At 50.8% G+C, this 60,948-nt stretch overlaps 5 protein-coding genes across 5 annotated transcripts; 4 read left to right on the forward strand and 1 right to left on the reverse strand.

Moving 5' to 3' along the window:
* The first annotated feature begins 1,302 nt into the window (after positions 1-1,302).
* Positions 1,303-5,368, forward strand: RPL23 (ribosomal protein L23). The gene is made up of 5 exons (XM_084861818.1): positions 1,303-1,422; positions 1,981-2,064; positions 2,361-2,489; positions 5,034-5,147; positions 5,236-5,368. The coding sequence occupies exons 1-5, from the start codon at positions 1,410-1,412 to the stop codon at positions 5,316-5,318; spliced, it is 423 nt and encodes a 140-aa protein (XP_084717944.1). The 5' UTR covers positions 1,303-1,409; the 3' UTR covers positions 5,319-5,368.
* A 2,522-nt stretch (positions 5,369-7,890) lies between these two features.
* SPMAP1 (sperm microtubule associated protein 1) lies at positions 7,891-10,176 on the forward strand (the record flags this gene model as incomplete). Its single annotated transcript, XM_084862444.1, has 3 exons — positions 7,891-8,097; positions 8,670-8,769; positions 10,019-10,176. The coding sequence occupies 3 exons, from the start codon at positions 7,891-7,893 to the stop codon at positions 10,174-10,176; spliced, it is 465 nt and encodes a 154-aa protein (XP_084718570.1).
* Positions 10,177-11,985: 1,809 nt separating this feature from the next.
* On the forward strand, positions 11,986-22,662 carry CWC25 (CWC25 spliceosome associated protein homolog). Its single transcript, XM_084862259.1, has 10 exons — positions 11,986-12,150; positions 14,946-15,118; positions 15,724-15,960; positions 16,526-16,595; positions 17,260-17,387; positions 18,032-18,095; positions 18,690-18,901; positions 19,566-19,664; positions 21,227-21,388; positions 21,893-22,662. Exons 1-10 carry the CDS (start codon positions 12,133-12,135, stop codon positions 22,005-22,007), a joined length of 1,278 nt encoding a protein of 425 aa, XP_084718385.1. The 5' UTR covers positions 11,986-12,132; the 3' UTR covers positions 22,008-22,662.
* Positions 22,663-24,201: 1,539 nt separating this feature from the next.
* Positions 24,202-50,348, forward strand: PIP4K2B (phosphatidylinositol-5-phosphate 4-kinase type 2 beta). Its single transcript, XM_084862419.1, has 10 exons — positions 24,202-24,490; positions 35,147-35,244; positions 36,899-36,995; positions 39,376-39,528; positions 40,473-40,619; positions 41,894-41,932; positions 42,425-42,538; positions 45,045-45,300; positions 45,912-46,015; positions 46,593-50,348. The coding sequence occupies exons 1-10, from the start codon at positions 24,332-24,334 to the stop codon at positions 46,671-46,673; spliced, it is 1,248 nt and encodes a 415-aa protein (XP_084718545.1). The 5' UTR covers positions 24,202-24,331; the 3' UTR covers positions 46,674-50,348.
* An 839-nt stretch (positions 50,349-51,187) lies between these two features.
* On the reverse strand, positions 51,188-59,796 carry PSMB3 (proteasome 20S subunit beta 3). The gene is made up of 6 exons (XM_084862425.1): positions 59,674-59,796; positions 59,163-59,347; positions 56,246-56,353; positions 53,813-53,990; positions 52,107-52,201; positions 51,188-51,316 (listed from the first exon to the last, which is right to left on the reverse strand). Exons 1-6 carry the CDS (start codon positions 59,674-59,676, stop codon positions 51,268-51,270), a joined length of 618 nt encoding a protein of 205 aa, XP_084718551.1. The 5' UTR covers positions 59,677-59,796; the 3' UTR covers positions 51,188-51,267.
* Between the last annotated feature and the right edge of the window lie 1,152 nt (positions 59,797-60,948).

The following is a 60,948-nucleotide window of genomic DNA, read 5'->3' on the forward strand; positions in this document are numbered from 1 at the left end:
CACACTAACCATTCTATTTTAAATTGCAATCTGCCCCTCCTCCCACTTCCTGGTGTCTCTTACCTTGTTCTGCTTTATTGTTTTCATACTACTTAACATCATCCTACATACTACATATTGCAATTATTGTATCTACTAGAGGCCCAGTGCAGGAAGTTCATGCACGGGTAGGGTCCCTAGGTCTGACCAGCAAGGAGGGCTGATCAGGGCCTGCCAGCTGCCTACGGGCTTTCCTTCCCCAGCTGCTGGCTGCCAGCCGGGGCCTGCCTTCCTTCTGTGCCGCCCCCTGGTGATCAGCACATGTCATAGCAAGCGATTGAACCCCAGTCTCTTGGTCAAATTCCCAAGGGGACACTTTGTATATTAGCCATATATATATATATATATATATATATATATATATATATATATATATATATATATATATGATAGGTTGTTCAGTGTCTAATATCCACCATATATATGATAGGTTGTTCAGTGTCCAATATCCACCTTCACCACCACCCAGCAGTGAGCTCCATAAGGGCAAGAATGTTGATCTGTTTTGTCCTCTGATGTAGTCTAGTGTGTGCCCAGGACAGTATCTGGCATAAAGTGGGCACTCCATTAATATTTAAGTGAATGTAGCATTGACAGAAAGAAACCAGGAGAATGGAGGAGGCTGAAGCTGTGAAAGGGGTAATTAACAAAGCAAGATATCTAATACAGATGGGTATGAGGCCAGGCACACATATATTTGTAATTATCTGTAGTGCTAGAATGGCACTTCTCAATTATATCACATCCTAAAGAAACCATGTAGCATTTTCCCCTAGCCCTCCCACACCTCATCTTTAGGGGTGCCTTCACAGCACAGATGTTTTATTTTATTTTTTAAAATGTATTTTATTGATTTCTTACAGAGAGGAAGGGAGAGGGATAGAGAGTTAGAAACATCAATGAGAGAGAAACATCGATCAGCTGCCTCCTGCACACTCCCTACTGGGTAGGTGCCAGCAACCAAGGTACATGCCCTTGCCGGGAATCGAACCCCGGACCCTTAAGTTCGCAGGCTGAACCTCTATCCACTGAGCCAAACTGGTCAGGGCAGCACAGACGTTTTAACCATTAAGGTAGCATCCAGCGAGGTCCCTGGCACTAAGTGCTTAAAAAAAGGGTTGTTGGGTAAATTAACAAACCAATGTGTCTGTGTTCACAACCGTTTTTCGAACTCGTCAAGGGGAGACTCTAGGTTTCATTCGCTTCCGCAGCCCTCAACCCCGTTACCGCCCACTTCCAGGGCCTATTACGTAATAACAAGTCGCGCTGAGCAAACCCCGGACCACGTGACGGTCGGGGGCGGGGCGTGAAGGCTCATATCCCAGCATCCTTTGCAAGCACTTCCTTTCCATCCCTTTCCGGCGTCCAAGATGTCGAAGAGAGGTGAGGCTCTGGCTCGGGGTGATCCGTCTCCATCTGCTGCGTGGTGGCAGCTGGCCTCGCCGGGAGCGGCGGCCATGGGCAGCTGGGGCGCTTGGCTCTCGTCCGAGCCGGAGAGGGTGAGGAGGGGGCCCCGCGAGAGCACTGGCTGGGCCCCCGAAAGTGGCGGTCGGGGGGCCTGGAGCGTTGAGCTGCGGATTCGGACATGATGCCAGGCTGCACCCGCGTGATCGCTGCGGGAATGGGGTTGAATCCTGGTTGAGGGGGGACTTTCGCGGCCCCCCGCCTTACAGGGAGAACTCCGTGGCGCAAAAGTCGGAGCGAGAATTGAGTCGTGCAGGCCCCTTATCTCAGCCTAAAGGTGGTTGCAATGAGGAGCTGGCGATTTGCCCTGAGAACTGGTTGGCACATGGGGAGGGGCGTGAATGGAGCCCTAGAGAGCGAGTCTGTCGTGTGCCGTTTCCAATAAATCCACATGCGCATGAGTTTAAAGCCTGAGAATGCGGGGGGAACCCCGAACCAGGGCCGGACAGTGAGCGCTCCCCTGTTTCTTACTCACAGGACGTGGTGGGTCCTCCGGGGCCAAATTCCGGATTTCCCTGGGTCTTCCGGTGGGAGCCGTGATCAACTGTGCCGACAACACAGGTGAGACCCGCGGCTGCCCCGGCCCGCCCACCCCTTTCAAAAGCACTCGTTGGGCCTTCTGCTAATGACCCACTGAGCCGTCAAGAAAGGGCAAAGGAAAAACACCGCTTTTGGGTGAAGCAGCAGCAAATGTTGTGCTGTTTTTGCTTCAATCGGTGGTGTGACAGTGCTCCGCCTTGGGGTGGGGGTGAGTGACTGGAGGGAGGGGCCTTGGGGGTGTGGGGAAATGTTACAGTGGCAGAGCTGTCTGATAGACCCTCAGGAAAACATCACCTCTGCTTACGTTTCTCTTCTAGGGGCCAAAAATCTGTACATTATCTCTGTGAAGGGGATCAAGGGACGACTGAACAGGCTTCCTGCTGCCGGTGTGGGCGACATGGTGATGGCCACAGTGAAAAAAGGCAAACCAGAGCTTCGAAAGAAGGGTGAGGCCAGCAACTGAGCCCTCATGGCTTACTGGACAGCTGGAGACTTCTCCCTTTATTGATAATTTTACCATCTTCCAGGCCTCTTACAGCTTGACTTCCTTTGAGAGGCAGTGTGAGACCAATATTCGAAGTTCCTCATTGACTTCCCGTGTAAACTAGGGGCTCCATCCCCCAAATATTTACTCTGCCGTTTCCCCAGCAAGTTCAGCTGGTAATTACAGGCCACCTCTCATACCTACACACACGGGAACAAAAGCCCTGAGTATGTAGGGCTCCAGGTGAATATGGTGGTACTTAGTAAATACATTTTTTTTTTATGGCTGGGTTAGAGCTCAATCAGGTGAGATCACACCCTTAGGACTTGATGTATGCCCTCAGGCAGGTCTCCTTTTCTGGGACTGCTGATTTGAAAGGGGATGGTGATACTACCTCAAGTCGGTACAGTCAGGCAATGTGCTAACCATGTAGAGTATCAGGCCTGTTACCCAGCACTCTGTAGGTATATCACATGATATTTGTAGAAATATCACATGGTATTTCTCCTTTAAGACAAGTTTTTTTGTTTTTGTTTTTTTAGATGAGATGAAAAGTTTGACGTGGTTGCTTCTAAATCTCTTCTGATAGAAACTAAAGCAGGGAGCTGCTTGGTGCTCCGATCCTGGGCTGTTGCCTAGAAGTTTTCCTGCTAATATGAATTAAAGGGGGTGGTCTCAGAGCACTTACAACTGCTTCTGATACTTGGTACGATTTCAGGTTCAGCTCCTGGTTTTTTTTCTGCTTAGTGTGCCTCTGCCATGGGGTATCAGGCTTTTCCTGAGAAGCTGTAGCCATCTCTTAGAAATATGACAGGTCTCAGGCACATGTCCCAGTTACTCCTTGTCGGCCTGCATATGCCCCTCCCCACTCCCGTTTTTAGCTTTTTGGTCAGAAGTCTTCCTTGGTTCACTTTTAATGTCCTTTTGAGGGCTCAGTAGGCAAGGAGTAAGTAGCATTGTGGTTACGGATTGATGAATCTGTGTGGATTGGGGTGGTATGCACCTGGCCAGGCTTCCCTTTTAGAACACCTGCTGGGTCTGATGTGTGGCCTGGGGGCAGTCAGGAAGGGCAGAGCAGTTGGCCATGGCTGTGGGTGAGACCAGCAGGATGTGCTGTGGGTCTCCTTCAGCACTGGGACAGACCAGAGAACACTGCATGGTTCCAAAAGTAGTTGTGCATTTTCTTCTTTGGCCCTTATTTCTGCTACCAAATACTTCTCTCCTTAGACTTAGCGTGTAATGTGGAAGGGGCAGGACTGGAAGCCCGGGATCCTGGATTAGATCTGTAGGCTCAACTGTGTAGATGGGGGTCCAGCGGGTGGTGCTCAGTAAATACTATTTGCCTGCCGCTCTGTGTGCTTGTTAAGAACAAGAGGCTGTCTGTCCATAGAACTTGACTCAAGGCTTGTCGGGCTTAAGTTCTCTCTCAGGTCCACGATAACCCACCAAACTAGATTTCATTCCTTAATAATTTAGCGAAAGAGACTAGGGAGACGTTACCTACGCCATTTAATTGGTTCCCTGGTTTCAAGGAAGAGTGTTTGGTGCCTAGAGGCATGGCATTGCATTTGTTGAATTTGGAGACAGGCTGGTGCTTCCAAGGGTGCTTTACAAGGATTTAATTAACAACATCATGCTGTGCTGTGCTGTGCCACGAAGAGCGTCTATGCTGAGAAATAACATTTGGAATAGTTGTCTTTAAAGGGTTTGGTGTAATATTGCCAAAACCGGTTTGGCTCAGTGAGTAGAGCGTCGGTCTGCGGACTGAAGGGTCCCAGGTTCGATTCCGGTCCAAGGGCATGTACATTGGTTGCGGGCACATCCCCGGTAGGGGGTGTGCAAGAGGCTCTCATCGATGTTTCTAGCTCTCTATATCTCTCCCTTCCTCTCTATAAAAAAATCAATAAAATATATTTTTTAAAAAAATAAAGGGTTTGGTGTAATATTTATAGCGTTGTTTTTTATGCCATTTGGTCAGGCCATTTTAATAGTTGGGGGTAGGGTAGTGATAATGAACTTTTTGTGCATATTTTTTTTAAAATTACCTGGACTTTCTCTAGCCTTAGTTAACTATGAAATATGAAGGTCTCATTTTTGTGCAATAAACTTAATGAGTTGGTATTTGGAAGACCTAAGGTATGGAAAGTACTTAATTCCAACAAATTCTTGGAAGCAGTAATTTTTAGATTAAGGTATGTACTTTCTTGAGGGTTTGATATGTACTGTTGGAATATTGCCTAATGAATTAACACTTTGTCCTCCGTATATTCGATCTGGAGTGGGGGGGTGGGGCAGGGTATTCCCTCTGCTATGACACTAGGATCTTGACAGTTTGCACCCATTGGGTGAAATGGGAACGGTATAGAAGTGTTTAGCAAGCAAGCGTCCTGCATACATCTGTCCAAATGGGAAATGTTGGGGAACTGGACAGTGTGTAAAACTGCTTTCTTATGATGGCCCTGGGACCTGACCTGACTAATGACTGCTGTCCGTTTTTCCTCCTTAGTACATCCGGCGGTGGTAATAAGACAACGGAAGTCATACCGGAGAAAAGATGGCGTGTTTCTTTATTTTGAGGATAATGCGGGGGTCATAGTAAATAATAAAGGGGAAATGAAAGGTAAGAAAGGACCCACGTTGTTTGGGTGATTTAATTCTTGGGCCTAGGAGTACCCCCTGATCTTATCCAACACCTTTCTTCTCTGCAGGTTCTGCCATCACAGGACCCGTGGCAAAGGAGTGTGCAGACTTGTGGCCCAGGATTGCGTCCAATGCTGGCAGCATTGCATGATTCTCTGGTGTGTTTGTAAAGAGAAACCCATTAAAAACTGGTGACATGAAGTGCTTGCCTTCTGCTCATCTCTACTTGACACCACGTCATTTTTCTTAACACCATGCAACTCTCCCCTCGTTTGTAAAACAAACTAAGTGGCAGGTACTGCTTAATGACAGGAAACTGCAGAAAACTGGCATGTAGTGAGAAAAATATTCAAGATTAGAGGCCTGGTGCACTAAATTCATGCAAGAGTAGGCATTCCTCCCCCTTGCTGCCATCGCCTCCTTCATTCGAAGTCTGGTCTAATTAGCATATTATGCTTTTATTATAGATAAGTAGAGTGACCACTCACATCCTAGACACTTATGGAGCCCAAGGAGTGATGTCAGTAGGAACCACATACACACTTATTTACACTTGGATTTATAGGTTTAATGCTATCAGAGGGAGGGAGAGAATCATTGTTCAGCTGCCTCCTGCACACCCCCTAAAGCCTACAACAGGCATGTACCCTCTACTGGAATCAAGCCTGGGACTTTTCAGTCCACAGGCTGACGCTCTATCCACTGAGCCAAGCGAGCTAGGGCTACTGTAATGTTTTGACAGGGTGGCCACATATATACCAACCTGGTTTGGGAATAAAAGGAGAGGATATGATTATGCCAGCACAATAGGTATAAATCCTGGCAAGTTGGGCCTGAAGGTGTTGACACTTTTGTAGCTTACCAAACTGAGGTGACATATTTAGGGTATGGGGAAAGAATGTTACCTGGAAGTTGGTATGTAAGGCTGAAGCTTGAGTACATGAAGCTGCCGAGCTCAGTCACTTGGTGAGATGACTACCTTTTGTCCAAGATGAATGTAGCAGGACCAGAGAGCAGTGGTTGTCAACTGGAGGAATTTTTTTTATTTTATTTTTTTGTGGCCAGGCCAATTAAGTCAGACTGGAGGTAGGACTAAATAGCACCCGTACTTTTTAAAGCTGCCCAGATTTCCAAGGAGTAGCCAAGACTAAGATGCAGTGCACAGTTTAGATTGAGCCTTGGTTTTAGAAGTATTGAAGTCTAAAACAGACTTTGCTACTCCATTCTCCAGCCTGGTGAACTTCAAATCTGTGACAAGAATCCCCCAGGTCCTATACTGAAAAAATACTGCTGTAGGCATTGCTCAGTGGTTGTTGACCTACAAGACAGGAGGTCACGGTTCAAATCCTGGTCAGGGCGTTCCCAGATTATGGGATTGATCCCCAGTGTGGGTGTGCAGGAGGTAGCTGATCAATGACTTCCATCATTGATGTTTCTCTCTCTGAAACCAACAAAAATATATTAAAAGTTTTTAATAGTGAATAAAATAATCCCTCCTTGAGCCTGTAAAAGGATGAATAACACCTCAGAGCTGGTGTGAGGGGTCCATATCGTGTGCTTTGATATATAAAGCATCTTTATTAGGATTTAATCAAGGGGGAAATTTGGGAAGTAAACTACCTGAAACCATACTAAAGAAAATCATTATTGCTGAGGCTGGTTTGTCTCAGTGGATAGAGTGTTGGCCTGTGGACTGAAACGTCCCAGGTTTGATTCCGGTTAGGGGCATGTACCTTGGTTATGGGCACATCCCCAGTGGGGGTTTTGCAGGAGGCAGCTGGCCAATGTTTCTCCCTCATCGATGTTTCTGGCTCTCTGTCCCTCCCTTTCTGTAAAAAATCAAAATATATTTTTTAAAGAAAATCATGGCAGAAACCGGTTTGGCTCAGTGGTAGAGTGTAGGTCTATGGACTGAAAGATCCCGGGTTCAGTTCCGGTCAAGGGCATGTGCCCCGATGGGGGGTGTGCAAGAGGCAGCTGATCGATGTTTCTCTCTCATCAACATTTCTAGCTCTCTATCTCCCTCTCTGAAAAAATCAATAAAATATTTAAAAAGAAAATCATTATTCACACTTTGCTGTATCCTATCATATACATTAAGTTCGCCAGAGAAAAAGTATGGCAATATGTCAACCTGTTTTTGGGGTTAACAGGAAGAGAAATACTGATGAATTGAGTGGGGAGGGTGGAAGTGCTTTAAGTGCACTTAACTGGAAGTCAGGAGACCAAACTCTGGTTCTGGATCCACCAGTAAATGGATTTAGGGAATAGCATGATGTTTCTGAGCTTCAACTTCCAGTTCTGTAAAATGAGAGCTGGAGGTAGATGCCATCTGAACTCTGATCCATCTGGGCACAAGATTTTCAACAACTGAGTTGGGAAAATGCATATGATCAGGTGGGAACAGAGAACCTTGTTCTTAAAGGAAAGCCCAAAGCTAGGCCCGACCGCACTCACAGGCCCACATTCAGTAACTCCTCCTCTTCAGTCTCCTGCATGGCCTCCTCCTGCTCACCCCGCTGGCCCAGCAAGCAGCTTCCCCCACAGCTCTAAGGGCCACCCTTGGGGAGTCAGTCCGCCGCCAGGGACAACGGCTACAGGGATGGGGACAATAGGGTTTATGACATAAGGGTTCTGAGACCACGTCACAACGCGCAGGGGCGCCCCCTGCCGGGGCCCTCCCCCTCCCACCAGCAGGGTCCTGGGAGGCCGCGGCGGCTGGGATGGTGCCCTTGGGCGAGTACCCCCTGCGGCTGGAGAAGGGCTTCATCCTGGACGGCGTGGCCCTGAGCACCATGGCCCGCAACTACGAGCAGCTGAAGCCCAAGGTCTGGTCTGCCATCCCGCCCTACAACGCGCAGCAGGACCACCACGCCCGCCGCTACTTCAGGAGCTGTGTGGTTCCGCCCGTTTTGCGGAAAACGGGTCAGGTATGGAACTCTCCAAAGCCCCCCGCTGTTTGCCTGCAGAGGTTGTCCCTGGCGGCGGACTGACTCCCCAAATCCGGGTATCTCACTCAAGCGCCCTCCCATCCCCCCATCCCCATACACACACACCTCAGTGTTCTTCACGAACACACGGACCTGGCCAGGTTCTATCCCTGAACTTGAGAATGATCTCGTTTTGGGTTTCTGCAAGCCTAGGGAACCGGACTCCAAGTCCGCTCCTCCCAAACCGATTGCATTGTCCTTTTTGACGACCTGGAACCTCCCTTTAGGGTGACCTCACACTGCAGATTCTCGGAAAGCACGAAAATCTATGTGACCTCAGGGGACAAGACAAAGCTGTCTTAGACTCTAGACCCACCAAGTGCCACGCTACACAGCCTCTCCCTGAGAGGCAATAGAGATCATAAGTATATTTAATCTTTCTGGCCCCTTACCCCTGGCTGTGACCTCTACCCACAAGCCACAGGGGAGCCCGCAGTGGGCATGTCTCAGCATGGTGGTGGACCGTCCTTTCGTTCCCTAACCGTCTTCCGTATTCTCCCCCTCACGCTCAGGACCGTGGAGGTACAGGAAGGGACGGCTGGATAGTGGATTATTTCCACATCTTCGGGGAAGAACAGAAATACCTCAACAGGAGAAACTGGGCAGGGGCAGGCAAGTGGTCCCCCCTAGGAAGAGTGGTGTGCATCCCACAGATCAGAGAGAGAGAGTGGGTGGAGAGAAACCTGGTTGGGGAGAAGAGGGCCAGGGACTGCATCCTCCAGCTTTTCCTATTAGACTAGAGGTCCGATGCATGAAATTCGTGCATGGGGGGGAGGGGTCCCTCAGCCCAGCCTGTACCCTCTCCAATCCAGGACCCCTTGAGGGATGTCCCCCTGGGATCAGGCCTAAATCAGCAGTTGGACATCCCTCTCACAATCTGGGACCACTGGCTCCTAACTGCTCGCCTGCCTGCCAGCCTGATTGCTCCCAACTGCCTTCCCCTGCCGGCCTGATCAGCCCCTAAATGCTCTCTCCTGCTGGCCTTATTGCCCTCTGACTGCTTGCTCCCCTGCCAGCCTGATCATCGCCCCTCACGGCCTCTGCATGGCCCCTTCCATTGTGGCTTTGTCTGGAAGGAAGTCAGATTCCAGAAGGTGTCCAGTCTAGTCGACCCTGTCTAATTAGCCTTTGATTAGTTTAGATAAGAGCAGAAGCTGTATCTATATTTAGTTATTGAGCATCTACAGCATGTCAGGTGCTTTTTACCCTCACACTACCCCTATGTTACTTACCACCTGGGGAACTGGGACTGAGGGAGTTAACGGATTTGCTGAGAAGGGCTGAGCTAGGATTGGGATTCCACTTTCCTAACTCTAAAGCCTTCATTCCTCTCAATGCTTCTGGGCAGGCTGTCTCCTGCGTATGGTACCCGCACAGTTAAGCAGCAACAGGAATGGGAGAGTTGAGAGGTGTTTTTCTGACAGGGTAAACACTCGTCCCACCCCAATCCCACCTCCCTTTAGGCACACTCTATACACGTGACCCTTTGTAACATTTGGCCACGCTGAGCACATCCATGTGCTCCAGATGGGTCAGAGGCAAGGATGGCATTTTCTCAGTTCTAGGAGCAAGGCAAGTTTGGCCACGCCCAGAAGTTTCTGACCCTCACGGGCCATTCATACTCCTCCTGCTCGCTCTTCCTGGCACGAGGCTGGGTTTCTAGGAAGCCATCTGCTTCCTTGACTTCACCAACCCTTGGCTTTTCTGCAAGAGGCTTGAGACACTTGAGGACTGAGGGTTCCGCTAGCCATGGGGAGGACAGCCCCCGTGGCTGGGTTGGTTTCCTAATACCAGCCCCGTGGAAGTGGAGAAAGCAAGAGGGGGCTGCACGCAGGCTCAGGCCTCTCTCTCCGCCTGCCAGGGCATTCCTTCCCGCAGGTGATCGGGCACGACTACTACAATGCTGATGTGAAGACGATCAGGGGGTACAATGGCCAGTTTGGCTACCGCAGGAACACCCCGGCCCTCCGGCAGTGCACCTCTGTCTTCGGAGAGGTCACCCGCTTCCCTCTCTTCTAACCGCAGCTCTTCCTTTCACACCCTTGGAACTGAATTTCCTTGACAGTTGCTTAGATGAACTCCCAATATCGTTTTATATAAAAATTGTTTTTACCTGTGCCTCCAAGTGTGCTGTTTCTTCCCCCCGAGTTGCGGGGGGAGGGGAAACTCGTTTCTCTGTCCTCAGTGTTTCTCCCCAGTGGAGAGGGGGTGAGAGGAGAAAGTGGGTCTGAGGTTTGTGCCTTTATATTCCATGCCAACCAGTGCCAGCTTGCTGCACGCTATTCTGCCTCCGTTCTCCCTTGCCAGTGTGATGAGGAGGAACCACCACACTACCCAGCCCTCAACAACTCTCCCCCAGACATCCGCAGAGCCAGGTCAGAGCTGGCTACTGTTTCCATCAAGGATGGAGCAAGCCGGTGGCCACAGGGATGGGCTGTTGGTTGCCCTAAAAGGATTTCCTGAATTTCTTGAGAGTAATCCCATCCAAAAGGGCTGACATCGTCCTTCTCTTTTCCCCTTTTTATTCATCCAGAGGCAGGGCAGGAACAAGGGGAAACTCGGAGTGCTTTTTTAATCCAAGGATTCTGACACAGTAATACTGTGCCGGTGGACACTTTCCCTACAAACGCGATGTCAGTTTCCCTTCCAGCTATAATACTTTCCAGGCCATTTTCCCCCCCTGTGCTTCAGCCCAGTTTATGGGTAGCCAGGGGAGAAGCCAAAGTGGATGATGGATACAAAAGAAGGCGGGGCTTTAGAACACAAAGCTTGCCAGCACTCTGGTGTGGGTGGAACCTAATTATTTTGAGTCACCACAAGTGGACAAGGAGGACACACAAAGCATGCCCTGGGGGTATAGCTCAGTGGTAGAGCATTTGACTGCAGATCAAGAGGTCCCTGGTTCAAGTCCAGGTGCCCCCTTCCCATTGTTTTTCCACTTCCATTATATGTACTATAAATACCCCTCAACCCCCAGCCACAAAGTTACTAGAGAAGGCAATGAACTCCCATGTCCTGAAATTAGTATTTATAGTATTTACATTCCAAATGACCAGTTAGGAGAGACCGGTGGAACATCGGTTGGGATTCAATTAAGACAAATTTATGCCAAAACCGGTTTGGCTCAGTGGATAGAGCGTCAGTCTGTGGACTGAAGGGTCCCAAGTTCGATTCCAGTCAAGGGCATGCACATTGGTTGCAGGCACATCCCCGGTGAGGGGTGTGCAGGAGGCAGCTGGTCGATGTCTCTCTCTCTCTCGTCGATGTTTCTAGCTCTCTATCTCTCTCCTCTCCCTTCCTCTCTGTAAAAAAATCAATAAAATATATTTTAAAAAAGACAAATTTATGTCATCCCAATAAATTCAATAAAGTAAAATAAAAATAAAAGGACACGGTTCCCTAGGAAATTCTAAATCTAAGATTAAGTCAGAGCTAAGATTAAGTCAGAGCTGTGAACACAAATTTAGCAATCGGATGTATGATAGTAAAGATAAAGGCATTCAGACATGTACCGTATTTTATGAGAGCATGCAAGGCCTTAGTGAATTAAAAAAATAAGCCTTGCCCAAGGCTTATTTAATAAGCTGGTTTGGCTCAGCGGATAATAGAGCATTGTCCTGGGGTCTGAAGGGTCCCGGGTTCTATTCCAGTCAAGGTTACATATCCTAGCGGGATAGCAGAGGGGTGCCAACCCAAAGACCACGGGCGCTGCAACTGAGGGCCTCGAACTGCGAAACTACACGTGACGCTCCCGCTACGTTGCGTCATAGGGTAATACACGTCATCACCCCGCGACGCCGTCGCCGTATGTGAACGCCCTCCCGGAAGTGGAATGTAGATCCGGCTGGGAAAGTGGCAGCCGGCGGCCCCCGAGACCAGACGTGGGGAGGTCTCGTCCCTGAACTATTTCTCTGTTTCCTCTCGATCCTTCCTGAGTCTTCCAGGTCCCCGGAGTGAGGAAACGTCTCCGCCATCATGGGAGGCGGAGACCTGGTAAGTGAGGGGGGCCTCGGCGGGGAGGACTGGGGCGGGAGGCGGGCCGGGGCTCCAGACGGAAACTGGTGGGAGTGGGTAACCGTGGCAACGCAGCATCACTTTCGCGGGGGTGGGGGTGTGTGCCGGAGCCTGGAGAGGGGACGGATCGCGAAGGCCACGAAAGGAGGGGTGCCAGGTGTGTCCCCAATGGTGGCAGGTGTTGTTTGTGTGTGTGTTAGGGGGCCCTCTTGGCTGGAAATTCGGGGGAAGGCCCGGGGACAAGGGTTGAAATCTCGGGTAGGAAAGAAGGCAGATATCGAGGACAGGTCGCGCAGGCATTGTTTTGTATATTTTGTCTTGGGACACATCTGTTTTCTCAGCTAGGAGTTCAGAGCGACGTCCTGGGCTGGAGTGGGCGTGGTTTGTGCCCCATTCTTTCCCTTGAGCCCTGTCCTGGGTTGGCACCACCTGTCTACAGGCTTAAAATGGTTTAAGCCTGAAGACATCTTCAGCTCCACCTTTTCCATTTCTCCTTCAGTGCTGCACTCTTATCTACAGTGTCAGAGTTCTCTCCTGAATTTATAGCACTTAATATAGGTTAAGTGGCAGTTGCTCTTAAACAGAATAGTTCATTTGTAGGGGGCTGAGGCCCTCAGTTGGGCAGTGACCCACAAGAGCTTGGTGCAACATCAGAAAAATGCTGACCTCTTGAAAGTTTAGTTAATCGTCAGCAAATCAATTAAATCACCTGTCCAGGAGCTGTTAGATTTTCAATACCCCAGCAAGGTTCCTCGAATTTGGTGTATTCTTCGGAAAACTGCATTTAGAGACAGAAAAGCTCTTTTTCATGGAAAATGCAAATTAAAAAATATTGTTGAAAATATTAATTTGTCCTCCCTTTCCCCCCTATTAACTCCCTTCAGCCCCCACCACCCCAGGCTATCACCACCTCATTGTATGGGGAACAGGAAAGCTCTAATCCAGGCTTTCCCAGGCTCAGTGCTATTGATAATTCTGTGTGTGTGTGTGTGTGTTCCTGTGCACTGTAGGATGTTTACCAGCATCCCTGGCTTCTAGCCACTCATACCATCCTTCTCCCAGATCTGTGCCCCAGTTGTGCAACCAAATGTCTCCAGACAGTGCCTCCCTTCAGCTTACACTCCATCCCCAGCCACAGTGAATTGTTGTGCTATGTCCTTCCTCAGCACTGTTCCTTCACCTGTGTGCGCTATTCTGTTTGGAAATGCTGTAAATGTTTCTCTCTTCGCCGCGTCCAGCACAGCTAGAGAGCGGTCCGGTTCCTGAGTAGGGGCTGCTGGGGATTGAGAAAATGAAAGAGACCTACACAGATGGAGGAAAAAGCTGGGTCCTCTGATGGAGAGACAGGGACCCAGAGCCAATACAGAAAGTTTATTTTATACAGAAAGTTTTACTAAAGGTCAAGACAAAGGAGATTATGTGCATGCTTAGGTGGGCTGATGCTTGGCTGGATTTAGATAAGGAAATCTAAGGTCCAGCCGAGTACACTCCTGCCTCTGGCTCTGCCAACACCATTGGATTCAGCTGACAGTAATTTAAGAAATGCTCCTGTGCCTTCCCAGGCTCGCTCTACAAAATCCTACCCCGGCCAAAACCGTTTGGCTCAGTGGATAGAGCAGTGTTTCCCAAACTTCTCTCATGATGAGAATCACCTGGTGGAGTTGTTAAAACACAGATTCCTGAATCCCAACTAAGAAGTGCTAAACTAGAATTTTTGGGAACATATAGGTAAAATTGTATACTTAACTAGTGCTCTAAGACAGATTTCATATACAGAGCACTAAGTTAGGTATGCAATTTTACTTATATGTTCTCAAAAATTCTAGTTTAGCACTTCTTAGTTGGGATTCAGGAATCTGTGTTTTAACAACTCCACCAGGTGATTCTCATCATGAGAGAAGTTTGGGAAACACTGGGATAGAGCGTCGGTCTGCAGTCTGAAAGTTCCCAGAATCCATTCTGGTTAAGGGCATGTACATTGGTTTCGGGCACATCCTGGTAGAGGGTGTGCAGGAGGCAGCTGGTTGATGTCTCTCTCTCATCGATGTTTCTAACTCTCTATCCCTCTCTTTTCTTTTCTGTAAAAAATCAATAAAATATAAAAACAAAAAGCAAGCAAACAAACAAAATCCTACCCCGCCTCCCCTCTTTCTACATTATCAGTTTTATTTGTAATTGTTCTGAGATGTCCTTTCTTCCAGGAAACCTCTGGAAAGCTGGACCAGCAGTGGCTCTTGGGGAGGATGGAGAGGAGGAGGGTGAAGGGGGGGGGGGGGAGATCAGAACCCAGGGGAGATTCCTGGGAAGGGAGGTTGGAGGAGGTACTTGATGGGGCTGTAAGCTATCAGGTGTCAGGCAGGCTAAGTGAGCCGCCGGAGAAGAAGGCTGTGCTCCTAAGAATGAATGTGGTTTACAGAGTCTGTGCTTTTCCATCTCCTGCCCCATTCCTCCTGTATCGTCATCACCAACCCTCACTCCAGACATAGCCAGTGGAGGTCAGACTTATATGCATTTCAGGCTAAAAGGATTAGAAGGGAATTCAGGAAGGGCCTTCTTTATCCTGAAGCTTTATGCACTTGACCAAAACCCCCTGGTGTGTGAGAGATTGTGGGTGCCAACCTTGTCATTGTTAAAGACAGTCTTGGCCTTACATATGCCTGCCTTGGTGTGATCGGGGTACCGAGGGGTTGAGGGGGGGCGGGCAGGGCCAGTTATATTCACTACCCATACACTCCCTGAACTGCTTCCTCCCTCCTGCCGATTAATTACCACAGAACCTGAAGAAGAGCTGGCACCCGCAGACGCTCCGCAATGTGGAGAAAGTGTGGAAGGCCGAGCAGAAGCATGAGGCGGAGCGGAAGAAGATCGAGGAGCTGCAGCGGGAGCTGCGGGAGGAGAGGGCCAGGGAGGAGATGCAGCGCTACGCCGAAGATGTGGGTGCTGTCAAGTAAGCCGGGAGCTGCGGGGGGCGTTGGGGGCGAGGTGTCCTGGTGTGCAGGGAACTGCAGGCTGCCCGAGGGGCAGCATCTGGCTGTTGCACATGGCTGGTTAAAAGCATGGGCTTTGGAGTCCGTCTGACCTGGGTTCTGAGGCTGGCTTTGCATGTTCGAGCCTCAGCATGTAATTGGGGCAAGTTTGGGAGCCTTGGTTACTTCATTAGACCCAGGAGAGTGCGAGTTCCCAGCTTCTAAGGTTTGTGGAAGATGGACAGATAACATGTAGAGGGCTTGGTGTAGGCCAAGCTCATGGTAGATGATTGGCAAATAACCACAACTGAGGGTGATTGCTACTCCCTGCCTCTCGGTATGTGCCAAGGCCTCGTTCCTGCTTTTGTTAGTTTATGTATTGCAGGCTTAGGGGGGCAGTGAGGTCTCACGGAAGGAGGTGGACAGTGTGTCTGTCAGTAAAAGCTGTGTGACTGGACAGTCCCACTCGATGTTACGCCCATCTTAGGTGCCTGTAGAATGAGTCCTGCTCTGGCCGGCTGTGGTTATCCATCCTTCATGCTCAGGTTTTGTGTGTCGGTGTCTACATGTCCTTTTCTTGATCTAGGAAAAAAGAAGAAAAATTGGACTGGATGTACCAGGGTCCCGGGGGGGTGGTGAACCGTGATGAGTACTTGCTGGGGCGCCCCATTGACAAGTACGTTTTTGAGAAGATGGAGGAGAAGGAGGCAGGCTGTTCTTCTGAGACAGGACTCCTCCCAGGCTCTATCTTTGCCCCATCGGGTGCCAATTCCCTCCTCGACATGGCCAGCAAGATCCGGGAGGACCCGCTCTTCATCATCAGGTGCTGAGGGGCTGGGAGGGCTCTGTTACAGGGATGCTTAGCAGGCGTGGTTTCCCTTAGCTTTTATACATCATGTGAAAGCGTTTGTCTCCCTTTGGGCTGCTTGATGTTGGGAAGGAGGCTCCATTGTGGGTGCCTGGTGTAGGCCATATGGGAAGAGATTGGCAAGTGGACCAGACCAGATTTATTCGTTTACTGTTGACCCTTAATACAAAATACCAGGTGGAAGCAAGGTCAGAAAGATGGGCAGCTTCTTGGGAATTTGGAGATAGACAGCTGACCCCATTTACCTGACTATTTGGGAAGCCTTGACTGGGAAGCCTAACAATCACACCACAGGGAACCAGTGTGGACTGTCCTCACAAAATTCAGTCCCTTATGCAGATTTGTATGCAGATTTGGGGAAGGTTTCTGGCTTTCACACCATCATGTAGATTTCAACATAGGACCTGCCTACATGCCTTTTGAAAAAAGATTGCTACACAGAATTGTGGAGAGTGGAATGAGTGACTTAACCTCCTTTCTAAAACAAGTTGTTAAGATTTTTATAATTTTCTCTCTTTAGGAAGAAGGAGGAAGAGAAAAAAAGAGAGGTATTGAATAATCCAGTGAAAATGAAGAAAATCAAAGAATTGGTAAGTAGTGCATCAAATGAGCACCAGGAGTATCTTTTAGCTACTTCAACATGAGAACTTCACTGCTTTTACTCTTACCTTACGAGAGGAAAACAATGGCTTTCAAATATTTTGTCTTAAAGACCTTTTCCTGGTGATTTTATGCAATCTCAATTTATCAAGCTTAATTAAACTTGATTTTCTATTTTATGTCTTTTGATTGGGAAAGTACCATGTGATGGCATGGTTCCAGAAAAAGAGGGGTATGGGTCATGCCTGTGGAAAGCATGATCATCCAGTGTGTTCAGGAGATCAGGTGGCAGATCTTCATGCCTGCATTCACATGTGTTTATTTCTTGGATCAGTTGGTAAGGAAAATGTAAAGATTGAGCTTTCAGTTCCCACGTGCTTTCAGTGAAGTTGGAATTCTTTTGACAGATGGATGTGCTAGGCAGTGGGTCCAGGGACTGGTGAAAAACACAGATGCCTAGCCCCACCCACCAGAGATTCTGTTCAGTAGTCTGTGGCATTTGTGTACAACCAGGGGTAAGCCCCTCTGGTGTTGACAGGGCCCCTGTAGATCCAGAGGTTTGGAGTTAGGTAGTTTGTGCATAACCCAGTCCACTCAGGAGGATTGTCAGGGGTCTCAGTAATCTCGTGTGATTATGTTCTGGGCATTTTCTAGTTGCAAATGAGTCTGGAAAAAAAGGAGAAGAAGAAAAAGAAGGAGAAGAAGAAGAAGCACAAGAAACATAAGCACAGAAGCTCCAGCAGTGATCGCTGCAGCAGTGAGGATGAGCGCAGCTGGGGGAGGTGAGCATGCGGAGGCAGGCCTCCCTCATCGATTCATTCCCTCAGTCACTCCACAGGCACTTCCTGAACGCCTCCTCCGGGCGGGAGCTGCCAGGGCCTGAGGTTTCAGTGGTGAACTCAGACACGGGCCCTGTGCCCACAGAGCTGGCCATCTACCACTACAGCTCCTTGGAGATCTTGGCGTGACCCCATAGCCCTGTGGGTCTTTGGTCAGACAGCCTGGATGGGACTTTCATCTCAGCTGGTGATTTCTCAGCGACGGAAGCGAGTTTTATGAAAGCTTTTTTTTTGTAATGCTTTAATGGACCCATCTGGGCCCATCCTGGGTATCTCCTCTGTGGGGGCAGTCAGCATTGTCGCTGCTGACTCACTCTTGGTCCCTGGAATAGCAGCACGAGGTGAGAGGAGAATGTGTTCAGGCATCAGGGCTGGAAAGCTGGGCCCACGTTTTTTCCACAGGAAAAACATGGCTGTGCTGATGCATCTTCCAGCAAAGACAGTCCGATAGAGACACACGCCCAAGTAAGAGCTGGGAGGCGGGAAAGGTCACCATGGAAGCAGGAAGCACATTTCAGCACCAGAGACGTACACTGGACCTTTTTACATTTCCTTTTTTTCGATGAGTGCGTGTTTTAATCTTTTAGATCTCAAAAGAAGATGGCAAATTCTTCCTCTGTTTTATCCAAAGTTCCTGGATATGGTTTACAGGTAAGGACGTGGGCTTTGCAAAGGGAGTGGATGTTGAATGTGCCAACTTGACAGCCTTTTAGATAGAGAGCATTTTTAGCAGCCAATCACATGTGGGAAGGAGCCAGTTTGAGCAGCTAAGACTGGGGCTCTGGGAAACAGGCCCATGCGTATCCCTGAGCTGAGGGCCCTCTGAGCAGAGGCTAACCCCCCAGGGGAGTGTTGAGGCATTCTGTCCATCCCTCTGCAAATAATGTACTTGAAATGCGTATATTTTAAGTGTACAGGCGGGTAATGTTTAACAAATGCACACCCCTCTGGATTCCTTCTTTCCCCTCAGTGTGTTTAGCGTTAGGCCCTGTCCTCCATGCTCTGCCTCTTGCGAGGATCCTCCTCAGGCTGCAGTGAAGAGCCAAGCCAGTGTGGTGGTTGGGTGGGTACACGCTTTTAAATAATTCTGCAGATAACTTTCCTAAGTTTCTGGGAAGGGATTGGTCACCCAGTGGTCTCCTTACAGAGCCTCAGTGCTCATTCATTTTCTTGTCTCACTGCGTTTTCTCTTGAGCTGCTGGACTTCCCTGGGAATAGCCTTTCTTCCTTTCCTTTATGATACAGATCAGGGACTCCGACCACAGCCAGCGTCCGCAGGGCCCTTTGACGGCTGAGCCAAAAGGAGTGCATGGGTGGAAGAATCACTCCAGATCCAGGAGCTCCTCCCCCTCCCCCCCCAGACATGCCAGCAAGAAGAGCACCAGAGAAGGAGGGTCCCGGGACAGGAGGTCTCCCTCCCCGGGCAGAAGGTCCCGGTCCCCAAGGCCCAGCAAAGCGTAAGTCCTGGCATTCACTGTGGAATAACCTGTGTGTGCGGGGGCTGGTCACTCAGGCGATCTGCTTTTGGTGATGTCTGTTCATTAATTTTCCCAAGAGTCTTTGCTTTGTTACTCCCTTTACGTCATGTGCCCTCACCTCAATAGAAAGCCCAGGCCCATAGAACGACATATTTTTTTAATGTTTTAAAGTGGTTGTAATCCATTTTGTAAAATATATATGTACATATTTTATTGATTTCAGAGAGGAAAAGAGAGGGAGAGAGAGAGAGAGAGAGAGAGAGAGAGAGAGAACCATCAATGATGAGAGAATCATTGATTGGCTGCCTCCTGCACGCCCCCACTGGGGATCGAGCCTGCAACTCGGGCATGTTCCTAGCCGGGAATCGAATTGTGAACTTCTTGGTTCATAGCTCGATGCTCAACCACTGAGCCATGCTGACTTGAACTACATATTTACATATTTGGAATCTCTAGAGCAGGTTTAATATCAAATCTTATGTACCTTTATGCCTTTGTTTTCCTTTCATTTCTGCCCTCTGTTTTCTTCAGTTTGGATTATAATTCTAACAGTTAGCTTTTCTTCCATCGTTTGAGGAACACGATAAAAGCCCTTGTGTTGAAAAAAAACTTTTCTCCTCTCTGCCCTCTGCGTCTGTTACAGACACAACTCTAAGGTAAGCAGGAGAGAGAGAGGCCGAACCAGGAGCCCATCACCTAAAAAAGAGGCCTACCAGCGGCGGCACGCTCCTGGATACACCAGGTGGGTCAGGAGCCCAGCAGGTGAGCTCCGCCCTGCAGGCCTGAGTCTTGGGCAAGTGGACAGTCCACATCACCTTTATGCCCAACCAGCTTTTTTTATTCTTCTTGTCAGCTTTTAGACGTCTGCCCCTCAAAGTGGGAGGCATATTGAAGGGATAAATATTCTCTCAACACCTGTAAGTTCTCTATTTCCATAGGAAAGCTTTTCTCAAGAGAGTGTCCCTTACTTGAGGCATCAGCCGGAAGGGAAGCAGGGGCCCCTCCTGAGGCAGACAGGACTCTGAGTTTGAGCTGGGCGTGAGTGGGTCAGGCAGAATAGAGGCGTGCAGCCCTGGGATGTGAGTGAAAGGCTGTCCCTAGGGGATACAGTAGCTCTTAGTAGAAGTTTAGATGAATGAGTAACCTTGAACTTCCTTTTACTGCACATGAAAATCACTTGGGAAGCTTAAAAAAAAAAGTCCCATTACCTAGCTACACCTCATCATAATCTCTGGGGATGGGCCCAGACATTAGTATTTTGTTGTTGTTGTTGTTAATCCTCACTAGAAGATATTTTTTCATTGGCTTTTAGAGAGAATGGAATGGAGGGGGGAGAGACACATTGATTGGTTGCCTCCTGCACACGCCCTGACCAGGGTCAGGGATCGAGTCTGCAACTGAGGTATGGTATGTGTCCTTTAATCAATGAGCGAACACTTTATCCACTGAGACAAACCGGCTAGGGCCAGACATCAGTGTTTTTTTTTATTTTTGTTTTTTTTTAATATATTTTATTGATTTTTTACAGAGAGGAAGGGAGAGAGAAAGAGAGCTAGAAACGTCGATCAGAGAGAGACATCGACCAGCTGCCTCTTGCACACCCCCTACCAGGGATGTGCCCGCAACCAATGTACATGCCCTTGACCGGAATCGAACCTGGGACCTTTCAGACCTCTCTACCGCTGAGCCAAACCGGTTTCAGCGAGACATCAGTGTTTTTAAAGCTCCCTGGTGATTCTGAACCACTGAGTATACAACATCTTGTATTCACTATGTCGTTAGAAGAGAGGTGGACCCTAGGTCCCTTTTAACTATTAATTGCCTGATTCTCTGTTTCCAGGGAATAGAAACTTAAAAAAAAAAAGTTTATTTATTTTTAAATATATTTTTATTGGTTTCAGGGAGGAAGGGAGAAGGAGAGGGAGGTAGAAACATCAATAATGAGAATCATTGATCAGCTGCCTCCTGCACACCCCCTATTGGGGATCAAGCCCACAACCCTGGCATGTGCCCTTGAATGGAACCTGGGACCCTTCAGTTTGCAGGTCGGTGTTCTATCAACTGAGCAAAACTGGCAAGGGCTAAAAAGATTTATTTTTGACTGGCAACTTCCCACCTGACCAAGCAAGGTATTTGGAAGGAAAGAAACTCATCCTGAGTTTGACTGTAGGTTAGGCATATCTGTGGGAAGAGCAGTGAGGTGTGAACCTGAGGTCCTACCTGATTTCTGTTCTCCCTGAGGTGGTTCTGGTTTTTTTGTTAGGAGAGAAGTAGACATCTTGGGGTGGTTTTTGTGTTCAACAGAAAGCTCTCATCAGAGGAACTTGAGCGAAAACGGCAAGAAATGATGGAAAATGCCAAGTGGCGGGAGGAAGAGAGACTCAACATCCTTAAGAAGCACGCTAAGGATGAGGAAAGGGAACAGAGGCTGGAGAAGCTGGACTCTCGGGACGGGAAGTTTATCCAGTGAGTGCACCTTCTTCCTGCCCAATGGCTTTCATTCGTAGCGATGGTCCCAAGAAGGCAGCTGGGCAGCTGGTTCATTCCTGGTGCTCCCAGTGTTTCTTGTCTGTAGAGAGAACATGGAGCTCAGTCTCCAGACCATCTTTGTTACCACTCGTAGCTGCTGGCCAGACCTGGCTAGAGAGTAGGATGTTTTTAATTTGAGGGGAGGAGAGGTGAATTGGTATTTTCATGGAATCTCCTTGGCCTTCCTTTTAAATAAGAATTCATGGCTGAGGAAATCTTTTTTTCCAATGAGGCTTTGACTATTTTCCAAAACAGATACATTTTCCCTTTGAATCTGGTTTAAATAACTGAGTTCCGGATGGAGGCAAAAGCAATGTAGGTGGGCGTAAGAGAGGGTGTGTTTTCACAGCTGGTTTCTGGCTGGCAACCTGCTGGTTTTAATTTTGCTAGCTGACCAGTTGGCACGTTTGTCACCTGCATTCGTCTGTCTTCTCTCCCTAGGCGCATGAAGCTAGAGAGTGCGTCCACCTCCTCCCTGGAGGACCGGGTGAAGCGGAACATCTACTCTCTGCAGAGGACCTCAGTGGCCCTGGAGAAGAACTTTATGAAAAGATGAAACTGTCCTCTCTCACCGGTTTTCCTGAATTTTCCAGGGAAGCTGCTGACCCCTTAAAAATTCTCTTTATAAGAGTTCAAGCGACTTCCTCCACAGATGTCAAACCACCACTGTTCAAAGTGACTGTCCTCCGTGGATTCCTGAAACAGCTGCTTCCTTTGAGAAGTAGTGAGACTTGCTTTGTGGGACCCTCAGCAGCTTGTGCTGGGTGCATAGTGGGTTTTGACTGTTTTGAATGGTGGGCACTGGACCGTCTAGGTGTGAGCACACCTGCCGCTCTGGAGGGCGCTTCCTGTGGTTGGGGTTGGTATTATGCCACTTTCCTCCCACCTGTGTGTACACGCCTCAGCCTATCCCAGGCCTTTTGGAAACCCCACTCCAGCGTCACTGAGCTGGATTGTGCTTACCAGGGTAAATGGACATTTATTTGACTTAGTCGATAGGTGACAGGATGACATCAGGTTAGGGCAGAGCCAAGGGAGTGACAAAAGAATCTGGAAGAGGAAAATATTTTTTAAATTCCTAAGTGAACTGTTGGAACCATTGGACTACCTTTCAAACTGTAAAAGTATAGTGTGTGTGTGTGTGTGTGTGTGTGTGTACACACAAATGGTAATTTTTACATGCTTTTTAAAAAATTAGCTTTGTGAGAATATCTTGTTTCGTAAGCAACTTTATATGTAACAGAACCACATTGTATCTTGTTAGTAAGTAATGCAGCTAAGGCAGGTCAGCTTTTTTCCCCTTTGCACATCCAGCTAGTTTACGAGGGGCTGGGTGTATGGATAGGTTCTAGGGTAGCCATCCTTTCACACTTCGTAGAGTCTTCGATGTGAGAAGTGCAATGATGAAGTCAAATCATTTTATGAGTCAGGACCAAATTGGCAGTATGCTCCCTGGCTCTTAAAAATAAAAATAGAAGCTATTTATATTTTATGGCTTCCTTTTATCATGTAGTAATCCTATTATAATTCTAGATTTCCTGAAGTTGTTTGCTACTATTTTTTAGTCAGTTATTAAAAAACCCAAAAGTTATGGTTCTAATCTCCTGTCTTCTTTCCCTTTGTTCTTTCACCACAAGCCCTCATTTGACCCATGAACTTTTTCATAGGCACCCTTGACCCCCACATTAGCTGGGCTATTCCTTTACTACTGATTCCTAATTTGGCTTAAAACAAATTTGGATTTATATTTTTGAGCACTTATAATGCAAGGCTCTGTAATATTTAAAACCTAGGCTTTCTCCAGAGAGAAAGTAACATACACTTGTTACTTATTTAATCACTTAATCCTCTTCCCCTGTGATAATGTTAATGATGTAGTTTATTATATTACTTGGTAATAAAGGTTACATATATTTTTGTTACTGTTTAAAGAGCTGCCATGTGCTGAGAAGCAAATTTGCATATTTCCATTCAGAGCACTATGCCCCGTCATTTAGGTCATATACCTGGAGCTCCTTGGCCCACGAGGAATTATGTAACAGATTTCATGAAGTGAGCCTGAGAATAAGATGATTACGGCTGTTGTAGGACAGGTGTCTTAAGGTGCCAGCCGGCTCTTAACCTGACCCTCTGGCGGGAGGAGGCCCGGGCTGCAGGTGGGTGGGGAGCCCATTCATAAAACCTGGGCTCCCGGTCGGCCCTTCTCATTGGCCCCGGGGCGGGGGGCGTGGCCTGTGGGTGGGACGCTGCCCTGGGCCCCGGGGAGTGGGAAGACCCAGCTCGGGTGGGGCGAGGGGGCGCTCCTTGGTTTTCCCCGCAGGACTTCCTTTTCCCGCCGCTGCGTCCCTCCCCCCCCGGGGTGCGATGGTACGTCCCGCCCCCGCCCGCCCGCCCCTCCTCCCCTCCCGGGCGTCGCCATCTTGGCACGTCAGGTTGCAGGAAATAGCCAAACCCTGGCTTTGGGGGCCCGGACCGGGACCCCTCCCCTCCCCGCCCTCCTCCCCTCGCTCCGGTGCGGGGTTCTGGGGCGCGGGGGCCGGCCGGGCTCCGGTCAGGCCCGGGGAGGAGGGGCGGGCGGGGCGGCCGCAGCTCCCGGGGGCCGGGCCGTACCACCCGGCGGGGGGCGTCGGGGACGGCCGGGCGGGTGCGGCTCCGGGGGCGGGCGCCGAGCGGCTGGCCGGCCCCCGGGGGCGGGGCGGGGCGGGGCGCGGGGCGGACGGAACCACCGGGGCGGGGTGGGGAGGTAACGGGACGGGCGCGACCATGGCGCGCTGAGGGAGGGGGGTGGGATCGGTCCGGGGGAGGCCTGGCGCCGCTGGCTCGCGCGCTGTCTCGGCCGCCCCCCCGTTCGCCGCCGCCGCCGCCGCCGCCGCCCCGGGCATGTCGTCCAACTGCACCAGCACCACGGCGGTGGCGGTGGCGCCGCTGAGCGCCAGCAAGACCAAGACCAAGAAGAAGCATTTTGTGTGCCAGAAAGTGAAGCTATTCCGGGCCAGCGAGCCGATCCTCAGCGTCCTGATGTGGGGGGTGAACCACACGGTAACCAGCTCCCCGGCGCGCCCCCGGCCTCGCGGCCGCCCCCCGCCTTCCCCGGCCTCCGCCCCGCGGCCCGGCCGGGGCGCCTGCAGCCCCGCTCCGGCCCCTCGCACGCCCACCCACCCCGCCCCGCACGCCGGCCGCCGGCCGTGCGCGCCCCGCGCGCCCCGCGAGGCCTGTGCCCCGTGGAGCGCCGCCGCCGCCTCCCGCCCTCAGCCCCTCTGTGCCCGCGTCCGGGGCGCTCGCCCGGCCGGCCCTGCAGCGCGGAGGGAAGGCCTGGGTGCAGCGGGATCGCCCTCATCCCCTCTCTCTCCGCCTCGCCCTCTGGGGTGCATGCGTGTTACCCCGCTGCCGGCTCAGGGTCTGGTTGACAGGGCAAGTGGCATTGGCCTGCCTGGCGGTGCCTCTGTGTCTGGTCGTTTGGTCGGTGTGGCTCCTCAAAGTTTCCCATCCTCCTGACCATGGAAGTCCTTCCCGGGTTTCCCTTTCTCCTGCTTGAACGAGATGTACCCGCTGGAGAAGCACAGGCTGCCTTGAACCACAGACACTTGGCCAGGGCCCTCCGGGTTAGTGAGGAGAGAAGAGGGGAGGCCGGGTTTTAAGGACTGTGGATGGTAGAAGGAATGTCTTCCGGCTTTCTCCCATGCGCCGCTCATGCCAAAGCCTTTGACTTCTCGTGTATTTAGCTTTCTATTGTATGGTCAGGAAGGGTGTGGCAGTGGGTGGTGATCGGGGTGAGAGAGGGGTCCCCTGGATCCTTGGGGCGCTGTGAGATTGTCCTACAGTCCGTCCGGAAGTTGGAGCCCAGGCCAGTGCGAGCTGGAGGGCTTGGTTTATGTCCTGCTTGCTTAGGGTCTTTTTTCTTCCTCTTCCAATTACTCACCCCCTGCACTCTGACCATGTCGTTGGGAGCCCGTAGATTAGGAACGAGCAAAAGAAGCAAAAGGACCCGAGACAACCAGCCCCACCGAGGAAAAGTTTGCAGTAGGGAGGATGGAGCTAACGGCTTGGGTTTCGGTCCTTTCGTTCCCCTCGCTTTTCTGAACACCTGAAATGGCCCGTAGACTCCCTCCATGGAGTTTTGGTTCGGTGGATGGATAGACTGTGGCCTGAGCCTTGTTTTAGAACTTCACACCTGATACAGAGAAGCACCTGTGTACGGTGCGGTTCTTCTTGGTTCTCGAACCGCTTCTGGCCAATAGTCCGGCAGAGTTTGTTCCTCCTGCTTCCTGCTACCTCGGGGGTCATTTGACATCAAAATGTGAACCCCGTGTCACTGCCTAGAAGTCCGTCCTTGATGTTGTCCTGCTGCCTGCTTCTCACTAGAAAGCATCCTTTCTGTGCAGAGAACTGGGAGAGGTCCAGGAGTCGGGATCCCTGTGGCCACACCAGCGGACGCAGCTCATTGTCCAGCGCGGTGGGCTGTGCTGGCCAGCGGGGCTGCTTGAGCGGCCTGCCTCCTCCTCTCTGCCTCCTGTTCCTTGTCCTGTCTCTCAGCCACGTGCCGGGGACAGTTGGGAAGTACCGTCTTGTTAGAGAACCTGAATGCATGAACCTCAACTGTGTGCACCTGGGCAGGGCGTGTGCGTGGGGCTTGGTTTTCTGATAGGCAGTCATCTGCTCAGATGGGGCATCAGGTGCATCTGTAGGCAGTTAGGCCATCCAGGTGGGTGGGTATAGCTGTGATTCCTACTCCATGGGATGCAGCAGTCACCTCTCTTGGCTAACTCAGAAAGTTTGCTGGAGGGCCAGCTGGGAAGGCATGGACTGTAAGCAAGAACCTTGCTTCTGGGCATAAAGAGCCAACACCTCAGGGGAAATGCCACTGGCACCACAGACCCGGACGGCTGAGTGAGCTTCTGAGGTCAGTTAGCCCCAACTTTTGATGCTTCCACCCAGCCTGTAATAAGTCTAGTTCTTAAAGGTCCCCATCTGGGAAATGGAGGCATCTCCCCAGAAGAAGTGTATACAATTTTGCAATTCTCTAGGGCAGTGGTCGGCAAACTCATCAGTCAACAGAGCCACATAGCAACAGGACAACGATTGAAATGTCTTTGGAGAGCCACATTTTTTAAACTTAAACTTCTTCTAACGCCACTTCTTCAAAATAGACTGGCCCAGGCCGTGGTATTTTGTGGAAGAGCCGCACTCAGGGGGCCAAAGAGCCGCAGGTGGCTCGAGAGCCGCAGTTTGCCGACCACTGCTTTAGGGGGTCAGGACCACATTGTTTTTAGTGGGTTGCTAGCCTTTCTTGGCGATTACCTTGCTTCAGAAGCCCGCTGTTGCAGTGTTTTGCAATCTGAGATTTCAGATCTCCCGTTTTCTTTGATTCTTTAGTTTCTCGCCCATTTAGGCAGTTAGGCCATCCATGATGGTCTGTGGCTGATGGTGAATGGGTCTGTCTCGGCCTGTAGTTCAATGAGTTACTCTCTCAGAGGTAGATGATTTACTTTTAGGTTCCAGTGTTGTCACATGAGCTGCTCTCATGGACGAGGTCACAGTGGTTGGTTTGCCGACCACTGGGATAGGGGCTTAATCACAAGGAACAGCAGCCTGTAATTATTGGAATCGAGAGTCTAGGTCAGTAGTCGGCAAACTCAGTAGTCATGAGCCGCAGTTTGCCCGCCACTGGACTAGGATGAAGCCCATGGGTTTGGTGGAGGAAGACTGTCGGAAACAGAGAGAAAACCCAAAAGACTTCGGGTTTGTCAGGGAGAACCGATGTTTTCATGGATGAAACATAGTTCAAAGGGTCTGGAATTACGGAAGAGGTGGCTTGTGAGAGGGGCGGGGAGAGCAGTAGAGACAGACCCGGCTTGATAACATGTTGCTTTGTTAGGACCAGGTGTCCGTGTAGCCTCACCCAGGTGGTCAGAAGGAATAGGAGCGATCGATGGTAACTATGTTTAACCAGCAGCCTTGTTCTTCAAAGTGGCGGCACCATCTTACACTTCCACCAGCAGAGTGTGTGTGTAGTCCTTGCCAACACTTGTTACTGTCTGTCTTTTTTTTATTGTAGCCATCCTAGTGGATGTGAAACGTTATTGTGATTTCAATTTGTTCCCTTTGTAACTAGTGAAGTTGAACATATCTTCATGTGCTTAGTGGTCATATTTGTATTTTCATTGGAGAAATGTCTGTTAAGATCCTTTGAAAAAAAAAAAAAAAGGACCCTTTGCCCATTGGGAAAAAAACTTTTTGCATCTTTATTTGGATTATTTGTCTTTTTATTATTGACTGTTAGAGAATTTGATATATTCTGAATGCAAGTTACTTATTAGATATATGATTTGCAAATATTTTATCCCATTCTTTAGGTTATCTTTTTCACTTTTTTGGTGTTTTCTTTTGAAGCTCAAGTTTTTAATTTTGATAAACTCAAACTTATCTATTATTTTGGTTGTTTGTGCTTTTGGTGCCAAATCTAAGAAGGCTTTGCCTAACCCAAGGTCATGAAGATTTTTTCTCTACGTTTTCTCCTAAGAAAAACTCTTTAAAAAAACCCAAAAAACAAAAAAACCTCTTACAGTTTTAGCTCTTATATTTAGGTTTGTAATCCATTTTGCATTTTTGTGTATGGTGTGAGAAACAGATTCAGTCTTTTTTTTTTTTTTTTTTTTGTCTTTTTTATTGATTTCAGAGAGGAATAGAGAGATAGAAATATCAATGAGAGAGAATCATTGATTGGCTACCTCCCCAACACCCCCTACTAGGGGGTGGGGATTGAGCCCACAACTTGGGCATGTGCCCTTGGCCAGAATTGAACTTGGGATCCTTCAGGCTACAGGCCGACACTCTATCCACTGAGCCAAACCAGCCAGGGCCAGATTCATTCTTAAGTTTGCTCATTCCTCTCCCACATTTCACCCCCATCCTGTCCATGCATTTTATAAGTGCAGACCCAGAACCTACTTTTCCTGCCTTTTTCTCTTGACCTGTTTCTTTAAAAACCTTAGGAAACTTCTGCTCTAATGAGGCCTTTGGGTGAATTTGTCCCTTACCAGGCTTTCCGACCTCATAGAGGGCAGTGGGCCTCAACAGGAGAAGAAAAGCCAAAGTATAAAAGGAAGGAATAGACTCAGGGGTGAATTTGTTGGCCCCTGTGGCTCTCTGTTCTCGCCTTTCTCTCTCTGGAGTTCCGGGTCTTGCTGGGGCTCTTGGTTTGAGAGTGTGGTTCCCAGTACGTCATGTTTTCTGATGGCGGCAGGTAATAAATGTTTGTCATGGTAGCCAGCCCATAGCTGAGTCACCCACGGAACCCTGGGACATGACAGGAATCCTGTATGCCCAGCCCCACCTCCTGGGGAGCAGTTCCAATGAAGGTCACACAGGGAAGTGGAGGCTTCTAGAATCAGCAATTCACCAGACTGGAACTGGTGACTGAATTTTCATTTCCAGTAGGATCAGCATAGAGTGAACTCTACTTCTAAGTTAGCCCTCATTCAGCTTGGTTAAACTCATTATTGATGCTAATGGTCATGGAATTAATCGTGTAGATAATCCAAAAACTACTATGATAAGAGATACAACAAACTTACCATTCTTATATGTTACTGGAGGCCTGGTGCATGAAATGCGTGCACAGGTAGGGTCCCTCGGCCTGGCCTGCAATCAGGGCCTTCCAGCTGCCTGCTGGGGCCTTCCTTCGTTCTGTGCTACCCCCTGGTGGTCAGCACACGTCATAGCGAGCGATCGAACTCCCAAACTCCCGAGGGACACTTTGCATATTAGCCTTTTTTATATAGAGATATTGAGTGTGACATTCGGATGAGTTAGCATTCCACAGTGCACTTCTGCTGGAGGTGAAAGAGGTTGGTCCAGAAATGTGTGGATAGTGAAGGAAAGGCACATCTTGCTGTAACGTTGCTTTAGTCATGCTTCAGAAGGTTCAGTCACTCCCCTTTGTCAGCCAAATAAAGTTTATTCTCTCCCTGTCGTTTAAGATTCTTAGCACTCTGGTCATAGCCTCCATAACCAATGCTAATCTTTCCCTTCCTCCAGACCATGGCCCCCTGGCATGGCCACACCAGCTTTGCTGTATCTTTTTGTCTTTATCCTAATGTTAGCCATCCTTCAATCCCCCTTTCCTAGCCATCCATCCCTCCACCCAGCGTCTGTTGTGCAACCACTGTGCCAGTCACGATAGGGACAAAGTAATGAGTAAGATAGTCTCCTCTTTTGTAGGGGCTCACAGCCTAGTGAAGACATTAAAATATAAGGAAATAATTACCAAAGTGAATGTGACACTTGAATATACAGATACACAGAGGCATGAGTAAATAAATCAACCTAGGGCCCTGGTCGGCAAACTGCGGCTCTCGAGCCACATGCAGCTCTTTGGCCCCTTGAGTGTGGCTCTTCCACAAAATACCACGACCTGGGCGAGTCTATTTTGAAGAATTGGTGTTAGAAGATGTTTTAAGTTTAAAACTTTTGGCTCTTAAAAGAAATGTCTATTGCTGTATTGTTGACTAATGAGTTTGCCGACCACTGGCCTAGGGAGAAGGGAGTTCTTGTAGAGCAAGTGTCATTGAGCCAGATCTTAGATGATTCTCTTAGCTTTATTCCTTCCTCTACTCTTGCTGCCACAGTCTGTCACCTAAACTATTGTAATGGCCCCATAAATGACACTGCTTATTGTTTTTGCCCTTTCCAATCCTTACTTGACTTTGATTCCAGAATTACATTTTTGTATCGCCCGTCTGATCACGTGAATTCTCAGACTTGAACCTGAGAGGACTTCCCGTTGCCTGCGTAGTTGAGTCCAAATTTATCATTTAGTGGACAAGCCGAAGTTCAAATCCAGGCTGTCCCCCTGATGTTGTTTTAGCTTTTGAGTAGTAATTTCTCTCTGCTTTGGCACCATAAAGCCTGGGAGCAAATCCTGAGTCTGCACACATTATCTGTGTGACCTTGAGCAAGGCACCTTGAACCTCTTTTGCAAAATCAAATTAATAATACCTTATGTAACTATTAAGTATAGAAATAATAAAGACAATATAAATGTATAAATGTATTATGACACGTAATGTAATATACAATAATATAAAGCACTGGCTGTTTACAGGCATTCAATAAATAGAAGCAGAATGTTATTTATTAATTGATAATATGTTAGATCATTCACCTATCTTTCCTGTATTATCTCTCTACTTTTAAAAGTATATATATATTTTAAAATATTTTTATTGATTTCAGAGAGGAAGGGAGAGGGGGAGAGAGAGAAACGTCAGTGATGAGAGAGAATCACTGATTGGCTGCCTCCTGCACACCCCCTACGGGGGGTCAAGTCTACCACTCAGACATGTGACCTGACTGGGAATCGAATCTTGACCTGGTTCATAGGGCAACGCTCAACCACTGAGCCACCTTGGCCGGGCACAACTCTGAGTCTTGGTTCTGACTGTTCTCACAGCCTGGAATTTCCTTCCTCTTATTATTATTATTATTATTATTATTATTTTTTGAGATTTACCATTCTAGACTTTTCTTATGTATATTTCTCTCTGACTTCCTCTAGCAATCAACTCTCACTCTTCAGTCAGAATCAATCACTTTTTTTTTTTTAAATCCTCACCTGTGAATGTTTTTTCCATTGATTTTTAGAGAGAGTGAAAAGGAAAGAGGGAGGGGAAGAGACAGAGAAACATCAATTTGAGAGAGACACATCAATTAGTTGCCTCCCACAGGCCCCCCAACAGGGGCCGGGGATTGAACCTGAAACCCAGGTATGTGCCCTTGACCAGGAATGAAACCCGAGACTCTTTGGTTCTTGGGCTGATGCTCTAACCACTGAGAAACTTGGACCAGGGCAGAATCAATCATTTTTTTTCATATATATATATATATATATATATATATATATATATATATATTTATTGATTTTTTACAGAGAGGAAGGGACAGGGATAGAGAGTTAGAAACATTGATGGGAGAGAAACCTGGATCAGTTATCAGTTGCCTCCTGCACACCCCCCACTGGGGATGTGCCCACAACCAAGGTACATGCCCTTGACCGGAATCGAATCTAGGACATTTTCAGTCCGCAGGCTGAAGCTCTATTCATTGAGCCAAACCAGTTAGGGCTGAAATATATATATTTTTATTTCAGTGAGGAAAGAAGAGGGAGAGAGAGAGAGAAACATCAGTGATGAGAAAGAATCATTGATCAGCTGCCTTCTGCATGCCCCACACTGGGGATCAAGCCTGCAATCTGGGCATGTGCCCTGACTAGGAATTGAACCGTGACCTCCTGGTTCATAGGCTGATGCTCAACCACTGAGCTACATCTGCCATCAGCCGGACGAATCAATCATTTCTTAATCTGTTTTCCCATCTCCCTTTATTTATAACTATCGCATCTTCATGTTGTGTTAGCTACTTGTCTGTCTTCCTAGCTAAACAGAGATATGTCCTTCCCCTTTTTGCTTCCCCAGTTCCTGGCACAGGACTGGCCTAGAATAAGCCCTCAATACATTGAGTAGAAAAGTAAGCTGAAGAGCCAGATCAGGAAGGACCTTCGAGGGGAAGGAGTTAAAGCTGCCCTGAGGGTGATGCGCCCAGGGAGAGTTAAGCTGGGCTGTAACAGGATCTTGTAGATTCTTCCAGTGTCAAGTGCTCTTGGCAGTAGCAGAAGGGGCAGGAGGTGCCCTGATCCTAGCCTGATGGGTGAGGCTGGGAGTCTTACCCTCTGCCCACACTAACCTCACCTTCTCTGGACTGAGCACCAGCTGTTCCTGATGCCCGTCCCTTCGTCCTCACTGGCTCGGATACGACTTCCGCTTTCCCCGGAGCCTGGGTTTGTCTTTCCCTGAGAAGGGGACGGGCTCCTACTTCAGTGTGTACAGCGTCTCCCCCACTGCGTGGCCCCTCTTCCCTAACACACATGAAGCATGTCGTAGGTATTTCAGTAAGTGCTTGTTCCATTGAAATTGAATAGGACTCGGGGGACAAAAAATTTAGCACAACTAAAATAAAGAGGTACAGCTAATCCCTAGAGTGAGTGAATCATCTCCATGTGGTCCCAGGAAATGAGGGGTGAATCTACATAGTTCAGATGTGTGGATTGTTGACCAATATCTCAGAGATTTCCCACTAGTAGGTTGTGTAGTCAAGAATAGAGAGGGAATGAGCGCCCAAAACTAACCAGCTTAACAACCATTCAAACTATGCCTCCCGAGAGCTACAGAGAGGATGGGTGAGAGAGCATCCCTGAATAGCTCCTGTTAGAGCATTTCACCCTGCCTACGGGGCCATTGACCCCCTCAGGCAAATGCTCTGTCTTTTTAGCTCTCGATGATCCAGCCCAGGCCTTGGCACCCAGCTTGGACATTAGACCAACCCAGAGTCAATCAGCTGCACAGGCTAGGACATTTTGGTGTAAAAGCATACTCTTTGAGCCAGTGGTACGTTCTTCCTAGCATGATGCTATGAGCTAGGAAAGGCAGAATTGCCTAAGAGCCGTGAACTCCTTTAACTCTCAGAGCCAAGCTTACTATGCCAGGAAAGAGGAAGTGGGACAGCTACCATGAATTGTTTCTGTTGGCAGAAAAGCAAGGAAGTGGAACGGTTTCCTCCGTAGGCACACAATCAGGTTCCCTGCGCACCCCTCGGAGTGGGGACTGGCGTGGCTGTGTGTGTGTGTGTGTGTGTGTGTGTGTGTGTGTGGCCCGTTATCCAATGGCAGGCATCACAGAGCTGGATGCTGGACATTTTAAGTACAGGTTGACCAGTTTCCACAAACGTGTATCTACCCATGTAATCATCACTCCAGACAACATAGAGGACATTTCTGTCACACCTCTCAGTTCCTTCACAATTAGCTCCCTCCCAAGCCAGCCCAGGCCACCTCTTAGTGGATTTCTCCCACTGTAGATTGCTGTTCTAGAACTTCATATGAACAGAGCATACAGTATATACTCCTGAACCTGTGCGGGTCAGTTTCCCCCAGCCCCACTGCCAGTTCCCACTGCCCTACTGTCCCTCCTCCCCGTACGCTCTCTGCCTTTCTCAATCCCCCCGCGTGTCCATTGGATACCCCACCAGCTCCAGGAAGGTCCCACTCACCAGCCCAGTTACTGCATTAACTTGAACTTCCTCTGTCTTCAGAGATTTCCAAATAAAATGGTTTGGAACATAAAAGGGGCAGCGAATGAAATGCCATTTCCCCCCATTTACGGTTCTGGGGAGCCCTAATTAATGACTCCAGGTTACCCCCTCATGGCCACGTGGGGCCTCATGGACATAATGGGGTTTGCAAGGGAAGGATCCGGGAGACCCAGGCCATGCCCTCCCTCCCCGCTGTCCATTAAGTCAGGACTGAGGTTTCCGCTGTAAATCCGGAATGCATTAGTGGCCACTGGGTTGAGGGTCAAATGTCAAACGCTCTGCTGTGATGGGAGAGGACGTCTGGGGCTAATTAGCCCACTAATTGGCAAACTGGGAACGGGGAAGCCAAGGGGTTGCCCTCAGTCCTGCACCAATGGAAGCCAGCTCCCTGTCCCAGCGGCAGCTCCCTCAGGGGAGGAAAGACAAGGAGAAGGTACCTTGCAGTGGGGGCAAAGCACCCCCCCCCCCCATCGCGCACCTCTCCCCCAATTATCATGAGGCAGGACACAGCTTTAAGAACTGGCCCTGCTTTAATCAGAGAGAGTGAGCCAGTGGCCAGATATCTCTACCTCTTCTGCTCACTGTGAATTGAAGCCTTTACTTTGAAGATGAGTTATACGCCCAGTTCTTTTCTTGCCCTAGCTGATTTCTCTCTCTCTCTCTCTCTCTCTCTCTCTCTCTCTCTCTCTCTCTCTCCCCCTCTCTCTTGCTCTCTCTCTCTCTCTCTCTCTCCCTCTCTCTTGCTCGCTCTCGCTCTCTCTCTCTCTCTCTCTCTCTCTCTCTCGTTCTCTCGTTCTCTCTTGCTCTCTCTCTCTCTCTCTCTCTCGCTCTCTCTTAGAGAAAAAAAGTGTGTGTGTGTGTGTGGGGGGGGCATTTTCCACTTATTTATGCATTCGTTGGTTGATTCCTGTATGTGCCCTGACTGGGATTGAACCCGGAGCCTTGGCACTTTGGGATAGTGCTCCAAACTCCTGAGCTACCTGGCCAGGGCCTACGCTGATTTCTTGAGAGACCCACAATTTGTATGAAGATGTTCAGAGGCCTCAATACTCACGTAGGTTGGGTGACATGTACTCATTGATCCATCATTGCATTGACAAATATTTATGTAGTTCCCGCTATATGCACATCCTGGACCAAGTTCTACAGAGCCCCCAAAGATCAGTGAGATGGTGTTTGCTCACAAAGATCAATACTGCCATCTTGCCTAGGTTATAGTCTCGCAGACTTAGGAGGTTAATAACATTAACTTCAAACGAGGGAGGCTGTGAGATGGCCAAAAGAGGGACACGGGAATTCTAACGGGAAAGGACATCTATGGTCTGGAATCGTGGAAAGATGAATGGAAGAGGCGCCTTGTGAGCTGGACCATGTCAGGTGGGGAGAATTTCAGTAGATGGAGAGGCGGTTGGGAAGAGAAGAGCAGAAACGAAGACGAGGGAATCCATGAGCATGTTTATGGTGAGATGGTGGCATCCACATGGCGGCCCATGGTCTGTCTGAGGCAGGAGGCCTCCGAGCTGCGGGCCTCACTCTCCCTGTGCTTTGCAGATCAATGAGCTGAGCAACGTCCCCGTTCCCGTCATGCTGATGCCAGATGACTTCAAAGCATACAGCAAGATCAAGGTGGACAACCATCTCTTCAATAAGTAAGTTGCCTCTTGAGTGGACTCAGGTTGTGTGGGCAATCCTTTCCCGTAAAGCAGAGAGCTGCTGAAACCTGTGTGAGGCGGGGCCGCCCGCACCTGGCAGGGTGTAGCAGGGACACCGGGGTCACCGAGCTGAAAAGCTGGCTGGAGAGAGGCATTCATTACGGCCTCTCTCCCCCAGTTGTCTTGTCATCTCACTCCGTTATCAGCTCCCTCCAGTGCCCCGGAGGGCCTGGGCTCTGCCCCGGTGATTCATCCAGGGCCAGGGTAAGAAGTGAGCTGCTCAGGGCTGAGCTGTCTAGTTTGAGGCTAAAAGTAGTGGCCCTATCTTGATCTTAGTCTGAGGCTAGAAGCTGCCTGCCTCGATTCTGGCCTGGGATGCATCCAAGCTGTTTTCTCTCCAGCTTTGTGTGATCTGCAGGCTGAGCACGGTGCCTGAGGGCGCTATCCACAGTAATTCTCACTTTCGTTCCTTGTGGCTTCTTGGATGGACACTGGGGCCTGAAGGTTGTCTCAGGCTTTGTTGAAGCAGCCATCTCACCTGGCACAGATTGGGGTCTACTCTAAGCCCTTTGGGGACCTTGCTTTTGATCCTACTACTAGAGGCCTGGGGCACGAAGTTCGTGCATGGGTAGGGTCCCTAGGCCTGGCCTGCTATCAGGGCTGATCGGGACCTTTCTTCCGGCTGCTGGCTGGGGCCCTCCTTCTTTCTTCAGCGCCCCCTGGTGGTCAGCACACGTCATAGCAAGAAATCGAACTCCAGGTCTCTGGCTCGAACTCCTGAGGGGAAATTTGCATATTAGGCATACACACACACACAGACACACACACACACACACACACACACACACACATATAGATATATAGATAGATAGGTAGATAGGTAGATAGGTAGATAGGTAGGTAGATAGATAGATAGATAGATAGATGAGTCACCCCAGAAACTGTTTGCTGCTCACACTCTCTTCCTTTCTGCATTTGAATCCAATCCTGGTTCCACTCTCACCGTTCCACAGTCCTCACCACCTCACCCGCTGGGCTCTGTCACCCACCAGTCGTCTCTGACTGTTAGCTGGAGGAGAAGCTTGATTTGAAAATGTCCCTTAGTGACCTCTTTCTGCCATAGTAATAACATCATCTTATTCTAGAAGCTGGGGCGTACCGGAGGCAGCCAGTGGATGTTGATGTTTTTCTCTCATCAGTGTTTCTGTCTCTCTCCCTCTCCCTTTCTCTCTGAAATTAATAAAAATATATTTTTAAAAAAATGAATTAAAAAATATATTTTATTGATTTTTTACAGAGAGGAAGGGAGACAGATAGAGAGTTAGAAACATCGATGAGAGAGGGTCATCAATCCTACTGGGGATGTGCCCGCAACCAAGGTACATGCCCTTGACCGGAATCGAACCCGGGACCCTTCAGTCTGCAGACCGACGCTCTATCCACTGAGCCAAACCGGTTTCGGCTAAAAAATGAATTTAAAAAAGAAGCTTTCCAGGCTCACCTCCTGCATTTCTGGAGGCTAGAACCCTACATTTAAGCCCTGCGGACTGTTCAGATCACGGTGGTCCATGGACCACACTCTGAGAGTTCTGATGTGAGAGTTAAGATACTAAGCGAGATGTTCACAAAGGCCTGTCTCTGCTTTTCCCAGGGAGAACCTGCCCAGCCGCTTCAAGTTTAAGGAGTACTGCCCCATGGTGTTCCGGAACCTCCGGGAGAGGTTTGGGATTGACGACCAGGATTACCAGGTACACGCGTCTTTGCAGAATCGGGATTGGCAGGTGGCGTGGGGCCAGGAAGCCACAGGACACGCAGAGAGACGTGTCTGCCGTTCCTGGCTGTGTCCCCCTGTCCTGCTGCTCTCAGGCCCAGGCAGTCTTTTCTCTGTGTCGGTGGCTCTTGGAGGAGTGAGGGCCTTGGGAGCCGGGGAGGGAGAGGGACTGCAGAAGCTGCTTTCTGTTAGTCTGACATCCCAGTGGAGACTGAAGAAGCCTTCTCCTTCATAATTCCACCTAAAAGGGAGAGAATTATTGCCAGCGGGAGAGGAGGCCTCTTAAAGCCCGTAGACAGATTAGAAAAGGAAGACCTAAGGCGAGTGTAATCTCTTGCCAGGCTGGAGTGCCGCCTCCTAACCTTGTCCCCTGTCCTGATGTTGGGAGGGGGCAAGGCATGGCAGGAAACTGCCCCCTTTGTCCCATTGGGGGGAATGAATCCCAACATCAGGGACATTTTAGTGTAACTACAGCTGTGGTTTCTGTCCCTTCCCCACCTAGCACCTTCCCTGGACCTTCCTCCCTCGGGAGACAGCCTGTGGTGGAGAACCCCCTTCACTTCCGTAGCAGGAAGACCTTTGGCTGACTTCCCATTGTCGGGGAAAGGAGTGCACAGCCTGGGGAAATCTAAACGGATGCCCCAGGCTTTTATATATATATATTTTTTAATTTTTAAAAAATATATATTTTATTGATTTTTTTACAGAGAGGAAGAGAGAGGGACAGAGAGTTGGAAACATCAATGAGAGAGAATCATCGATCAGCTGCCTCTTGCACACCCCCTACTGGGATGTGCCAGCAACCAAAGTATATGCCCTTGACCGGAATCGAACCTGGGACCTTTCAGTCCACAGACTGACGAGCCAAACCGGTTTTGGCTGCCCCAGGCTTTTAAAACACGAACCCTTCCACCCCCTCCCTGTCAGCCTTCCCCAGGACAAGCAGAGTGAGTCTCCCTCCCCTCTCTCCACGCTGAAGGCCTCCTGCAGAGATGTGTGTCCTGAGGAGAGGGAGAGGGGGAGAGAGAGGAGATGCCAGGGGCTTGGGCAAGCAGGAAGGTCTGAGAGGTACTGGGAGGTCCCCCGCCCCCGCGGCTAGGAACAAACCTTAAATGAAATAATGACCTGATTGCAGCCTGAGACTTTCCTGAAACTTCTTGCCATAGTCACAACCCAGGTAACCTGCTCGGACCTCTTCCTTCCACTGTGGCTCCTCCCCCTCCCCTTGGCCTTCTAACCAGATCCTCTCAGTGTCTGCATTTTTTCTCTAATAGCCTTGTGGGCAATGATTGTGCTCACAACTGAAATGGGGCAGGGAGGGTGGTGTTCTATGAGGGACGCTAGGACTGCCAGTGATGTAGAGTCAGAAGACGCTGCCTGAAAAGAGGCCAGGGTGCAGGCAGTCCCCCCCTGGGCCTGAGGCCTCTCCGTCCTCCTGGTAGAAGGACCAGGCGGGGAGAGCGGGCCCTCAGGCACGTAGCCTGGGCCGGGGACATCCTGCTTTGGGGGTGCTCCTTTAGTCTAGGGAGCCCCTCCCCACTTCAGGCTTTCGTGGTGCCCCCTTCTCGTGAGGGGGCTTTAGGTGAAGGCAGAGTCGGGTCCCAGGTGAGAGAGGAGAGGCTTCTGTGAGCAGATCACTCTGTGTCTTCTCAGCATTTCCCTACCTGCCTTGCTCCCAAAGGCCTTTCCCAGGGTCTGTTGGTGCACACATCCCCTTTGTTTGCCTCACCTTCCCCTGCTCTTCTTGAGGCCCCCACAGCTCTCTGACCCTGATGGGAGGGGACCTCGAGGAGGAGCAGGTACAGACCAGAAAAGCCCGCCCTGCGCAGGGAAGCAGGTGTTGGAGGTGGAGGCAGAGGTGTTGGACAGAGGTAGGACCAACTCCGGTTTTGGGAAGGGTTTCCTAGCTCAGGTACACGGGGGAGAGAGGCCGCTGTGCCCGTGGTTTATTTATGCCAGACCTCTGGAATCTGTCCTGAGCTTCGTTTCCGTCATCCTAAGAGACTGGCAGAGTCACTTCGCTCTGCCTCCTGGTGCTCCGGTGAGGAAGCTGGGGAGCAGAGGAGTTAAGGGGTCACATCACCTGCGAGTCCCTGACGTCGTAGGTAGCTGTCCGGGATCAGAAACAAAGGAAGCATTTCACAGGAAGCCCTCTTCCCACCCCAAAGACTGGCAGCAGCTCTTGTCACTCGTAAGGAAGACTTTGGGGAGAGAGATGACCTTCCCGGGAGTAAAAGGGCGAGGAAGGTCCCATCTTCTCAGTGGCCTTGGCTTTGGAGCGACGGCCCATCGCAGAAGCTGCGGCGTCAGAGTCCCGGCCCCCTCCCAAGCCCCGCTCGCTCTGTCCTGTCCCTCAGAACTCAGTGACACGCAGCGCCCCCATCAACAGCGACAGCCAGGGCCGGTGTGGCACTCGCTTCCTCACCACCTACGACCGGCGCTTTGTCATCAAGACGGTCTCCAGCGAGGACGTGGCCGAGATGCACAACATCCTAAAGAAGTACCACCAGGTACGGTGAGTCCCGAGCCTGGCGCGGAGGGTGGGCCGAGGAGGGAGGGAGCGGGGGAGAGGGGTCCTCTGGTGACAGCAGATGCTTCCTGATCCCCGAGCACTGGGCCCCCGGTACTGTGTCTGCGAGGAGGGACTGAAAGGGAAGGACGAAGGCATGTTCCTGGCTCTGTCCCAGTTGAACAGCTGCTTCTTTGTTTGCTTGTTTTCTTTATTGATTAAGGTATTACATGTGCCCTCAACCCCCCGTGTCCCCCCATCTCACCCCCCGCTCATGCCCTCACTGCCTGGCGTCTGTATCCGTTGGTTATGCTTATGTGCATGCATACAAGGCCTGTGGCTGATCTCTGCTGCTTCTTGCCAGAGTTGGGAAGTTTCCCCCCTGGTTTCTTCTGAAAGAGGTCCCGTGGGCTCGGCACGGCTGCTTTCCTTCCTGTCCCCACTCCCCACTCTCCCCGGAGGCTGTCCCTGAGAGGAGCCGGAGTGCGGGGCGGGGGCCTTATCTGAGGGCCTGCCCCAAGCCTGGGGCACCTGAGAAGTGGTGACAGGGACGTCTAGTCTTTGGGGAGTTACAGTTGGGGCGTGGCCGGGTGAGAGCTTGTGGGGAGCATTGTTTTCCCAGACAGCTCGATCCCAGCGGCCTCTGCAGCCCCTCTCTGCCCTGCAGCTCCCACTGCAGCCGCAGAGGAGATGCCAGCCTAGACCAGTGGTGTTCCTACGGAGGAGCCCCAGCAACATAAACCAGCGGGCCCTGTACAGCCGGCCCCGCCTCTCGCTCCGTTAGCCCGTTGCGGGTGGGGGTGGCGGCTGCCTGCTGTAAGTCTCAGGAGCCCGGTGACTTCACGTAACTCAGTTTAGAGTCCCAGGCAGGCAGCGTCTGAGCCTGGGAGGGCCCGTCCGTCCCGGCACCTTCCTGCGCTCCTGAGCCTCCGCCTTCCTTCCCAGTTCATCGTGGAGTGCCACGGCAACACCCTCCTGCCGCAGTTCCTGGGCATGTACCGCCTGACCGTGGATGGCGTGGAGACCTACATGGTGGTCACCAGGAACGTGTTCAGCCATCGGCTCACTGTTCACCGCAAGTACGACCTCAAGGTAAAGGGCTGTGCGCTTCCCAGCTCGGCGGCTCTCTCCCCCGGGGCTCGGGAGCGCCACGATTCCAGCTGCCACGTAAGGGGGAATCCAGAGCATATGCCGCACGGACAGGTGGCTCTGGCGTTGATTGTCTGATTCTTGTGGGCCACGGGCTGTGTGACGTCCAGGTGACAGTGACAGGAGGTCACTTAAGCCCCCCTGCACCACATTTATGTAACAACTAGAGGCCCAGGCACAGATTCATGCACTGGTGGGGTCCCTCTGCCTGGCTGGCGGGGATTCTGCTGAAACTGGCTCTCCGACATCCCCCGAGGAGTCCTGGATGGTGAGAGGGCGGTTCTTGGGTGACGTACCCCAGAATCGGACTTCCTTCCTCTCTGGTTCCGGTGCATCCCGCAAACACTGCAGCTGCCAAGTGCCTGGTGGTCAGTGCATGTCATAGCACTGGCTGGTCGGCCAGTCAGCTGATTGCTTAGGCTTTTATATAGAGAGATGGACGCTCTGTGACTGCTGGCAGTGGGATGGGACAGGCTGCTCTAAGTGCACACACACTGGCATCTGTCCAGGCCCCGTGGACTGACAGCACAATTGCGTTTCTAGGCACTGAAGGCAGCACACGGCCTGCGAGCCACAGCACTCACTCTCTGACTTCACCAGCTGCCTTGCACCACTGCCCCCCTGCTTCAGCGGCACTGGTTTCCGGCCCAGCCCTGCAGTCTGTGCTCCCCTCCTCCCCCAGGTCCACACAGGCGGCCTGAATTATTTCCCTCCCTGCCCTTTCTCTGCCTCCACCTTCCCCCACCCAGTTACTTCCTGCACCCCCTCTGAGCTCAGCTCAGGTATCGCTTGTTTCTGGAAGCAGGCCTTGGCCACTGGCCCTCTCCAGTCCAGGCCCCTCCCTGTGCTTCGGGCTCTCAGAGTGTCCTGTGTCCTCTCCGTACCACTCACACCACTGTGGTTAGCGGGCTCATTCATTGTGTAGCTACCGCTTCCTGCCTGTCTGCCTGTTGGAGGGGAAGTTCCCCCAGGGCAGGCACTGAGACGCCTGGCACAGTCCTGTCTCCTGACGCCTGTCCACAGTCCTGAGCAGGACGTGGACATAGAGTCTGGGAGCGGTCGCTGACAGAGGAAGTGAGCAAGCCGCTGCCTCCTGGCCCCTCTAGGATTCTAACCACCTACTTCCCTCACCTGCTGCCTCTCCCCAAAAACTGGGCATGGTTCCCGCTCAGCGGAATTTGCCTCAGCCGGACTCCTGATGGCTCTTATCCTTTCAGGGTTCTACGGTCGCCAGAGAAGCGAGTGACAAGGAGAAGGTAAGCTGGGGCCAGTGCTGATCGCGTGGGGAATGGGCTGGCTTGGGATGCGAAACACCGATTGGCCATCCTGTCCCTTCCTCCATCTCAGCCCCTAGTCCACTTCCCAGACGTGCCGTGTGCCAGAGCTCGGTGTCACTGAGCACTGCCTAGCCTCAGCCTCCCCTCCGCTCAGCCTCGCCTGGGTCTCCAGCCGCTGGGCTGGCCCTTGGGGCTCTTCATCGTCCTGGAGGGCTGGCCCGTCCTGGATCAGGGGGTGGCTGCCTGACGCCCGCGCTAGCCCTGGCTCAGCAAGAAGGCATGCTTGTCAGTCCTCCCTGTTGGACACACTCGCCGTCCCTGTCTGCCCGAAGCCTGGGCCTTCAGCCTCCTGTGCTGAGCTGTTGGCCACCTGCTGTGTAGACCCTTCCCCTCTCTGTGCTGTTGCCCCGGGCAGGGACCCTTGGGGTAAAGGAATCGGGCTGCTCGGCTAACACTGCTGCTGTCTCCCAGGCCAAGGACTTGCCAACTTTCAAAGACAACGACTTCCTCAATGAAGGGCAGAAGCTGCACGTGGGAGAGGAGACTAAGAAGAACTTCCTGGAAAAGCTGAAGCGGGACGTAGAGGTACCGATTAACTCGCTTTCACCGGTCGAGCAGGGTCTCCTCTTGTCCCCAGAGCAGGAGCCTCTTCAAAAAAAACTGAACTCACTCCTTCCCAAGAGTGCAGACGGAAGGAGTGGTGATCTGAGCAGAGGGGTGGTTATTTGCACCTAAAGCTGGTGCAGATGAACCTTCCGTTTGGAGTGCTTTCCCTCATCTGCTCCAACACCTTTCTCAGGCTCCTTCAGAACTCCTTCCTGGTGGTTCCCTGTGGAGGGGCAACCGGCCATCAGAGCAACAGGAAGCCAGCTCTGGAGATCCACCAGCCGTGCACAGCATGAGTGCATTTTGTTTACCCATTTACCCACCAGTGGACATTCGGTATATTAGTTAAGATTCTCCAGAGAGAAACAGAACAAGAAGAGTGTAAGTAGATAGATAAATTGATTGACAGATGGAAAGATGTTTATTACAAGGAATTGGCTCACATGACTACAGAGCCTGACAAGTCCCAACACCCGCAGTTGGCCAGGTGGGGCCCCAGGAGGGCAGATGGTATTGTTTCGGTCTGGAGGCTGGCAGGCTCAGGCCCAGGAGGAGTGGCTGTTTCAGGCCACATCTGGAGAGAAAAGCAGATTTCCCAGCTGATGGGCAGGCGGAGGAAGTTCCCTTTGACTCACTGGAGGGTCCTCCGTTTTGTTCTGTACACACCTCAGACCCACCCACCTTAGGGAAGGCAATCTCTTTTACTCACTTTGCTGACTCAAATGTCAGTTCGTCCATAGGCATCCTACAGACACACTCAGAATAACATTTGAGCGAATGTCCGGGCGCCTAGTGGCCCGTCAGGTTGGCACATAGTATGAACCATCGCACTCGAGTTGCTTCATTGTGACCAGTGCTGCTGTGAGCATGAGTCTTACAGGCTTCTTTTGCTGGGAAGCTTGTCCTTCATCATTTCCTACCATGTTTGTGCCTTTATTCTGAAGTTCAGTTTGTTCAGTCTCTCCTCCCTTTTCTGCTTTTCTCTTTACTCTGCTCCTGAGAATGTTTAAAGGCAGTTTACAGAATTCATTTACATGTACATGTTGCTTTATAAATGTTCTCAAGAGGATGGGAGGGGGTACGGTTCAGGGACTCTCTCTCTCCCGGGATCCGGCCCCTTCTCCCCAGGCCTTGAGAAGCTTTGTGCAGGTGCTTGGAATGCTGCCCCCACCTTTCTCCGTCGAGGAGATTCTGCTGATCTCTGTCGTCAGGGCTTCTTGTGCTTTCAGTTGTGTCTGGGCCTGTGTGCAGAGCTCTCTGGCCCCACTGTCATTCTCCTCCGAGTTCCTTAGTCACAGTGGCCAGTTAGACAGGTTCAAGGTGCTGCAGGCTCAGTGTGTGACCTGGCATGTGGCTGCTGGTGGCTGCTGGCTAGTTCATGAGGATTTGGACCAGTGACTCTGGTCTCACTATTAGCCAGACTGGAATGCCGGCTGACCATGTCCATCCTGTGTCATTCCCACACTCTCTGTTCTCCTCCGAGACCTGGAGTCCTACATCAGGAGACCGGAGACACCATTCGACTCACAGCACATACAGACCGGGACTGAGCGGCACGGGAAGCCGCAGTGGAGGGGGGGCTGCAGCCTCCTCCCCCTGCACCACAGCCCTTTGACCTTGAGGAAAGAGTTCAGGACGGTGGTTGGCTCCGTCATCCTTATATCGTGTTTCCTTTAAATTTTCTCCCCATTTTACCCTGAGCAGAAAAAAGCTGAATTGCATATGTTTTCAAACTTTGCCTATTACCCCATTAGAAATACATTTTACCTGCAAACCCAAAACACACGCACACACAATGAAATACTATCTACCTTTACTTCATGTTATGTACTCTATTTTTCATTATATTTTTAATTATTTTTTTTACTCATTTTATAGAGAGCGGAATGGAGGGAGGGAGAGAGCGAGAGCAACATTGATTTGTTGTTCCACTTATTTATGTATTGATTAGTTGTTTCTTATATTGTGCTCTGCCTGAGGAGCGAACCCACAGCCTTGATGTATCAGGAAGATCCTCACCCGGCCAGAGCTTTTTCTTCTATTTGATGGTATTTAATAATAATTTTCAAAGTCCTAGTCTCAGCCCACTAAATTGGATGTAGAATCATAATGGATTGAGACTCAGGATTTGAAAGACAGTGGCATTCCGTCATGTCTTTCCTCACACTGGCCATGGCCTCTGGTCCCAGACCGCACGGCTGTCCCCCTCTCCCTGCAGTGCGCATTCGCCTTTCCCTCCACGGCCTCTGCCTGCCTGACTCTTCCCCGTCTGCCAGGCTGTCTCAGCCTCTCCCAGGGCGGCCCGCTCCGCTGCTGTGGGTCCGCAGCTCCGGCCCCTGTGGATGACCGTCTTCCCCATGGAGCACAGGGACTGAGGTCTCATCCTCTGGTTTTCAGACGGGAGAGCTGAGTTGAAAGGAATGTCTTCTCCCCTTTCCAGATGCCCCTGCGATGTCCTGCGTAACTTCTGCCTTCCTTCCCCTAGTTTCTGGCCCAGCTGAAGATCATGGACTACAGCCTGCTGGTGGGCATCCATGACGTGGACCGGGCAGAGCAGGAGGAGATGGAGGTGGAGGAGCGGGCGGAGGACGAGGAGTGTGAGAACGACGGGATGGGCAACCTGATCTGCTCGTACGGCACGCCGCCGGACAGCCCCGGCAACCTGCTCAGCTTCCCGCGCTTCTTCGGCCCCGGGGAGTTCGATCCCTCTGTTGATGTGTATGCCATGAAGAGCCATGAAAGTAAGTAGGAGCCTTGCTGCCCTGCCCACTCGGGCTCTCCTCCTGCCCACCTGGCCCGTTGTTTAGCTTCTGTGTGGGTCTGGGTTTCCACTTCATTCAGCAATCGCTGAGCTGGGCCTCTTTGTGCCCCCAGGCTCCACACTGAGTCATCAGCAGTAACTGTCCTCTGGGCCGGGGGGTCTTCTCCATAGGCCTTTCTTACCATCTCTGCTTGTCCTGGATGTTTGAGGCATAGTTCTCTGACTCATGGGATGAATAAAACTTTATAAATACCCTCATGTCAACCCACAGGGAGCTGTGAAGATCAAATACGATGAGAGATATGATATGGAATCTTCAATTGGTTGGAAGGTGGTCTCATACACCAGAAGGTGGAGGGTTCGATTCCTAGTCAGGCGGCTGATCGATGTTTGTCTCTCTTCTGAGCTCTCTATGGAATCGATAATAATAATTTCTAAAAACTATGAAAGCTTCTGAGGATTCCATTAGCCATTTCCCCCCTCAGATCCAAAATGGTAGGGATCGACCTGGATCTCACATCTGAAGGGTTATGGACCCAGTTACTTGCTGCTCTTCTCTCTGCCACCTCCTCCTCCTTGTTCCCCCTCCAGGTTCCCCCAAGAAGGAGGTCTACTTCATGGCCATCATTGATATCCTCACACCATACGACGCTAAGAAGAAAGCTGCGCATGCAGCCAAAACAGTGAAACATGGGGTGAGTTCTCCCAGCGGGTGGGCCCTCGCCTCTCAGGCCTCCTGCTCTAAGGAGACACCCCTGTGCCCCTCCCCCAGGGCAGGGGACAGGAAGCACAGCCTGCCAGGTTGCCTGGTGTTCGTTCTCTGCCATCTGTATTCCTCCCTGGATAATATGCCGACTTGTTTTCCCCTGTGTTCTCTGGCCCTCGGGACTCTGCGGCCCTGGAGCCTCTCCCAGGGTGCTGGGCATGCGGGATTTGTTGATGCCGGTAATGGCTGTTTACCTGTCCGCACTGCGCCCCAGAGGCTTCCAGCCACTCTTCTCCAAACAGCAGCTCCCAGAGGTCAGGAGGCTCTCTGCTACCTCCCACCACTTGCCTCTGCTTCAGTGGGTGCATCCCTGGGGTTGGAAATCAGACGAGGGGCCGGGGCAATTCTGAGACATAGCTGCCCCCTCTCCATGTGGCCTGCCCCGTCCATGGGGTTGGATTCAGCTCTAATGCTGATCTAGAGGCTCCTGAACAGCCAGGCTCGTCCCAGGAGCAGCTGCCACTGAGGGCCAAGGAGCTGGGCCTGAATCGATCTCTGTATTGCAGGCGGGGGCCGAGATCTCGACTGTGAACCCTGAGCAGTACTCCAAGCGCTTCAACGAGTTCATGTCCAACATCCTGACGTAGTGACCTTCTGCCTTCAGCCACAGCCAGAGAATGAGATACGGGGTTGGGGATCCGAAGGGGGAGAGGGTGTATTTGGGCTAGATGGAGGGGTGGGAGCAGAGTGGGGGGCCGGGGAGGGCGTTAGCAGTGAGACTGCAGCCTGTGACTGAACAGTTCTGGGGAGGGGGGTGTGCTGTGTGCTTGTGCTCACAGGATGTGGCCTCACCTCCTCCTTACCTTTCACTCCCCCATCCCGTTGACCCAGGCTAAAAGGGGTTCCCTTTTTGTCACCTTGTAGCCTTTAAAACGCCATGGGGCGAGAGGTGACTGTGGGTTTATTTGGGTTTTTCTGAAATTTCATTGCCCTCGGTTTGCTCTTTATGATGATGTATGTCATCACCCTATCCACCTCCCATCCTGCCCTAGTCCCTTCAGTTACAGGGGTCCCCTCAGCCGAGGACTGACCCGGAGGAGAGGTCAGACGCCGCCTCCTCGGGTCACTTTCAGTTTGATGAAGTATTGTGCACAGCCTCCTTCACCTTTCCTCCTCGGATCCTGAGCGCTGTCCTCCCGACGGAACACTCCAGTCCACGCCGGTCACTTTGGATCAGAATCAAAGCTCTCGGAGGGAGCGAGTTCATCCTCCTGGGCTGGCGAGGGTGGGGCTGCTGGGCTCTCCGACTGCTGGGTCTCAGAACCGGGTCACTGCTCAGCCGCTGGGCTCTCTGGGCTCCTGGAGGTCAGACGTCTTCTCTTCTCGATGAAACCTGCCTCCCACGTGGTCAAGAGGAACAAGCAAGGTCCCTTTCTTCCCCTTGGAGAAACCCCAGAAGCTGATGGGTGTCCAATGAGGGCTTGTGCCCTCCGCCCACTTCCTTCCTGTGACCTTTGCCCAGGCGCCTCACTTTAGCGAGCGGTCAGCTGGGGCAGATCTCCAGGGGCCTGGGCTCCCAGGGCTGCCCTGTAGGTCTGACTCCCTGGCCTGGGTTTGCCACCGGGATGTTGCGGCCAGCAGGGAGAGATGCCTCCCGCCTGGATGTGGTGCCCAAGCCTGAGGTTGTTCTTGGATCACGTGAGGATGTGACCGCCTAATCCAATGCAGAGGCTTGAGGTGGGAGTGGATTTGGATCCACCCTCGGGCTTTTTTTCCTTGATGCCCCATCTAGATTTCTAACAGATCTGCCACCTACAGGCTTCCTCAGGAGTGGCATCCTGCGGCTTCCTTCAGGCTCTCTCCCACCTCTGAGCCTTGCTATCCAGGACTCAGAATTGAGCTGTCATTCCGTGGTGACATCAGAGCTGTCTGGTCTAGCTAGCAGAGAAAACAGCCCTGTGCTGGGGAGGTACATTTCCATATCTCCTCAACCCCCCACCAGGAACGGGGGATTTAGGAGGAGATACGGCAAAACACAGATTCGAAGGAAGTTTGTGGAAGCATTTGGAATGAATGGATTGGTTTCCTACGGTCCTTCCAAACTTGGCCACGCTCAGCCTCTGGAGCAGGAACCGTCACCATCTCTGCCCTACCTGCAGCTTTAGGTCAGGAGGGAACGGAGACAGCATTCTGGACTCCTCTGGGGCTGCGGGACCCTTCTGGAAGAAGCAGATGGGCCAAACAACTGCCCTGGGCCCAGGAAGGGCCCGTAGGGAACTCTGAGCATCGGCAGTAAGACCACGAAGGGACTGGAGCAAGGACTTGAAACCAAATGGCACATGGAGAAAACAAACTGACTTAGGGATTCTATAGGAATGATGTTTGGACTTGATTTCCCACCTTTTAATCAAGAATAGAGATTTGGACCTGCTCATAGGCCCAGCATCTCCAAAGGCTGGCAGGCTGGCTCCCAGCAGCCTCCGTAGCCTCGGGCTCCCTGCATTTGGTCTGATCATGTTGCCATGATGTGTATGAATTATGTAATAATCCTATCAGTGAAAGATGAGCTACCGAGTATGACTTAACATTGAGTTTTGTGATTTTGTGCGGTTTATTTTTTGTATATTGTTTACATTTTGAGAGGTAGCACCCTATTGCAAATGCTCTTTGTGTTTCTGACAGTGTTGTTGATTGGGTCAGAACATTAAGCTGTGGTTTGGTGAATTGTAGATTTTTTTAAAGGTCATTCTGTGCTATTTTCAAAACCTTGGGTTTGGCCCTCTAATTCTTTTGGCATTCAAATGTTTAAAAGCTATTTATCTTGGTTTATGCAAGTTTTCTTTCTCTTCTTTTTGTAATGATGAAGATACTATATTTGGTTTGCAGTCTGAATGTAGAGAAGGTGAACTGATCCCCAAGCTTTTGTCTGTCCCCACTTTTCTTCCCCAAATCCCGCCATTACCTGCTGAGGGGATGGAACGACCCTCAACCTCACTCCCTGGAGCTGTGAAACTCGGCTGCCTCATGGCATCCTAGAGGAGTTTTGGGTCTCCCAAGAGCAAAGGTCTGAGAATAGGACGTGGCTGACTGGTGAGGTCTGAAGGGAGGATTCGTACCCCAGTCTCTCCCATCCTGCACCTGTTCCGAAAGGCTACAGATAAGAGACTAGTCTCCAGGTTTCCCAGCCAAAACGAGGGGTTTTCTGAAAACTCCAGAGACTACTAGCTGAAGGCCTCTGGCCCTTGTTCCTGTTCGTGAACCACTGAGTCTCATCCTCCCAGTGGGAGCTCCTTCCCATGCCCACAGTGGGAGTAATGGGAGGGCTGGGAAGCCCGCAGTCCGGGAGCACAGCTGGAGCAGTGCTCCATCGTCCCTTGCTTGCTCAGGAGCTCTGGTCTGTGGCTATTCTCAGCAGCCCTCCCTCAGTTCCCGTCACAGGCAGCTCTTCCTACTCCCCTTTTCCTCTGGCCTGTGCGTTAGGCCTCAGGCAGGCCCCGGGAGGACTCCGGACTGGGGGCTGCAGCCCCTGCCCTAGTGCTTTCGTCAGTCTGCCGGGATCTGCCCTGGGAGGTGAACCAAAGACCCAGGATTTTCCTCAGTAGCCAGTCCCACCCCCAGTTGTCTTTTTACCAGTCCCAGTTGGGAGAAAGACCTCAGCACTCCCCAGCATTTGAGCTACTAACACGTTAGGGGCTGGAGTGTTGAAACAACCCTTAGAGCTCTGGCCTCCCTCAGCACAGCTCTCCCAAGTCAAGGGACCTCACCTCTTTCCGTCAGAAACGTGTGGAGGGCGAGTCCACTCTCAGCACAGGAATCAAAGGGAAAACATTCAAGTAACTGCCCCTCAATGCACCAGCCATCTGCGCGGTCTGGAGGGGGCGGGGCCAGGGCCCTCATGAGGGTGCCTCCGAAGGGAAGACGTGGCTTACCCAGTGGGTGGTGCTGAGATCCCGGAGGCTGGAGAGGAATCTTCCAGAGCAGCCCCTTCCTCTTGCACAGGGGGAAGTAGGAACCAACCACCTTTGGGGGAAGGCCTGGTGGTGCTCAGCACACCCAAGCATCAGGTCTGGTCATTGTAATAAAAAATGTGAATTAAGTCTAGATTCAATTTCAGGGGGGAGCAGGATAAACTATCACCCCGCCATGTGTGTGTGACCTCCATTTCCCACTGCAATTTCCATTTTTTAAATAGGAATTTTCAGCCCCTGTGCTTGTCTAATGTCTGCTCGGAACACTTCGAGACCCTGTTACTGTTTTAAAATGCATGCGTGTTACGATGAATCTTCAACCCGAGGAAAATAAAACTTAAAAAGCTTTGTGTACACATCTGTTACGTGTGAGTCCTTTGGAAACGAGCCTTTCATTTCTTTTCTTTTTCTTAATTAAAAGGTTGTAGTCCGTGTCAGAGGCTGCTTGGGCTAAATTAATGTATGGCTTGAGTTTGGAGAAGGACTCACTTCTGGTCACCCACTTTCAGATGTGGTTAAGAGCTGGGCCCTGGAGCTGGTCTGTGTCATTCCCGCGCACACGGAGAAAGGGACAGACCCGCCCTCCCTCCGGCAGCTGTGGAGAACCACGCACACCCGGCACACCAGCTGCAAGGCTGGCTTTGAACAAGTACCTGTGTGTTGTACCTGCCAGTAGACTCTTTCATTTGGGGAACTCAGAAAAGTCAGGTGCTCAGGCCCCTTTAAAAGACCAATTAAAAAAGAATCTTGAGGGATGGGATCAAAGTATCTGTTTTAGAAGCTCCCCAGGTGACTAATGTGCAGCCAAGGCTAAGAAACACGGATCTACAGGATAGTACTGGTGGGTACTCGGCCAAATTTCTACCGGAAACAACGAGAATAGATTTAAGGGGTTTCTATTGAGTGAAAAGGAGTCTAGTCTTTGAAAGCAAACAGAATGGGGGTTTTTACCCCTTTGCACCATCACTTACTAAAGTGGCCCTGCACACGTTATTTAACTCCTTCGTCATTATGATGATTAAATACCAAAATGTGTAAAGCGCTTTGTGCAGGGCCTGTAACAGGCACTCAAATGATGTGTAGACATTACCCCCTCGGGTATACCAGTGGCAAGACCCCCTGCGGGCTGAGCTTGACCCTGAGTAGCTATTTGTAACTTCCCAGCTGGGGACAGAGATCAAAGAAACAGGAAGTGAAAGAAAAACATTTACTTAAAAAAAAAAAAAAAAAAAAAAAAAAAAAGACAAAAAACAGTGGGCTCTGGAAACGGGAGTTAATCCATTCGGGCCTTCAGGGTCCTGGTGGTGATTTTGTCCTTCTCACTGCGGAGGGAGAAGACCATAAGACTGCAGAACAAGTGGCGTCCTAACTGGGTTTAACAGTTTTGCTCGCGTACATTAATGTCTGCCTGTCTGCCTGGCCTGTGCTGAGGGAGGGGAGAGGGAGAAGTGGGGAAACTGGTGGGAGCTCCCCATGGGTGGGACCATCAGGAGCTGAGCTGATTCAGGGCCGGACTGAGAAGCCCTCCGAAGGAAGATGCTGCCCCAGGCCTAGAGAACAATCAACCTAGGAAGGACACGTGATGGGTGTCACAGATGGACAGAATATTCTCTGTTCGTCCAGTCTGCTTTTCATGGTGACTGAGCAGGCTATCCCATAACAAAGAGTTCTGGGTTGTACCGAAGGGAAGCAGCTGGGAGGACACCTAGGCCATCCAGTTAGGTTCCTGGTGACAGCCCCAAACAAGTAAGAGGAAAAAGGGGATGGCGCTCATAGGGCAGGAAAATAGATCACACATGGAGTCCCACACTGGTGGGAACTGGGGAGATGGGGAGCCACCCAGTATTTCAATCTGTCTGCAGTGGCTCTGCTGTGGCTCATCACCACAAGGTCCCCGAGGTTTGGGGGCACTTAAAGGGAGAAAGAAATGTCTGCTGTGAACAGGGGAGTCTCAGGGTCCTGGAGCCTCACCTGACGGACCAGGGGAACCTGGGGAGGCTCCCAGCTGCCACCTTTAGGACTTCCGTCCCGCATCTGCCAGGGGCTGGGACGGGTGTTTGTGCGGGAGGGGAGGGGAGTGTCTGCAAAGCTTCGGATGCAGCTCATACTCACATGACGTGGACGATGACCCCCATGCCTGACACCGCGTCCCGGTCCACAGCGTTCAGCATGGCTTGGGAGATGGTCTCAAACAGGTGTTCTGGGTCCTGCCAGCAGAGCAGAAGCCTCCAGTCCCACCGCCTCGGACTCCCGCGTGGTCTGGCTCCTAACACACTCTCTCTAGGCCCAAGGACCCCAGCGGTGGCCCTCCTCTGCCTGAGGTGAAAGGCCCCTCAGCTCCTTCCCAGAAGGGAGCAGGGTTCTATAAGTTCAAGTTCAAGACCTGCACTTCCTCCACTAGGCAGCAGTGTGACCTTGGGCAAGCCAGACCTTCACTGAGCCTCAATTCCTCTCCTGGAAAATGGGGAGAAGACGCCCTATCTGGCTCCCATGTGCACGGTCAGCTGTCTGATGGACTCCCCCCCAGGGATCCTATTTGTACCTCAAAACGCAACCTGTCCCCCTAACCGGTTTGGCTCAGTGGATAGAGCATTGGCCTGCGGACTTAAGGGTCCCAGGTTTGATCCCCGTCAAGGGCATGTACCTTGGTTGCAGGCACATCCCCAGTAGGAGGTGTGCAGGAGGCAGCTGATCAATGTTTCTTGCTCTCTATCCCTCTCCCTTCCTCTCTATAAAAAAAATCAATAAAAACATATTAAAAAACAAAACAAAATGAAACAAAAAAAATGCAACCTGTCCAGCCATGACAACACATTTCCACCCAAACTTGTTCTTCATTTTCTATCTTTGTTGGCTTAGCTAGAAAACTCAGGAGTCCTTAATATCTCCGCCTCCCTCGTTTCTGTTTTAAATGACCAAGTCCTCTAGACTATGGCTGCCCCACCCTCCCACTGCCAGTGTTTGCTCAGAACCTGAGCCTCCGGCCGGTGACCACAATAGCTTGTCCCTTCTACCTGCAGGCCTCTGTTCCCTAAGGTTCCTACTGCCCTGACACCACACCAGAAAGAGAAGTTCAAACTCCTGGGCATGGCGTTCAAGGTGTTTCAAAGTCTCATCCCAACCTCACTCTCGTTCATCCGCTCACCCCACACCCCACTCACTCAGCAGCCACAGCGAGCTCTGCCGCACCTTTGCACAAGCTGTTCCTTCTGCCAACCAGGTCCTTTCCCCCCCTCTTCCTAAAAAACGCGGTTTAACAAGTATTTGGGTGTCTGCTTTGCTTCATTAGACTGCGGTGAGCCTCTGCAGACAGACTACCTGGTTCCCCAGCGTCTGACCAAGCCGGCCCAGCGGACACCCCTCCCTGCCAGGCCTGTTCCAATCCTCTCGTGTTTTCCTCACACCTCCATGTATAAGATAGGTTCTATTATCACCCCCGTTTTACAGCGGAGGAGACGGAGGCAGAGAAATAAATTACCCAAGAAGAGAACTAGTTAAGTGATTGGGGGAGCTGGTATTCCAACCTAGCACCCATTCTGTTGAACTGCCTCTAAACCTACACTTTACATTTTGTTAAATGTTTGTTAAATGAATGACTGTGAGAACCCTGAAAATACAATGTGAGGAATTACTTGTTGAAGCAAATATCTGATTGGGGTCCCTGGAGCCAGCCAGGCCGCACCTGGCGGATGGAGTTTCTGGCTCAGCAGCTGTGGCTTTCTCCCTGACACCACACCAGAAAGAGAACACATTTCCCCCTGATGGTCCGGGAGAGGAGGGAGCTCAGGTCCCAGCCCCACTTCCTGCCACCAACTCACCATGTCGGGCTCCCAGAGGGACTCGCACATCCCATACATCTGTTCGGCACAAGTGCCGCTGACCACAAAGTCGTCAGTCACCATGGGGCAGCCGATGAGGTCCAGAGAGCAAATGAAGGGCTTGAAGGTCTTCGGGTCCAACCCAGCGATGACGGGCTCAGTGTAGTAGGGGCCAAACCTGCAGGTCCAGGAGCAGAGAGAAACCAGAGCTTAAGAACAAGCACTTCCCTGCTCAGGTCTAGTCAGACAAGCCCTGGCCCAGACCCAGGGAGGAAACAGAAGGTCTGTTTGGGAAATCTCCTTTTCCTGTGGCCAGCTTTTTAAAATTTATTTATATTTTTATTGACTTCAGAGAGGAAGGGAGGGAGAGAGAGGGAGAGGGAGGGAAGGAGGGAAGGGGAGAGAGGGAGAAGGAGGAGAGAGAAGGAGGGAGGGGGAGGGAGAGGGGGAGAGAGAGAGAGAGAGAGAGAGAGAGGGAGAGAGAGAGATCAAAACATCAATGATGACAGTGTCATTGATCAGGTGCCTCCTGCACACCCCATAATGGGGAACAAGCCCGCCACCAGGGCGCGTGCCCTGACTGAGAATCGAACCGTGACCTCATGGTTCATAGGTGGATGTTTAATCACTGAGCAACACTGGTTGGGCCTCGATGCCTTTTTATTATTTTCAATAAACATGAGCCATTAAATATAAACCTTAATGTGAGTTAGATTTTATAAGATTCCCCCCTCTCATTTGAATCAGTTTAAGAAATCTTTTTTTTTTTTTTTTTTAAGAAAGAGAGATTTTTTTTTTTAAAATATATTTTATTGATTTTGTACAGAGAGGAAGGGAGAGAGATAAGAGAGTTAGAAACATCAATGAGAGAGAGTCATTGATCAGCTGCCTCTTGCACACCCCCTACTGGGGATATGCCTGCAACCAAGGTACATGTCCTTGACCGGAATCGAACCCGGGACCCTTCAGTCCCCAAGCCGACGCTCTATCCATTGAGCCAAACCGGTTTTGGCAAGAAATCTTTTGTTAAGCCTTTCTCAATGTGGGATTTTGAGAAATGTGGTTACCATATATAGCAGACAGTTCACAGCCGAGAATATAAACTTATGCCTAAAAACAAAATGGTAGTCCTGCCTGGCTAGCGTGGCTCAGTGACTGAGCGTCGACCTATGAATCAGGAGTTCAGGGCATATTCGAGTTGCACGCTTGATCCCCAGTGTGGGGCGTGCAGTACAGGAGGCAGCCAATCAATGATTCTCTCTCATCATTAATGTGTGTGTATTTTGTTTTTCATTTTCAGTAAGTTTTATGTGACCTACTTTCCGGGTTAATTTTTTACCACGCCGCTGGGAATGCATTGTGCCTATCATGGCGGAAACAAACTTGTGCTCAGGAGGCCTTGGTGAGGGACACAAGGCAGGCCTACCATATGCACCGGGTGGTTCATCACTGATGTTTCTATCTCCCTCTCCCTCTCCCTTCCTCTCTGAAATCAATAAAAATATATACATTTAAAATGGTAGTCCTTTTTTTGTCTTTAACTTTTTAATACTAAAAAGGCAATAATTTGCTCCAGGTAGCAAAGACTTAGTTCTGCAACTTTTCTATAAATTCTAAAATTATCTAAATATAAAATGTTTAGAAAAACAAAAAGAAAAAAGAGCTTAACGTGTGCCCTTGCCTCCCAGTTTTGTCCAGAGGTGGGTGGGGAAAGTACCTGCGGATTCTTTCTCCAGCTCCACCCAATCCGAGGTTCCCTGCTGTTCCAGAGAATCCGAGTCACAGAGTGAGCTTTGGAGTAAGGGTGGCTCCTGGCTGGAAGACTGCAGGACACTCTTTGGGGTGGCCAATTCTGTGGCCCAGAAGCCAAGTTTATTTTCTATTTGCATTCTCTACCTTCTGCAATAGCCCTTTCTTTCCTATTTGGTGGTCAGGCACACAGAAAACAGACCCCTAAAATAAAGATGTCTTGCAAATAAGAAATGGGAGCCCTAGCCGGTTTGGCTCAGTGGACAGAGCATCAGCCTTAGGACTGAAAGGTCCCAGGTTTGATTCTGGTCAAGGGCACATGCTGCAGAAGGCAGCCGATCAATGATTCTCTCTCATTGTTGATATTTCTATCTTTCTCTCCCTCTCCCTTCTTCTCTGAAATCAATAAGAATTATATATATATATTTTTAAAAAGAAAATAAATGGGAGAATGAGGAGGGAACTCTTTCCTAGGCACCATACTCTCCTACATGCCTACTTAAAGAATCAAAGGTTTCTGATTCTCTGAGTCCCAGGCCAAACAGGAAGTCCTCCCTTACATCATAGATAGGTCCTGTGACTTTAAGCGAAATGATATATAATAAAACAATTGTGTCATAGACCAACCGATACTAACAAGTTCCTATGGCACCTCATCCGAGGATGTGCTCTATTTCCACTCACCGCTTCTCATACAAGAGGTTGGCCACCATGCTCATGAGGGTGTAAGGCTTGATCTGCCGGCCTTCCTTCAGCTCATACAGGTTCAGCCGGAACTTAAGGCGCTGGGCACTGTAGGAGGAGGAGAATTAGTAAGCCACTGCCGCATGTCCCCGAGTGCTCAGCCTGTGGAGGTGGGAGGTACATAGGGCGACCCACGTCTCGGCCCTGCTGTGACTCCTCTCTTCCCCTCCCAGAAGTCCAACCTCATGTCCATGTTTCAGGACTTACCCAACACAACACCTGGACACACCACTCTAATAACCTCCCTCCCATGCTTTTTAGAGGGGAGATTCCCCCATCTTTTTTTTTTTTAATATATACATTTAAAATATATATATATATATATATATATTTTATTGATTTTTTCACAGAGAGGAAGGGAAAGGGAGAGAGAGCTAGAAACATTGATGAGAGAGAAACATTGACCAGCTGCCTCCTGCACAGTACCTACTGGGGAATGTGCCCACCACCAATGTACATGCCCTTGACCAGAATCGAACCTGGGATCTTCCAATCCGCAGACCGACACTCTATCCACTGAGCCAAACCAGTTTTGGCTTTAATATATACACTTTATATTGATTTCAAAGAGGAAGAGAGATAGAAACATCAATGATGAGAACCATAGATCAGCTGCCTCCTGCATGGCCCCTATTGGAGATCGAGCCCACAACCCAGGCATGTGTCCTTGACTGGAATCAAACCCAATAAAATGCACAGAAGGCCGAGACCGGTTTGGCTCAATGGATAGAGCGTCGGCTTGGGGACCAAAGGGTCCCGGGTTCGATTCCAGTCAAGGGCATGTACCTTGGTTGCGGGCATATCCCCAGTAGGGGATGTGCAAGAGGCAACTGATCGATGACTCTCTCTCATCGATGTTTCTAACTCTCTATCTCTCTCCCTTCCTCTCTGTACAAAATCAATAAAATATATTAAAAAAAAAAAATGCACAGAAGAAGGAGCAGTGGATTGAGAGAGCTGACCTCCACCTTAATTTTTTCATCCACAAGATGAGGAAAAAGTACATCACCTGGTGGTGAGATAATGATGGGCATATGACAAGGTGCTAAGAAAACTGCAGTCTGCTATGTCTTAAGCAGCAGCCACCACACTAAGGGACTGGAAAGTAACTAAGAAAAAGAGCCCAGAAATGGGCCCCTGCAGGGAGCACACTAATGCCTTACCTGCCAGAAGCAAAGCAAAGAGCCAGCCACAGGCCCCAGGACAAAGAACCTCAGATACCACCTTAGCTTCATCTTACAGGTGAGGAGGCAAAGGCCTCGAAAAATGAGCCATTACTGCCCACAAACGAGCAAACTCTGTGAGAAAAACCTCCGGAAGACAAGGAAAGGGGGTGGGAACGGCAGTGGCTGGAGAGGGGAAGGCTGATGGGGGCCGTTCATGGACTGGAACTCTCCGCTATCATTCCCTGACGCCACCAGAACCGGAAAAAAGTCTGCAGTTTCAGTTAGATCTCAGGACAAATTTCCAAGTTCTATGTTCTTGCGACTCAGGGAGCTTTAAGGGACATTGGAGAGGACATTTCTGCCAAGCGTCCACCCGCATGAGTGGACTGGTCCCTCTGTCTTCCAGAGACAAAGTCCAGGAGCCGTTGCTTCTTAGGCCACCAGCATCTCTCTCTCTCTCTCTCTCTCTCTCTCTCTCTCTCTTAAAATATATATTTTATTGATTTCTTTAGTAGAGAGGAAAGGAGAGGGATAGAGAGTTAGAAACATCGACTCAGCTGCCTCTTGCACACTCCCTACCGGGGATGTGCCCGCAACCAAGGTACATGCCCTTGACCGGAATCGAATCTGGGACCCTTGAGTCCGCAGGCCGATGCTCTATCCACTGACCCAAACCGGTCAGGGCAGGCCACCAGCTTCTTGCAGGACCTGTCACCTGTGACCACGCCTTCCCTCTGGAAACCCTAACTCGATTCTTTTCCCCTGGCTTCTCTTCTAACCCAGCTGCTAAAATGATGGCGTTCAGCTTATTTTCCCCTTTGTCTCTCCAAAATCTGTTCCCATGGATTTAACAGCTCACCAATACCTCTCCAGCCCAGAGACAGCATTTCAGACCCCAAATGCTCACAAGATGTTTCTACGTGGCATGCCTTGTCAAATTAGTGTCAAAATCAAAGTCATCACCTCCCTCTAAAATAAGTCCTCCCAATTCCTATATGTCAACAGGCTCAGCACAGAATCCATCTTTAAAACATCTCAGGACTGCCTACATGCGGGGTAACTAGTTTAGACAGTAGTCAAGATAAAGGAAAGGAACCACAGCCTCAATGAAGGATTCTCTGGCCTCACAATATCCAAGTAGCCACGACGGCTGGCCAGTTTTCAAAGTTCCTTTCCCACCACCACCACCACCACAACCACCCCATTAGGGCCATACCGAGCACACCTGGATGTCCCAACGGCTACCTATTTCATCTCCCAGACCCTCCTAGTCTCAACTCACAGAACCACTGCCAACTAGACAGCTGATCTAATATGCACCGGGGTCATTTCTCTTTCTGGATACGGCCCCAACGAGACCGTAAGCTTTTCAAAGATGGAGTGCGCAGGCTTTCGCTTCAGAGCGGCCTGTGTGGGATCTTGGCTGAACTTCATTAGCTTGCCTCTTGGGCAAGATGCTCTCTGAGAGCCTGTGCTCCCTGACCTGCAAACTAGGACGGCACCATGGCGATGCCATTACATGAACCCAGGCAGGCCAGGTGCTTTCCACAGAGCCTGGCACAGAGTACATGCTGGCGTCAGTCACTAGGATACAACGGTGTCATTTATGGTGTCCCACTCACGACGCCAGGCAAGGCTGGTCCGTGAAGAGGCCGGGGTGTGGGCGCCCCCCGCCCCCCACACACACTTACACAGTCTGGACGTCGGTGGCTAGCCCGGCCAAGCCGATATACAGCCGGTCGCCCATGGGGAAGATCTTCTGGAAGTCCGTGGTCACCATCTGGGCCTGGATCCCGAAGCGCCTGTCGGCAGCGATGGCCACACAGTCCTTCCCCTTCATGGCCATGACGGCCCCTCCGTTATAGGACATAATAGACTGGGGCGCACAGAGGGGAAGGGCGAGAGGTCAAACGCGGCCATAGACCCCGGCCCAACCCCAACCCCAACCCCTGACCCGGAGGGTCCTGTACACCCCGTCCTCCCCTCTGGAGGTGCGCGGAGGCCTCCAACTCCGGGTCTGCCATCAGCCCTGCCGGGCTGCGAGGAGCCGCCGTCACCTCACCCACCATGGTCCGCCCCCTTCAAACTGCAGCCGCTTCCTTCGGCCGACCACCAGGCCCTCTTCGCCCCCCCCCCCCACGTCTCCCGTGACCCCGTTTCTCCATCGCTACCCCGAGCCCCCGCTCCTCGCTCCCATCTCACCATGACTGCGGTGTAGTAGGACTTCCGACCGCCACAGTTCCTGCAAGCCCGCTTGGGACCTCACTGCGCAACCACCCTCGCTGTTCTCTCCCTATTGGCTGAAAGGCCGACCTTTCCGGGATAGTGTGGCTTCCTATTGGCTGAACCCCTCTGTCAGTCACCAGCACGGGAAGTTTGATTGAGAAGTCAAACCCGGTAAAGCGAAAGTGAAAAGTCACTGTGAGCGCGGAAGGCCCGGCGTCGCGGTGCAGGCTGGGATCGCGGCGGACTGGATCCGCGTGCACTTGGGCTGCTGCAGCCGCAGCTGAAGGGCTACAGTGTTGCTTGTCGATCTTATTATTACTCATCTTCGCTTGTTTCATGTATTTATTCCAGAAACCCTTACATCTGTTGTGTGCCAAGCACTAGGCTCTGGACATTAACTGAACTAGGACGGTGCCTGGTGTGTAAGAGGCGCCATTAAGTGCATATTTACTAATGCGGGGAGGGGAGGGCAGTAGGTGGGCGTCGCGAGTGTTCAGCTGTAGGGGTTCAGCCGCAAAGGGGAGGTTTGGAGGCCGAACGTTGTTCTGCTCTGGGGTCGATTTCAAGTATCCCAAATCTCAGGTCCCTCTAAAAAGGGGCGTTCCGAGCTTTCCCTTATCTAAGATCCGTAGGAAGCCGGCGCCCACCCCTCCAGAGCCAATGGAGGAAGGTGTGCCTGTTCTGCTCTTTTTCTTCTACGAATCCAGACCCTCTTTCGCCCTCGGGTCCGCTTTGGCTCCTCTGCGAGGGTTTCTGTTCTGGCTTCTGCTTCGTCGCCAGCTCACTCCTATTGACTCGACTCGCCGCCGCCTTACCAGCCACTACAGTCTCTGTGGCGCAATCGGTTAGCGCGTTCGGCTGTTAACCGAAAGGTTGGTGGTTCGAGCCCACCCAGGGACGCTCTGTTTTTCCTCCCTCTGAAGCGTAATTATCCCAACTGCTGGAATCCTAAATCTGGCTTTGAAAGGGAAGAGATAAACTTTTTCTATAAGCACATCACAGGGTCATCGTGATTGGAAATGTGTTGTATTCTCAGTGATGGGATAATTTCTCTGGCGCTCTCTTCTACTACTCTGCCTCGAAACTGGACTGCAGGAGCAACAGACAGGTTTTTGTCTCACCGGGCAATACCAATCCGTTCCAGGTTGCGTTTTTCTTTAGGACTAAACGGATTTCCAGCGGAGGTTGGATAGTTTTCCACTGTCGGTCTCAGGCGATGTTACAATCTCCAACTATTACATGTGGAAGGGA

The sequence above is a fragment of the Pipistrellus hanaki genome (assembly GCF_964339955.1).
Source record: "Pipistrellus hanaki genome assembly, chromosome: 16".
Lineage (NCBI taxonomy): Eukaryota > Metazoa > Chordata > Mammalia > Chiroptera > Vespertilionidae > Pipistrellus > Pipistrellus hanaki.

What these genes read in the sequence shown, in the direction of transcription:
- RPL23 (XM_084861818.1), top strand. An exon ending in CAACTGTGCCGACAACACAG is followed by an intron (nt 2,065 to 2,360) that starts GTGAGACCCGCG and finishes TTTCTCTTCTAG; the next exon opens with GGGCCAAAAATCTGTACATT. An exon ending in ACCAGAGCTTCGAAAGAAGG is followed by an intron (nt 2,490 to 5,033) that starts GTGAGGCCAGCA and finishes TTTCCTCCTTAG; the next exon opens with TACATCCGGCGGTGGTAATA.
- CWC25 (XM_084862259.1), top strand. An exon ending in CACGCTCCTGGATACACCAG is followed by an intron (nt 19,665 to 21,226) that starts GTGGGTCAGGAG and finishes TGTGTTCAACAG; the next exon opens with AAAGCTCTCATCAGAGGAAC. An exon ending in CGGGACGGGAAGTTTATCCA is followed by an intron (nt 21,389 to 21,892) that starts GTGAGTGCACCT and finishes TTCTCTCCCTAG; the next exon opens with GCGCATGAAGCTAGAGAGTG.
- PIP4K2B (XM_084862419.1), top strand. Translation starts at nt 24,332, where the DNA reads ATGTCGTCCAACTGCACCAGCACCACGGCGGTGGCGGTGGCGCCGCTG. An exon ending in GACAACCATCTCTTCAATAA is followed by an intron (nt 35,245 to 36,898) that starts GTAAGTTGCCTC and finishes TGCTTTTCCCAG; the next exon opens with GGAGAACCTGCCCAGCCGCT. An exon ending in TTGACGACCAGGATTACCAG is followed by an intron (nt 36,996 to 39,375) that starts GTACACGCGTCT and finishes CCTGTCCCTCAG; the next exon opens with AACTCAGTGACACGCAGCGC.
- PSMB3 (XM_084862425.1), bottom strand. An exon ending in GCCACCGACGTCCAGACTGT is followed by an intron (nt 56,354 to 59,162) that starts GTAAGTGTGTGT and finishes CTCCTCCTACAG; the next exon opens with TGCCCAGCGCCTTAAGTTCC. An exon ending in AACCTCTTGTATGAGAAGCG is followed by an intron (nt 53,991 to 56,245) that starts GTGAGTGGAAAT and finishes CTGGACCTGCAG; the next exon opens with GTTTGGCCCCTACTACACTG.